General features: G+C 33.7%; 5 protein-coding genes across 9 annotated transcripts in view; 3 read left to right on the top strand and 2 right to left on the bottom strand.

Moving 5' to 3' along the window:
- Positions 1 to 4,137: 4,137 nt before the first annotated feature.
- Positions 4,138 to 7,045, bottom strand: LOC132184067 (homeobox-leucine zipper protein HAT3-like). The gene is made up of 4 exons (XM_059597553.1): positions 6,592 to 7,045; positions 5,963 to 6,267; positions 5,599 to 5,678; positions 4,138 to 4,752 (listed from the first exon to the last, which is right to left on the bottom strand). The coding sequence occupies exons 1-4, from the start codon at positions 6,776 to 6,778 to the stop codon at positions 4,395 to 4,397; spliced, it is 930 nt and encodes a 309-aa protein (XP_059453536.1). The 5' UTR covers positions 6,779 to 7,045; the 3' UTR covers positions 4,138 to 4,394.
- Positions 7,046 to 23,579: 16,534 nt separating this feature from the next.
- LOC132190342 (uncharacterized) lies at positions 23,580 to 28,205 on the top strand. 2 transcript variants are annotated; one of them, XM_059605315.1, is made up of 14 exons: positions 23,580 to 23,633; positions 23,836 to 23,935; positions 24,268 to 24,389; positions 24,643 to 24,715; positions 24,837 to 24,911; positions 25,002 to 25,112; positions 25,263 to 25,305; positions 25,830 to 25,926; positions 26,469 to 26,571; positions 26,652 to 26,747; positions 26,898 to 26,930; positions 27,083 to 27,182; positions 27,743 to 27,827; positions 27,934 to 28,205. In XM_059605315.1, exons 2-14 carry the CDS (start codon positions 23,846 to 23,848, stop codon positions 28,058 to 28,060), a joined length of 1,155 nt encoding a protein of 384 aa, XP_059461298.1. In that variant the 5' UTR covers positions 23,580 to 23,633; positions 23,836 to 23,845; the 3' UTR covers positions 28,061 to 28,205. The 2 variants fall into 2 exon arrangements, with proteins under 2 accessions (XP_059461298.1, XP_059461289.1); XM_059605306.1 differs by lacking the exon at positions 23,580 to 23,633 and having other exon boundaries at positions 23,650 to 23,935.
- Positions 28,206 to 28,675: 470 nt separating this feature from the next.
- LOC132167616 (uncharacterized) lies at positions 28,676 to 35,184 on the bottom strand. Its single transcript, XM_059578625.1, has 9 exons — positions 34,823 to 35,184; positions 34,140 to 34,241; positions 32,182 to 32,403; positions 31,928 to 31,986; positions 31,727 to 31,818; positions 31,495 to 31,607; positions 31,030 to 31,092; positions 29,787 to 29,863; positions 28,676 to 29,002 (listed from the first exon to the last, which is right to left on the bottom strand). The coding sequence occupies exons 1-9, from the start codon at positions 35,159 to 35,161 to the stop codon at positions 28,990 to 28,992; spliced, it is 1,080 nt and encodes a 359-aa protein (XP_059434608.1). The 5' UTR covers positions 35,162 to 35,184; the 3' UTR covers positions 28,676 to 28,989.
- Positions 35,185 to 56,304: 21,120 nt separating this feature from the next.
- On the top strand, positions 56,305 to 58,249 carry LOC132190786 (transcription termination factor MTEF18, mitochondrial). The gene has a single exon (XM_059605831.1). The coding sequence runs from the start codon at positions 56,353 to 56,355 to the stop codon at positions 58,036 to 58,038; it is 1,686 nt and encodes a 561-aa protein (XP_059461814.1). The 5' UTR covers positions 56,305 to 56,352; the 3' UTR covers positions 58,039 to 58,249.
- A 5,838-nt stretch (positions 58,250 to 64,087) lies between these two features.
- The window catches only part of LOC132189676 (uncharacterized), a 3,585-nt gene continuing 2,978 nt past the window's right edge, over positions 64,088 to 64,694 (top strand). For all 4 annotated transcript variants that reach the window (XR_009441055.1, XR_009441052.1, XR_009441053.1 and 1 more), the window contains exon 1: positions 64,088 to 64,694. This exon is cut by the window's right edge and continues 456 nt beyond it. Coding sequence is in view for 1 of the 4 variants with exons in the window: in XM_059604442.1 (XP_059460425.1) it covers positions 64,224 to 64,694 (471 nt within the window). In the remaining 3 variants the exon portion in view is untranslated.

The raw sequence follows: 64,694 nt of genomic DNA, 5'->3' as shown, positions 1-64,694 counted from the left end.
TCAAAAACGACAACATCTTGAAGAACTTGTTTATTATTATTTGTTGTTATCCTCTCACACATATATGTCAAAACTGCAGCTCATAATGCTCTGTGTCGTTACTTGTAAGAACATAAATTTATGTGTAGAATAATTCTTCTATCTTTGTGACACATCAATTTTTCGTTTGTTTTATTTTATGATGTGTCCTTGCCTTTTCCATTCCTCCTGTCTTTTTTTTTTTTTGTTTTTCTGTTATTTCTTTGCAACTTTGGTTCTGGTGTTTTTGGCTGGTGCTGTTTCCCATAAATTTACATCATATCGGTTTGAATTAAGATCCTAATATCGGATGCAATATCTTTTATTTGGACCGTTGATTTAAAATGAATGGCTCATATTGTGTTGAATATTAAAAGAAAATTGCTTTGTGGGTGGTCGAATTACCTCCTTTAGCTGATAAGAAGTATTGGATATTGTACAGGTCCTAAGGATTTCTTCATTATACATGAATTCAGGATGTGAATCATTAATTTTTGAAAATTTGTGAAAATTTGATTATTTGTTGGACAAAATTCTCGAGAATTATTACAATTTTCATGCATATCCCAATGCTCATGAAATGAAGAATTTAAACTTGAAGGTAGGAATGCTATTTATGAAAATTATTAATGAAGCTTACAAATTCAACTTTTCACTGAGAAAGTAACTAGATGAAGTTAATTGTGAATGAAGATTTATGTTTTACACAATAGTATATTTATCAATGTTCAAGGGTTTTTTTATCATTTAAAAGATTATGCCTAATGGTCTGGTTAATAACTTTATAGCTATTAAATGAATTATTTGAAACAATTAAAGTTTAAAAATTTAAAAATAAAATATTTTATAAATTACGCAACAAACCCAAATCCAAATTTATATTTGAACAATAAAAAAGAAGAAAAAAATTACTTATTTAGTTCCTAGGGTTTTAAGCTGTACCAAACTCATTCATGGAGCAACCAAAGTAACTTAAATGTCTAAAATGGTCCATGTTGTCACCATTCCGTTTGATAGAAATTTATTTAAATGTACACATAGATTCATGTCACAACCAATCGTAGATTGATACATTATAATTAATATATGAAGCCACTTAAAATACATCACATCAACCTGTACAAAATAAATATGAAAAATAACAGTACTTTCTATGAATATCATCTTGGTCTTCAAAATTGTGCTAAGAAGTTCATTGGGGCTTATAATGGCAAAAAAAACTTTTAAGAGTTCGTCATTTGAAAATTTATGATGCAATTAAGTTCTTTATGTAGGTAAACATGAAGAAAGTAACATACTTATCTTCCTATAGGTAGATCAGTGATTAATTACAAGCATCGATTAAGAGTGGGAATGGAATATAATAATAAGATAAATAAAGTAATAGGTCAGATGTATATATTTTTCAAGACTATGAAATTGATAGGAGGTATTCTTTGATAGTGGGTTATTGTCAAATGCTCTAAATGACCCTTTTATAGTTAAATATAATGGGCTATTGTTCTCTTTCAATATACGCTTTAAAATAAAAGTTAGCAACAGTTTTAATATGAAAGTTTACTGTAGCACATTATAAGCTTTTATTATTATTATTATTATTATTCCCCTCTTTCTCTCTCTCTCTTTCAAAGTAAGGATAAAAAACAAGATTTAAAGAAAGTAGAGAGTTGAATAGATGTTTCTGGTGGAGATTGTAGTAAAAAACTAATAGCTAAAATACAAAAAATTGTATTTTGAGTAACTAAAATGACTATAATTGCTAAGTGATGTGTCACTACTATCTCAGTAACACATTTCTTAAAATAATAAATCTCATAAGATAGTGGTATCACTTGAAGAGAATTTGGTTAGTATAGCATTTTTCTATAAAAAATAAAAAATAAAAAATAAAATGTTCATATTAATGGGAGTCATGATTTCTGATGAGTAAGTTGTGAATTGAAATGACTAATTAGAGTAAATTTTATTGACTTGAATCGATGAATGTTGAAGTTGCAATATAACGCGAGAGGGATTATTAGTGAATAATAGTGATATACAAGCACATTTTATTAGGATATATATATATATCGCTTTATTTCAAAAAGAAATGGAAATTGTTTTATTAAAAAAATGAAAAAATACATTTTACCCCCTTGAATTATCAATTCATTTGCACTTTAACCTTCAATGTTTAAAAAGTGACAATTACCCTCTCAACCTTCCAAATTGTTGCAATTCGACCATTCTGACTTTTTTTTTTTCCAAAATGCCCCCATCCTAAGTTAAAAAAAAAAAAACAAAAAACAAAACAAAAACAAAAAAATTAAAAATTAAGGGGAGGCCGGCCACCCTAGTTGGTCTTAGGGGTGGCTTCGGCCACCTCAGATCGGACACCCCTTAATTTTTAATTTTTAATTTTTTTATTATTATTATTTTTTAAAATTTAGGATGGGGGCATTTTGGAAAAAAGAAAAAGTCGAAATTGTCGAATTGCAACAATTTGAAAGTTTGGGAGGATCAAATATCACTTTTTAAACATTGAAGATTAAAGTGCAAATAAACGGATAGTTGGGGGAGTAAAATGTTTTTTCTCTTTAAAAAAAATTGTTACCTGTCGACATAAAAAATCACATATTTAGATAAGCATTCCGAAGAAATTATGTAGAAAGTTATTCTTTGGTTTTGGATATAGAACATTTAGTAAGAAAAGAATCCTCGCCACTTTGAAAATTGCAAGACCTATGCTTTCTGTAAAATCTACTTTTTGTGAGATTCGTCTTTAATTGCACTGTAAAATCTGTGTTCTTTCTTTCTTCTTTTTTAATCTTTTAAACCTTGTAGACTTTGTAGATTTTTTAAAACAAACATTTATATATAATTGTGACCAAAAATAAAATAAAAATGCATTACATAGGTTACATGTTGGTTTGAAACTAAAGAGAAGCTGAGCTTCTAAAGGGTTCATTTAGATTTGTAGTCTCAAAACGTGCGAGTTTTAAAAACACAATCAAGCGTTTGATAAAATCACAATTTTGCTTTTAAAATTATGGGTTTTAATTATTGCACTACTTTGACTGCAGTTTGAAAAGGCAGTTTTTTTTTTAAAAAAAAACATTTTAAAATCGCAATTTTTTAAAAATATACTCCCGATCGCACTTTTGACTTACGAAACCTAAGGACAAATAGGCATTAAGATGGTCCTATAACTTTTTATCCCCATTAAATAAATTGGACTTTAGATGATATTGTCCAACTTTTGGTAGCCATTGATAGTGGTTATTGGAACAGTTAGATTCTGTGTTGTCACTAATTCATGCTCAAGGAATTAGCATAAAGTAGTCAATCCCTAAATTCTATAGCTCAAAAAAAAAAAAATTTTAAAAAAATGGCATTATTCTATAGTTGTTGGGGTTGACAAGGAATAGCAGGAATCAAATCATCCAATCAAACCCTAATTGACAACCATTTACACACAATATGCCCTCCATCAATTTGTCAACAACTTATGTCAAGTTGTCCCATTCTCCTTTAGCACATAATTCTACATTTTCTATTAATCTTGCAATAGTAAGGTTGTTTAATAGATTGATATTTTTTGTTAATACAATTTGATGATATGACAGTAAAATTTAATTATTAAATTAATACTCATAAAACAAAAGTCAAATACTGATTTTCTCTGCCACATCATTCATGTCGTATAACAGTCTACTAAAGAATAATGCTAAAGGGAAGATTTATGTCCCCCTTTCTGTCCCTCTTAAAGTAATGACTTTTAAAATTACAATTAGATTATAATTCAATAATAATTCATTTCAAATCTAATAGTAATTTTAAAAATCACATCACTTTTGAAGAAACAGAAGTCTTTCTTTTGACATTACTCGTCTACTAAATTACATTACTCAAATAGACTATGATTTTTCTTTATTATCAAAATAAAGTTAAAAAATAAAAAATAAAAACAACATTTATCTCTTCCATTTCTTGTATTAGTCTTAAATTTTATACTTTTTTTTTTCCTTCAAAATTGAATCCATGGTTTGTTGATCCACTTTAATATATTTCAGAAAAATGTGTTTATTTAATTAAAATATATGTTATTTGTAAATTTTCATGATCATGGGAAAACGGAAGTAATCAAAAGAGACTTTAGATTCCTCTTTATTGTAGTTCAAGTCATCCAACTTGCCTCTTTCTTGTCCACTGCATACAACCTTTTTTTTTTTTTTTTTTTTTCTCTATCTAGACTTGACTTCATATCCAACTCTATCTAAGACTTGACTCAAGAAAACAGATATCCCAAGCCTTAATTGACTTATAAAATCATCTCCTAACAACCATTATATCCCATTTCATCCTAATTCCCACAATGCCCTTACTCGAGCCCACAATTACGACCGCGGAGCTGGGGCATCAAACGATCGATGGTGGATCGGTAACGTCGCCCACGGGTTGATGGGTACAGGCCGTTGGACATTGGGGACCATTGGGTGGCGGATTGAGCCGGTTGGAGCGACCGCAGAGGAAGTGGCAGCGGAGGAGGACGAGGAGGATGAGACGGCCACACGCTCGCACGAAGGGCACATGGTGAGCGTGGTGGGAGGGTTCATGTGCATGTAGAGCTGTGGTGAGAGCTTCAGTGCTCTAAGCTCCTGCACCTCCTTCTGCAGCCGCCTGTTCTCGTCTGTTAGGTTCTCACAACACCTCTTCAAGTACTCACAATCCACCTCCGTTTGCTTCAACTTGGTCCTGCATCAATTTCACATAAAAAAGAATTGAGTGAATGTTGAAACTACAGCAAGAAAGACTTGTTATGTTATGACATCCGAGACCTTTTTCACTTGAGAAAAGCCAGATCGGAAGAAGCTCGCCCAACCCCGTTAGAGCAAAACTCTACTCTTATCGAAGTGTGTTGTATATCTCCCTAGGTTTTTGACCTAAAAAAATAAGACCCACGCTTTCACCCACGTGGGTTGTACAAATCTAACAGTTGATTTTAATAAAAATTGAATGAAAAAAGAACAGGAAAATGAAGTTTAGACTTTGTCATAGTAGATTATTATACGACAAGAAAATGAAGTTTAGACTTTGTCACAGTAGATTATTATACGGCTGCTATACAAATGAGACGATACATCAAAGAAAATCGATCATAAATTTTTTTGTTTTACAAGCTCTTACTGATTTAAAGGTAGATATCTCAGTTATATAGCAATCGTATAACAGTCTACAAAATAGACTTATTCTTTGACCTATTACCCGGTAGGTAACATTGTGGGAGTAACGGACTGAAAGAGATCCAATACAAATCCACCATTAATTCTGTGAGAGTTATTGCTGGAGTTATTCATTGCTACAACCAACAGTTTAAAAGAAATGCCATTGATGAAAACAGCCAAAATTTGGAAGTATCCCATTGAATGCTCACATATGAAACTTATGAAAGTAAAAGGGCAGTGTGTTACAAACACTGGCTCTTTTTATTTAGATTAAAAAGACCATAACATCCTTTATGCAGGACATTTAATGAGAGCACCTATATGCCCTTGCATGAAATACCAACAATACCATTGATTCAGTAGAGAATTTTCTCACCTTGCCCTTCTGTTCTGGAACCACACCTCCACTTGTCTCGGGCTCAGGTTCAGCTGCTTTGCCAACGCCAGCTTTTGCTTCTGAAAAACACGTCCACACCACAAACCCATGTTCAGATTTCACCCTTTTCTCACCAACAAATAACCAAATTGCCACCCCCCAATGAGTCCATGACTCAACTCATCAAAAATCAATAAGAAAAATTCTATTATGCATATTGCTATACGATTATCATACCACCACAAACACACACACACAGATTTATATATATATATATATATATATATATATAAAAGACAGTCTACTAAACAATATTATTAAAAACACCCTTACATGACACAAAATTAACCAAAACGCCACTCACCGGGTTGAGAGTATTGTGCTCCTTAAAGGTCTCCTCCAGCACCAGAGACTGCTCCTTGGACAGCCGGAGCTTCTTCCGGCAAGCGTCGCCGCCGCCGCCATCTTCGTCGTCGCTGCCGCGAGAGCACGAGGTCCTCTCGGCGTCGTTCTCGTCGCCGTTTGCATCTCTCTCGCTCCTCTTCCCGCTCAAGCTCGAAACCGTGCTGTTCGGTGAAGAAACCCCATTTTCATCCTCGCAATCCGCCATCGACGGCAGCCGGTTCACGTCCACTCCTCCCAGCAACGGCCTCGCATCTGGGTTTCGATCTGCAAACGTCTTTCCACGTGAGTTTCGAAGAAATCTTTCCGATTAAGTTTACGTGGAAGGGTGGTTGCCCATGAGAATGGCAGTATTGTAATTAAAGACATGATAATGGTCGTGTTGGAGCACAAAAGTTATCCAAATTTTCCCAATAAGTTAACAGGGAAATCATTTTGAACATTCTCTTACAAAAACAAACGCAAATATATTGTAATGAAAATATATGCAGAAGATGATAAAAGGGATTCTAATAGAACGGATCTGAAAGCAGATTCTGAACTTTGAAAGGGAAAAATAAAAACCATAAGAACAAAAAACAGAAAGATTACCAGGAAACTGAAACATCTCATTCCAAGGAGAACTCTTCTTGTCATGATTTTGCACCATCTGTGAAGGCGGCTGCTTGTTTTGCATGGGATTCATTTTCACAGAAGTCTGCAGATTCCCACCACATCCCAAGCTCAAGCTCAACCCCAGCCCAAGCCCAAGCCCCAACCCATCATCTTTCTCCCCCATTTCTCTCTTCCTCCTCCTTCCACCAATACAAAAAATATTAAAAAAAAAACCAACAAAACCCACCAAGCTTCTCTGTTTTGTCTTTCAAATATCTGGTCTGATTCCCAGAGCGTTTGGATTCAGAGAAAGCAAAACGGAAAAGAAGGCTAGAAAATGACTCAAGCTTTGGCAGCTGTGGTGTCACAACCTTTTTCTTTTTGCAGTACAGTGGAAAGGATGGATGGGACTATATATAGATATATATACACACATATATATAGAGAGAGAACGAAGGGGTATAGATTTAATGATGACTTCTGTCAGAGAGGCTATTGGCTCAATCATGATATAATTGGCTTTGCTCTCCTCTTGGCTTGCTGGCTTTTTGGCTTTGACACAATCCCCGGGTTCAACTTTCTAGACCATGATTAAACCCCTAATTTAACCATGGTTAAATATAGCTTTCGTAACTGAGAGTTCCTTTTATTGTCAAGTTTTTTTCTTTTTTCACCACGGTCTGGGGTTTTTATTACCAATCTGTCTACAAAAGCGACTTTCTCGCCGTTGACCGTTGACCGGGAAGACCAAGCTGGTGCGCAACGTGCCTGCGCGTTTTCTCCACGCGCGCTAAAAAAAAAAATCATGATCTCATCATGATGGCGGAGATTTCATGTGCGCCCGAGAGCGAGAGAGCGAGCATCCATCATCCATCATCATCATTCGCGTGGGGCCCATGACATGGGCTTTTGACCAGCATGCCAGCATCAAATCAACGAGTGTCATTCAAAGGGTGGTGGGGTCCGCAGATTTTGATCACGGCGCGTGGGATTTGTAGGCGCGAGTGGAGAGTGAAGGGGGGTTTGGTGGGGTCCAGTCATGAGGCAGAGTAGGAAAGGTTACGGTTAGGTGGTGGTAGTGGCGGTGTTATTGGGGTTACCCCTGTGAAGGGAACATGCAAATCGTACTCGCATTTTTTTCAACTTTAATTCCCATTAATTAATACACGCATTTGGCAATTAATTTGCTCTGTTTTCCGAGACCTGAAAAAACCCACTTAATTTATTAGTCAAATATTCAAAAATCAACGTTTGTTAGGGTACTAACATATCATTGGTGCTCATATTTCCTTCATTAATTGAAATACCAGTGGATAATTATGAAAGTAATTAAGAAAAAAAATATAATTTTAAATTTTAAAAAGATATATTTTTTATTATTTTAATAAAGACTAATCTAAGAACCGATGAATACTGTTATATCAGCCAAGTGAAATGACGGTTGAATATGTAGTTAAATTTCACTTTTACCAAAAACACTTCTAACAAAGGCTCAATGGGGTTCTTATTTTCTTTGAGATATGCAATACATCCTCTCCTGGTTTTTCTCTCATTCTCATAATTTTTCAAATCCAATGATAATTTTGAAAAGTAGGAAGATGGGAGAAAAACATGGGGAGAAAATGTAGCGTTTTCCTTTTTATTTTCATTTGTTATGGCCTCTTTTTAGGAAAAATTCGTTCATTTAGTTTACAGTTTTGAGTCTTTTGACTAAGAGTAATGATATTTACTAGACTGTTGTATAACTGTCATACAAATATTATAATGTGACTGTGAAAATCAACCATTAAATCATCATTTGTAAAAAAATGTAAAGACTGATTTTAACTATCATGTCATTTCAAGTTATATGGCAGTTTTCTAACAGTTTACTAAATAGTATTAACATTACCCTTTGACAAATAACTCTTTGTTGCATGTATGTGTAGCAAATAACTCCACGCAAATTTTGGCTATTTTTCCGACGTTATCATTATGAAATCAAAATTTTATCTTAAAAATTAGAAAATAAATAAATAAAATTAGGCATTGGTTTTGGCCCACTCTCATAGCCATACAACCCACACTTCAATAGGGTTACGGTGTAGAGAGGGTGTTTTGCACTCCCAAATAAGAAGCAGACACTTAAACTTAAAACACTAAAAAATAATATAACTTTTCGCACTAAATAATTTTTTTTTTCTTAACAAAATACCTTATAGACTAAATACTCGTTGACAAAACTACCAAGCCATCATCGCCTTGGTTGGTTTTGGAGACTATGGTATTTATTACAAACTCAAACCACATGTAAGAATTTAACATTTTTCTTTTTTCTTTTTTCAAATCAAGTTAGACTCCCACGAAGAAAACAAATTAAAATAAACAATTGAAAGACAATGGTATTGGGATGAGGAGACCTACCCCAAAAGACTTCCACGCAATCACATTTACAATGACAAAATACACGACAATGCTAAATCTCTATAGGCTAGATTTGCCATTTGCTTGCAATTTCAAGCAACTCTTGAATAATAATTAATAACAATAATAAAATACCAATATATTATTTGAAAATAACAGAAATATCAGCTCTGAAAATGCTATGCTATCCAGCACAACTGGTTGGAGACACAACAACCAATAAGACAGAAGAAAATGTCGGTGTCATCAATCAATATATATATATATATATATATGTGGACATAGAATTTCTCCTTACAATTTCCTTTTTTAGCTCATTAATAAGTAACTCAATGAACAATTGGAGCAGCAACAAAAAAAAAAAAAAAAAAATTAATGGATTTAAGTTTTTAAAATAAGTGGTAATTAATTAATTCTTAATTTGTTAATTCTCATTTAAATTACGTGATATAAAAATTAAAATATTAATTGAATAATTAAATTATTTATTTATTATTATTATTTTAAGTTTTTAAAATAATGAATAATTTAATAAAATCCATAAGCAAAATCAGAAAAATCTTCTGACACAATGATTCAAATAGGAACAAAAATGAAGTGAGGATTCACTCCATGATCTTATCGACTAGTTATTTCGTATAGATATCATATCCCCTTTGCAGAAGCAAACAACTATGGCAGATATCTGTTATCCATCACATCATTTCCCAGTTGAGTAAGACTCATTTTTTATTATAAAAAAATAAAAGCAAAATTGGAAAAAGTATATAAACTTCTATGAATTATCATGCAATTTGGAATGATCTCCAAACTTTCAATTAAGAAAAAATTATACTTTATTCTTATGAAGTTTTACTTGATTTTTAATTTAACTTTTAATGTTTAAAAATTGACAATGTACCACAATAAAGTATTAAAAATTCATAATGTAACCCATCTGTTAGCGATTTCGGTCTAATTTTACGGAAAATTGCTCATGTGCAGTGCACTTGCATTTTTTTGCTTGTACATTCCGAAATTGCCCCTTAGTTTTTGAGAGAATTCCAAAAATGCCCTAATTAAAAAAAAAAAAAAAAAAAAAAAAGGGGGGTAGTCGTTGCCAACTCCAATTTTCTTTGCTTTTTTTTTTTCAAACATATAGGGACAATTAGGTCTTTTCAAAACAAAAATTATTGACGGATGGGTCACATTGTAAATTTTTGATACTTTGTTGAAGTACATTGCCAATTTTCAAATATTAGATGCCAAATTAAAATTTTAATAAAACCTTGAAGTGTAAAGTATAATTTTCCCTTTAATTAAAGTAATATCCTTCAAACTACTGAGAAATTACAATGTATTTCTTCTGTCCTTAAAAAAAAGGCAAAATGGCCATAATTTTTTTTTTTTAAAAAAAAAAAAGAAAAAAAAAAAGCAACCCATGGTGCCCATGAGTCTGAGGAGGACCCACCAATATAATTATTATTTTTTAAAATTTTTGAATAAAGGTGTTTTTGTCAATACTTTTGTAGAACTGAAGGAATACATTTCAATATTTTAGTAATTTTGGAGATATTACTTCAATTAACAATTTAGGAATGATAGTGTAAATTGCATAATTTGAGTAGTATATGTACTTTTCCAAAAAGATAAATAATGGGCATGAGTAATTATATTCGTCACTTATCATACCCTAAAATAGTAAAATAATTTGAGTTGATTATCCGACTCAAAAAAATTAATCTTCATACACCAAATATTATGAAGGATTACGCCATATAGGCTTTTGGGGATAAAGATAATCCCATTTATCCCTCTAAAATTTATGTGTCATGATCTCCCAGCCAAAAAATCAATACCCGTGAACTAAATATTATAAAAATCAAATGACATAGACTTTGAAAATAGGCATGGGAGGACAAATTAGAATCATCTTCATTTCATTTGCATTGAAGAATATCTCGTTAGTCATAGTAGAGGAATATTTTTGTCTTTTCAAAAATTGAAAAGACAAAAATGTCATTTCATTATAACTAACTAGATATTTTCTAGTTCATTTAAACTGAAGATGATCTATTCATGGGAGAACAATGGTGATATATAACATTAATTACTTCATTTAATAATTTATGAAGGATATTGTAAATTGCATAATGGGTATGTGCACTTCTCTAAAAATATAACAATGGGTACAAGTAATTATCTTAATCACTTCTCATCCTCTAAAGGCTAGAGCCTATATAGGGTGGTTTTCCAACCAAAAAACAATATGCACCAAATATCACTAAGGATCACGGCATATAAGCTTTGGGATGGGGATGGTCTCTCTCATGAGTGTCGTCTCTCTAAAGCTTATGTATGATGATTTTTTTTGGATTTGACTTAGGTTGTTATTAAAATAAAAGCATGTATGCTGTAGTTTAATCAATGGTTAAGATTAAATCTCAAAGTTGACTTAATTTTAGAAACTTTTAATAAGAGAGAGAAAATAAAGTAAAATTTTGAGAAATTCAATCTTGACCATTGATTAAACTACAGCATACATGCTGTTATTAAAATAACAGCATGTAAACCCGATCCGTTTTGTAACCAAAAAACAAATTTTTTGCATTAAATATTATGAAAACCACGTCATATAAGCTTTATGAATGGAAAGTGGGGGTGACGTATAGTATTAATTACTTCAATTAATAATTTAAGAAGAATATTACAAATTTACTTGGTAATTTGAGGAGAATATATATTTTTAAGAAAAAAGAAAAAAAAAAAAAAGATAATAATGAAAAGCTTACAAGTTATATGTAAAACAATTCTATAAATTGACTTCACATATATTTGTTGTATTTGAAATCCAATAATGAATTCAATGTTGAGAATTTTGGAGTTGGAAATATTTGTTGGTATTATGCTTCACATCAACTTGATATGACGTAACGAATCGAAACTTTATGGAAACTAAAGGTGTTCTTCCTCTTCCCCACCCACCAAATCTTTCTCAAATCTCTTAGCGTGATTGTCACGTGCCTCTCCTTGGGACTTTTGGACCATTAAGTCCCCACCACCCAATCATTCACTTGCTCTTTCCCATGTTTTGCCGCACTTACGTTACGTGATTGTCATTATTCATTTTTGGGATGAATGGAAACTCGGTCTCTATGATTAGTTTAAATTATAAATTATTTTCTATTATATTAAAATAAATTTAGAGGTTTATGTGACATGTTAAAAATACAATTTAATTTTTGGGTCAAATTTTATTAAAATATTTGATGAATTTTACGGGTCCCATCACCTAAGACTTTTATGGGCTAAAAATTAAATCTTTATTACATTATAGCATTTTTCTTCTGTTAAATGGTATGTTAGCGTCAATAAAATGGTGACACGTATCACTTTTAATAAAAATATATAAATATATAAAACTAAAAAGATTAGAAATTTAGTTTTTTATTAAGAATGGCACATGTCGCCATTTTATTGGCGTCGATATGGCACCTAATAAAATCTGGCAAATGTTTTAGCGAAATTTAATTTCAGAAACTAATTTTTTTTTAAAAATTTTTTTGTGCGCATATTTAAGGGACATCTCTATTCTCTTTGATACGACATGGATAGAAATCACAAGGATTGATTTTACATTATTCCTTATTTTTAACTGAGATTAAAATAACAATAAATAAACAAATGAAAATAAAAAAAGAAAATAAAAATTTGCACTCGTATAAAAAAATAAAATTAAAAGGAAAAACTTCACTTTGCCCCCTGAATTTACACCCAATTTTACAAACCCCCTTGAGCTTTCAAATCTTTTACTTTGGACCCCTGAACTTTGAATTTCTCTTAATGTGAATCGCTCGGTCAGATTTTAAATATTACATGATATTTATATATTTGACTTTTGTATAAAATTTCAACTTCCAAAAATTTTTTATTTAAAAAAATAATGAAAATCAGAGATATTTTAGTTTTTTTTTTTTTTGTAATTTTAACGGTTAAAATTGACGGAATGGTCATAATTAAGAGTAATTCAAAGTTCAAAGATCCAAAGTTAAATATTTAAAAGTTTAAGAGAATTTGTAAAATAAATAAAAATTTATAGGAGCAAAAGTGAAGTTTTCCTAAAATAAAATTTGCACTCCTATAAACAAATGACTTAACATGACGTAATTAAAACCAATACTGAAATTTCAAATTTAATTTGCGGGGACAGGGAAGAGTGGGGGTCACGTGGGGAACATGCACAAGTTCACGTGCACCAACATGACGTGTTTAGCCATGTGGCAACACGTGGTCCCATGATTGCACTCGTGCGTGTCACATTGTCTTTGCTTAACCGACCACGCACTTCACTACAATCATTGGATCCTCTCTCTCTCTCACTCTTTCTGGGATTCTCATGGACAAAGCGAGATTCGTATTTTTTATTTTTTTATTTTTATTTAATTTTTTATTTTTTCACCACGGTCAGGGGTTTTTATAACCAATCTGTCTATAAAGCGACTTTACTGGCGTTGACGGTTGACCGGATAGACGAAGCGCGTCCGCAACGGGCGTGCACGTTTTCCCCACGCGCGCGCACAGGGAAAATCATGATCTCATCATAATGGCGGAGATTCATGCCCGCGCACATCCATCATCATCATCATCATTCACGTGAAGGTTACAATTGTGAAGGGAACATGCAAATCCTACTCGCATTTCAGCTTTAATTCCCATTAATTAATACACACATTTGACAATTAATTTGCTCTGTTTTCCGAGACCTGAAACCCACTTAATTTATTAGTCAAATATTCAAAAATTAAAACAAACGTGTTTAATTTTTATTAAGTATGACATAGCAAAGTATCGTTAACTTATTAAACGAAAATTAACTTTAGAAAGTGATTTGTTATTTCTGCCAACTACATAGACTTTTGAATTATTTTTTAATTAGGTCAATCACATTGACTAATTTTATATTTATCTCTAATTTCAAATGCTCAATTTTTATTCTACACCTTGACACCCATCTCGTTAGGTTGATGTGGCGCCCATCAACCATTAAATTTGTTTAATAAAAGCCAATTATTGTCACTTTAATCAAATGAGTTGGAAGTTGAGGATGTAGTATTACTTTTTTAGTAGTGTGTTTGATGTTAAATTTTATTTCTATCAAGACGCTCATAACAAAGGCTCAAGTTTTTTTTTTTTTTTTTCATTTGTTATGGGCTTTTTTAGGAAAAAATTGTCTATTTTGACAAAGAATAATACTATTTATTAGACTGTTATATGATTATCATATAGCTTGATAATGTGACTTTAAAAATTAAACATTAGTGGATCACTTGTAAAAGAAAAACAAAGACTAATCCTTACTGTCACGACATTAGAATTGTATGATCAATTTATAGCAGTCTACTAAATAACCAAATAACATCCTTTCATACAAATTTTGGATATTTTTTCAACGCTGTCATTATGAAATTAAAATTTTATATTAAAAATTAGAAAATAAGAAATTCAGCTTTCTTTGTCGGCCACTCTCATAGATATACCGCCCAAACCTTTTTTCTTTTTATTTGTTTATAACTTTTTAAAGTTATGTAATTTTATAATAATCTTGTCAGGAAAAAGTAAGCTGAAATTTGTATGGATAGAGTTATTTGTTATTTAAAATCCTAAAAAATTATTTTGTTACAAACTCTATCAAACCACATGTACGAATTTAAGAATTTTTTCTTTTTTTAATTCAAAGAAGAAGAAGAAGATTGTAGAATGACAAAATCCACGACAATGGTAAATCTATATAGGCTAGATTTGCCATTGCTTGCAATTTCAAGCAACTCTTGAATAATAATTAATAATAATAATAATAAAATACCAATATACTATTTGAAAATAACAGAGATATCAGCTCTGAAAATGCTATGTAACCCAGCACAAATGGTTGGAGATACAACAACCAATAAGACAGAAGAAAATGTCGGTGTCATCAATCAATACATATGTGGACGTAGAATTTCTCCTTACAATTTTCTTTTTTAGCTCATTAATAAGGAACTCAATGAACAATTGGAGCAACCAAAAAAAAAAGGAGTAGCTTCAATTACATTACTAACTTCATTTTGGCCAATTGTGTATCTCCTCAAGACATAAATCTTGTCACTAACAAAATATAAAATTTGTTAAAATATTAATTAAATAATTAAATATATTATTTTTTAATAGTAATTAAATAATTAAAAAATCTATGTAGCATGATCGTTCAGCCAAAAAATCAATCTTTATACACCAAATACTATTGGGGACAACGCCATATAGGCTTTTGGGGATGGGGGATGGTTCCCCTTATCCCTCTAAAGCTTTATGTGTCAATTTTCATGCACTAAGTGTTATGGAAGACCACGCGACATAGAATTTGAAGATGGTGATGAGAGAATAGGGGATGATATGTAACATTAAATTACTTCAATTAATAATTTAGCAAGGATATTGTAAATTGCATAATGGGTATATGCAGTTTTCTAAAAAAAGATAATAATTGTACAAGTAATTCTATTAATCAGTTATCATCCTCTAAAGCCTATATAGCGTTGTTCCCCAACTGAAAAACAATAACCGTCAAATGATATAAGGGATCACGGCACATTGACTTTGGGATAGGAGGATCATCTCTCCTATCTCTCTTAAGCCTATGTGGCATAATTTCCTAAACAAAAATCAATTTTTTTACACCAAATGTTATAAAGACGCACAATAAAACTGTTATCTTACATACCACCAAAGGCAAACTTGTGGCTTATGCATTGAGAAAGAGGACCTAAAGGAAGTAATATGTACCAAACTTTTAGAGTAGCCTTTGGCTTGCAATGAAAAGAGCTAGCATAATAAATTAATAATGCAATATATATATATATATATATATATATATATATATTTTATTTGTTGGGTTCTTTTTTATTTGTTGGGTTAATATTAAATGATTATCTTAATATAGTACTTTATTTATTTATTTATATTTATTTGTGGGTAATTGTCCTAGTTGTAGGACATATGAGTGTGTGCATCTACCCCTAGTGGGGCATAGAACTTAGCATGATGATTCGAAAATAAGGGAGTTGGTCGGCATATATATGATTAGATCCCCCACGTGCATTGCTAGCTGTCCCACGTGTTCTCCTCCAATCATGGGATCCCATCTCGCGTCCGTACGAGGCTCTCCCCCGCACGTGAGAGATTCAAACATGCATTAGCATTACACTTCCTAAAAACGGATAATCTATACAGCTCAATTAATCCACTTTAATCGACATTATCATGGGAGTCTACGAAGGAGATCCTAACAACGAGAGACACAGATTTACATTCAAAGATATTATAAGATTACTTTTTCTTTTGAACAAAAGAAGAGAGAATCCAATTTTATGAACTACTTTTTCATAATAATTAATGGGAGTTTCTAATAATAGTATTAGAATTTAGAAAAACATTACTTTATTGGAACCTACTAGTTTATATGTGTGTTACGAATATTACAACTTGAGTAATGGTCTGTTTTGGATTTGTGATTTAAAAATATGATTTTTAAAAACATCGTAAAGGGTTTGGTAAAATCGCGGTTTAACTTTTAAAATCCCAGTTTAACCTTTAGAATTGTGTGTTTTCAAAAAAACACCTTATTACCTACGATTTGAAGACATAAGTTTTTGTGTTTTCAAATCCCAAACTTTTGAAAACCCTAAAAACCCTTTTTATCTATGAAATTGTAATGTGAAACGCACCCTGATTCTAACTACTCATCTTTCATATCACTCTCATAGTTTTAGGTTGATGTAGCAGTGTTCATCGACTTTTGAATTTTTATTCTTTTTTTAATTTTAATAAAGATTGATCGTAGAGTTGATGTGTACCGCTATATCATCCCAGTGATATAAAAGTGATATAAGAGATGTGTATGTATAGTAATATAGCATTATTCTTACAACTTTTATTACAAGTCTCCTACAAATTAAGGTGTTTATCTACATTATATTTATTACCTCAGGTGCTAAAACATGATCACCGACAAATTATTAAGAGAGTTTGTGAGAGAATTAAAGTAGACGGATGTTTGTCCTTCATGGTCACACAATTCCTCCAACAAAAGTAGTATAATTTGTCATGTTGTCCCCGCGGAAGGATGTAGAAAAAAAGTCATGAGACGCTATGATTTGTTCAAAAGAAAAGAGAAGAAGAGATAATGACGTTGGTCATGATGGTTCCTGTAAAGAAATTATACAACGTTGGAAGATTATTATGTTACATAGGTATATCCTGTCTTTTCCCTTTTGTTTGGTTGTTATCATTATTACTTTCTATATTGTTCTCACTTAATTAATATTGGGATCAAGATTTAGTTAACATAAAGAGAAACTTTCATGCTTTACAAACTTTATAATGTGTATTCGATGTATCAGTTCCTTTTAATTCTCTCTATCCTTAGGGTTTTTCGTTAATTCAAATGGCTAATAAGTAAAATGTTTCATATTGTTCTGTAAATTTTTTTAAAAAATACAAATATACCCTTAATTGACAAATTTAATGTTTTTTTTTTTTTAAAAAAAAAGGAAAAAAAAAAACTTAAAAGGGGGCTGATGATTGACCCACGGCACACATGCAACTATGGGTCAAATGGTTTTTTTTTTTTTTTTTTTGAATAAACGGATCATTTTGGTTATTTTTGTTTCTTTCATTAGGATTAAGGAGCTGACACATTGCAAATTTTAATACTTTATGATAATTTAGGAAATAAGTGAAGTTTTTCTTAAATTAAAGTAATTAGTTTATATCTTTATAAGTTAACTACTTCTTTATATATATATATATAGGTAAAAATGGCTTAATTATTGTTACTAGTAAAAATGGGAAGTCCTTGTGTTGCACCCCTCATTTTACTTTACTTATCAAAAATTATTTTTACTAGTAAAAATGGCCTTGACTTATATTCATCGTAAGTTTAAAACATTAAAAAGTTCCCATCTTTTATCCTAGACCATATATGCCTTCCGTATCCTTTACAGAGTTATTCTTTTCATAATCATATCACAAACATTTCATTTAAAGCTTCCCCTACTAGCTATCTCAAGCCTTTTTGCTTTTCTATACACAGTCAATGAGATTCTATGTATTTTATGGCTTAAAATGGTAGATCGAGGACACCCCAAAGTGAACGACACATGGATGTTGGTGTCTTTGCATCAAAACAGGTGACACAGCTTTAAAGACTTGTTTAAATAAAATTCTCTTAAATTTTGCTCCATTCATATTCCATTAAGAATGGAATGGATCTTATCACATGCTAAAAAAATAAATCCTAAGCAAGCTATATATGACTAAAACGTCTTATTGTCAACAAATATTTAAGAAAAAGTGAAGTGGGTGGAAGGAGATTTCTTTCGACCCAAGTCACGCAATCTAATAAATTAATATATGTCATTAAAGCATGTGATTCTCACGTACCCGTAAAAATCAAAAGTTTTAGAGATATGTCACATATTCTATTAGAAAAATGCTACATTTACCAATTTTTTTTCTTCAAAAGTTGATTTTTAAATAATGTGTAACTATTCAATGAAATCTATTATTTTAAAAAGGGGTAATTACTTTTTTTCCCCATAAACTATAATGTATTTTCACTTTACTCCCATGAACTACCAACTGTGACACCCAACCCCCATGAACTACCATTTTGTGCCAAAAACCTCAATTTCGTCAGTCAAATGCGTTAACTCAGACGATCAAAGTAACAATGTATTGTAATTCATGGGGGCAAAGTGACACTGCATTGTAGTTCATGGGGACAAAGTGATAATGAATTGTAGTTCATGGGAGCAAAATGATGGGTAGATCGTCTAAGTTAACGCATTTGACTGACAAAATGGGCCTTTGACTGACGGAATGGGGGTTTTGGGCACAAAATGGTAGTTCATGGGGTCGGGTGTCACAATTGATAATTCATGGGGGGAAAGTGCCAAGACGTTGTAGTTTTTCAATTTGGCCCCATGAACTACCAACTGTGACACCCGACCCCCATGAACTACTATTTTGTGCCAAAAACCTTCATTCTGTCAGTCAAATGCGTTAACTCAGACAATCAAAGTGACAATATGTTATAGTTCATGGGGGCAAAGTAACACTGCATTGTAGTTCATGGAGGCAAAGTGACATTGCATTGTAGTTCATGGGGACAAAGTGATAATGAATTGTAGTTCATGGGGGCAAAGTGATGGGTAGATCGTCTAAGTTATCGCATTTGACTGATGGAATGGGCTTTTGACTAATGGAATGGGAGTTTTGGGCACAAAATGATAGTTTATGAGGTCGGGTGTTACAGTTGATAGTTCATGAGGTAAAAGTGCCAAGACGTTGTAGTTTTTTACTTTGCCCCCATAAACTACCAACTGTGACACCCGACCCCCATGAACTACTATTTTGTGCCAAAAACCTCAATTCCGTCAGTCAAAGGCGTTAACTCAGACGATTATAGTGACAATGTGTTGTAGTTCATGGGGGTAAAGTGACACTGCATTATAGATCATGGGGGCAAAGTAATACTGCATTGTAGTTTATGGAGGCAAAGTGACATTGCATTGTAGTTCATAGGGACAAAGTGATAATGAATTGTAGTTCATGGGGGCAAAGTGATGGGTAGATCGTCTAAGTTATTGCATTTAACTGACGGAATGGGCCTTTGACTAACATAATGAGAGTTTTTGGCACAAAATGATAGTTCATGGGGTCGGGTGTTACAGTTGATAGTTCATGAGAGGAAAGTGCCAAGACATTGTAGTTTTACTTTGCTCCTATAAACTACCAACTGTGACACCCGATCCCTATGAACTACTATTTTGTGCCAAAAACCTCAATTCCGTCAGTCAAATGCGTTAACTCAGACGATCATAGTGACAATGTGTTGTAGTTCATGGGGGCAAAGTGACACTGCATTATAGTTCATGGGGGCAAAGTGACACTGCATTGTAGTTCATGGGGACAAAGTGATAATGAATTGTAATTCATGGGGGCAAAATGATGGGTAGATCGTTTGAGTTAACGCTTTTGACTGGCGGAATGAGAGTTTTGAGCACAAAATAGTAATTCATGGGGGTCGGGTGTCACAGTTGGTAGTTCATAAGCAAAAAATGTCAAGACGTTGTAGTTGATGGAGAAAATGTAATTACCCATTTTGAAAAATGTGTCATCTTCTTTTGTGGGATGGTAACATATCACTTAAAAACTTGATAAGTTTAGCATTTATTAAAAAAAACATATGAAAATTAAGTGTTTTAAAGACGTACATATTGTACTCATTTTTCATAAATTTTTTAAATGTCTATTTGTGTGTGTATATATATATTTTCTTGGGTAGCATATTTTTCACTTATTTATGCTTATTATATCATATCCTCTTTACAATGCAAGTACAGCAAGACACACCTGTGCCTCACGTGCGGTCAAAGAAACTTTTAGTCAAACCCAGCTCTAATCATTTGGCTCAAAGTCTCATCCCAATTGTCACTTCCCCGTTCCCATAAATAGTCTTCGAAAACGAAGAACCGCAAAATCCACTCCGCGCCGTCCGATCAACTTTCCCACGATCTCATCCCTTGATTAGGGAGAGAATTTTCTTTGGCAACATGCACGTGCATGCGCACGATATATACACCACAATGATATGCCGGTGATTGCACGTGTAGAGGTGAAAGAAAAACTCGAGAATCTTTACAGCTTTTGCTTGGTAAACGTGTGCATGCGACACGTGGGTCCCACTGCATTGCTCGGCCATGATTGCACGTGCGGGTTGTTTTTCTTTTTGGGGTCATGTCACATGTTTACGTTTTCCTTATTCGACTCGATCTGGCTTCTGTTTGGTTCTCGAGAAAGCTAGGCTTGGTCAAATAACACTAATTAAAAAGGATACATGTTTGTAATTATGTCCTGGTTTGTGACACGTCTCATATAGTGGGACGAATGTGGGATTGTTTTGTTTCATTTAAATATTTATCACATTAACGGTCTGATAGATTATATTAAATAGATTCGAATCGAGGGTAGAAATTAAAAATATTGGAAGTACGAGGATAATATTGTTGTTGATGAAAATAGATTTGGATTGTTCAAATTGTATGTAATACGGGCAGCCATATAAAAGGATACGATATATATTTTTTTTTTGAAAAGGAATAGAGTGATTATTATAGATTGTTAAACAACATTAAGCACAACGCTTTATAGAGATTATATCTGAAATACAATATGAAACTTTTTCAATGAAACCTTGTTTCACGATGAGAGATAACGCTTCTTTCGCAAGGCGATGGGCTACTCCATTTAGGTGTGTCATAGCGACTCCAATTCATTCCATCTTTCTTCAGTGCTTGTACTACTAAGAAAGCATTTCCTTCCAGAACTACCTTATAAAATCCAAGTTCATGACATAAATGGGCTGCTCTCAATGCCGCAAGTGCCTCTGCAATATTTGGCTCGGTAATGTGATCTCTTGACGATGACAGAGTTGCCAAAACCTTTCCCATCCCATCTCTAACTATCACATTGACACCTATCTTCATTCTATTTTTGTCCACAGCGGCATCTCAATTTATTTTCACAAAGTTATTATTAGAGGCTTCCCATCTAAAATCATATGTGTTTACCTTAGTGGCAGCTCCATCTTTCCGAGAATTTACTCTTTGATAAGCCTCGAGCGAATTTGCGGCACACCTGACCACTATAATAGCCGGGCTGATCTTATTCCCATGATGACCAAAACCATGCTAGTTTATATAAATATATAATAGTTTATATGTTATCAAGCGGTGAATATGGTGCGATGTCATTTTTAAATTTTAAATAATATGATATTATAAAACAAACTCTTGACGTAAAATACTTCATCTCCATTTCAAAATTATAATATATGGGATTTGAAAAGGTTCACTCCTAAGTAGATTTTACTGTTTGCCAAACAAAAAGAATTTCATGGTTATCGCATTAATAAAAAAATCATTTTTTTTTTTTTTTAGGTACAATATCATCTTCAAAGGCAATCCTCAAATGGTAATATCTAAATAATACCGTATAAGATCAAGATGTAAATAAAAAATGTTTCAATTATGCTCTCTAACATTGTCTAAATACATAGCAAATATGATACGTCTTGATGCACTTATGTTTCGTTTTTCATTTTGGAGATGGTCATCTTTTATATTAGACTCCTTATTTAATTGCCACATAATGAGCCCATAGACTTGTAGTTGTGCAATTGTTGTGTATAGGCACGAGACTCTTAGTCTTTTTAGCCTTTCTAGTGAGTAGACCTTTATGTTATCAGCCCAAGGCCTTTGAGTCTAAGCTCAATTGTTAAATATACATATTGAGTAATGCTACTTACCAATTCTTTTGAAAAAAAAACATATCATATATTATAAGAGTGTACAAGCGAAATGGTTATTAACAACTAACCGTTGTATAACCGCAACGCATAATAGCCTAGACCCAATTACACTAGCGAAAACGGTTAACAACCGATAACCAGTTTATAATATTATTAGGGGTGGGCAAAAGTTCAAAGCCTGTAATACCTGACCCATCTGCCCCGCCCCGTAAAGACTGGATTTTAGTGTTAAAATCGCAGATCCAAGTTGTGTACTTGATTACCTGTTCGAGGTGGTGCGAGTCTTGGGTATAATTTTTTTACCAACCTGGGTACCCGTCCCGCCCCCCTCAGCCCTGCACCCTTTAACCTTAAAACATAAAAAACCCTAAGCCACCGCACACTCGACTTTCTTCTTCTTTTTGTTTTTCCTTCTTTCACTTCTCAAACACCGCACACCTTCACTATCTTCTTCTTCTTCTTTTTTTGGGTTAGAGCAACTATCAGCTAGCTGTCCAGCCTTCAGGTTTCTCTCTCTCTCTCTCTCTCTCTCACCTAAAAAATGCTAAGGAAATAATACCTGCACAACCCGTCTAACCCCGCCCTGCAAAACCCGAGAACCAGTGGATTCTATTTACTGTAGCCGGGTCTCAGGTATAAAAAACCATACCTGCATGTTGCGGGTCGGGTATCCAAAATGACCAATACTCGGCCTGATTTGACTCACACCCACCCCTAAATATTATGCATGAAAACAATAAAACATCTTCAAAACAGTCTAAGATAGAATTCAAAAAGAGGCCTCAAGATGGCTCAAAACATTAAAAGAGACCTGAACAGCCTATTACTTGAGAAATGGTTAGCGGTTTATCTTCAATAACTACATAACTGCTTGTTGCGGTTAACCACTAATCACCTACGCGCAATTGCTTTAACACCCCTATTATATTATAATATTCTAGATTATAGGGTATGGTAAATTATAAAAACATAAAAAATTTTCTCGAAACACTAATAAGAAGAAAAAAAAGATGTCTCATTAAAAATGTTGGTAAAGATTATAAGATTTATTTTTTTATTTTTTTTTATTTTTTAAATTGCAAGCATGTCAAATAGTTTAATGGGCTGGGCGAGAGTGATCCTGGGCCTTCTTCCATGGAGACCATATGGTCCACAAATATCAAGCCCAGCCCAAATTACATTCACAGGTTCATGCTGTGTGAGAGAGAGAGCTAGGGTTTTTCTCTAAAGCCCTAGACTAAACAAGGTTCGATTTCTTCTTCTTCTTCTTCTAAGATTACTTTTTGGAAAAAAAGAAGTTATTTTGGTAATTAGAATTAACGATTTTCTTTGTCAATTCAATTGTGTATGTTCAAAGCTGACAATTAGAGTTGTGTATGTTAGTTAGGGAACACTTAGGGAGAAAAAGGCTTTTAATGCACATAAATTTGGTTCTTTGAATTTCTTAGAGTTTTGAAAATGGGGTCGAAGCGGTCGAGAAAAGCACAAGACAGCGACAGTGATTTCGAAGATTACGACGATGATGGCATGGATAACGACAATCTAAGTGTGAGCAATTTTTATTTATTTTTATTTTATATCAATCATAGTTGGAATTTTACTAATATTGTTATTGGGTTTGTGTTTTTGTTTTTGGGTTAATGTTCTATTTATGATTCTTGTTAAATGATGATTTTTCTAACAATCATCACCGGGATTTGATTGATATTGTTGTTGGGTTTGTGTGTTTGTCTTTGTTTTTGGGTTGATGTTCTATTTATGATTCTTGTTAATTGAAGATATTTTGACAATCATCATTGGATTTTATTAATATTGTAATTGGGTTTCTTTTTGTTTTTGGGTTAAAGTTCTATTTATGATTCTTGTTATTTTTATTTTAGCATGAAGAAGAAGACGATGAAGATGAAGGAGAAGAAGTTGAAGAGGAAGAGGGAGGTAGCGGAGGAGACGCGGAGATCGAAGAGCTTGAGCAAGAGTATAAGGGTCTTCAGCGGCAGGAGATGTGAGACTCTTTTTGTTTGTCACATTGGTTATGCACTTGATTTTGTGTACTGATATAGAAAAATTGATATGAGTTGCTGGATGCGAGTTTTAGATATGATTTTGATATCTTGGAGAACTCATCCATAGTATTGGTGACAAATAGAGGCTCAACTACACAACATGATATATAGACCGGCACTTGATGTCTTACATATAAATGCATATCTGCTTATAAATGTCATCTATTTATTTTGAGTTTTGATTTCATTCAGAGATATTTTAAAGGATTTGAAGCGTCATAAAGATGAAGATGTTCTTAAGGGTCAGGCTGTGAAAAACCAAAAGGTGTGGCTATTGTTTGTGTACTCCGAACCCTAATTCTTTTAATCCAATTGACATGTATTGTTCCCCTTTTTTACGAGTGTTATTAAACAATGGTACACTCCTTTCCCCTTTTTTCCTTAAGGTTATCTGGGACAAATCTCTGGAGTTCAGATTCTTACTTCAGAAAGCATTCTCAAGTTCAAATAGACTACCCCAGGTCTTTTGTGAAAGTTAACTCTGATTTAACTTGATTCTGGCCCTCTATTATATTCAAACATAGCGGCTAAACATGATGGATTGTCTGCAGGGTCCAGTTAGGTCTTCATTCTGTGATTCAGATGAGGGTGTGAATGCAGCATATTCAGACCTGATCACCTCATCTAAGAAGACTTTAGATTCTCTATTGGGACTACAAGAGGTAGGGCTGTTCTAAAAAGTTGTTTTGCCTACCTTGTGTTCATTCAGCTTCAAAAAATGTGACCAACAATTTATTTTGGTTTTGGTTATATAAGTTTTGCTTTGTCACTCTATTTTATCTGTTCCTCTTGTGGTACTTCTGTTGTGACAGGCTTTGCTCGAGAAGAATCCTTCTATTGCTCAATCCACTGATGGTATGCACATGTTTTGTCAGTATTTTATTATTTCATAAGCTTCATACCATAAGCTTTTTGTATTTTGTCAGATTCTTTTTCCTATATCTCAAATTCCTTATTATAATTTCAATCGCTCTCAGTGAGTTATAATCCTTTTACAAATTCAGGAATTTTGAGTTGAGAATTTACCAAATCTACCATATAGTGTGCTTTTCAGTAGTTTCTTCTGCCATTTTGGACTTTTAATCGTTTTTTGTTTTGTACGGGTACTGATATTTCTAATTTCCTTGTTTAACATTAAGCTAATGATAAATGGTGATCTGATTGTAAAACCAGCAATAGCTTGTCAATTCAGCTAAATACTTTGTTATTGAATTAATGTTATTTATTGAGATTGATTTAGTTTCAGGCACAGGAAGATAAACCTGTAGTTCATAAGTTTTATGATTTTTGTGCATGATTACTGTTCAAGAAAGAATTACATATTTGCATGAAAAGTTATTGATATGGCTTGATTATCCTAATATATTTCTCCTCTCAAGGTAATTCTGGAAACTCATCCCAGCATTCAGAAGCTTCTAAGAACTCAAACGTTGAAGGAGATGAAGATTGGTCAGGGGTTTCTCAAATGCATATGAGGTACTATGGTCAGCTTCTAGACTAGCCAACTTTTCCCCTGTTAAATTATTTTCTGTTCTTAAATAGGTTTTTTTGACAAGTAAAGCATTTGGTAAGAAAGTATGTACTGAATATCCCATCCTATGTTATTAAATGCTATGGAGGTTTGTGGACAATTGTGGTGAATTTATTTGTGATGTGTATATATTATTGAAATGATAGTCCTCTGGTACTGGAGCAAAATTGTCTATCAGTTAAAGCAAAATTATTACTTTGGTGTCTTTTTTTTTTTTAAAATTTTAATTAATTAATTAATTATTTTTAAAAAAACTCAATCCACTTCCCTATTTTAATCTTAGTAATGAAGTACTCATACTTCATTGAAAGTAGTGTTTGTATATACACAGCTCATGCTTTGACAACTTCCCTTGCACGCTTTATTGCATTTCAGTTTTGTACGTATAAACCTTTCATCTTTTGCATGCATTAAAAACCTTCTAGTGCGATTAATTTCTTAATGGGAATTTGAGTAAACTGACACTACTCATGTTTGTATCTTATAGAATAGCTTCCTTCAGAGACAAATCAATAGATAAATGGCAGAGGAAGACACAGGTGACAACTGGTGCTGCTGCTATTAAAGGCAAGTTGCAAGCTTTTAATCAGGTTAGGCTCTGTGACTGGACCGACAACATGCCCTATAAGATCTTCAACATGCTCACTAAATTCTCCTTTTCCAATCACAGAATATTAGTCAGCAAGTTGCTGCTTATATGAGAGATCCAAGTAGAATGGTCAAGCAGATGCAAGTGAGGAGATCAACAGTTGGCATATTTGGGAGTGTAAGATTATCTTCTTTATTCATTTGACTGTAAGAGATAATGCATATTTACACTCGCATGAACACGTAGACTAAATTGGACAAGGTATTCATAATATGCTATCCTTTTTGACATTTGTGCATATTCTAATGCCTGGTATATTGATGGCAGGGTCTTGAGGGGGAGGGTAATGCTGGGGGAGAGGTAATCTACTTTTATGCATATACTTGAGTTCATTATATGGTGTTCATTTTAATTTCTAGGATCCCACTTGAAAGTGGACTGAGTAAAATTATTGAAGTTATGATTTTTTCCATCATAATTTGATGTTTATTAAATCCGTTTTCTTTGATTAGGAAGTACAAGCTGATGGTGACCCTGAACTTTTTGATGACTCCGAATTTTACCAGCAATTACTGAAGGAATTCTTTGAGACGATTGACCCAGCATCTTCTGGTAAAATATTTTTTTTGGTGGCAGCTTCTAATTTGTATATCCATGTTTTCTGCATTTGGGATTTAAAAATACCTAATAATTTTGATTGTGCATTTGAATTGTGACATCGAGTTCTTATGTTTTACTTTCTTTTAAAAATCCAAAAGAGAAGAACATTGCAAAAAAATAAAGGAAGAAGATTTTACTTCTATAACTTGAGTCATGCTAGGCATTCTTATAGCATTGCTGCGGATATGAAGATGGATGCATGGGGCATAATTGCCTGAAACTTTACCTTGTCCTCCCATTGAATTCAAGGGAGTTCAGTGACAAGGTCAATATCATTTATTATCTATTTCTATGAATCTTACAATTGGTTTTCTGGAACTGACACTTTATAGTCTAGATGAAAGTAGACTTGCAGCTCACAATTTCTTCGTACTTTTCTGATTGAGCTTGGTTTTTGGGGAACACCAGTTGCATACTTGTCCCATAATTAAAGGAAAAAAAAAAAAAAAGACGATTACTGGCTAGACAATGTGGCTGACTCCTTGATTTTGACACTTCAATACTCTACACAGAAACGGCGTTTTATGCTTTGAAAAGATTGCAAACTAAAAAGAGAAAGATAGTCGATCGGCGTGCATCGAAGAGTCGCAAGATAAGGTAAGTTAATCGTTCATTCCCCCACAAAAATTTTTTGTACTTTGGTAAACTTAATACATATCTGAATATATTTGTCATATTTTTCTCCTGTGTTATGATTTTACAGGTATCAAGTTCATGAAAAGATTGTCAATTTCATGGCTCCTCGGCCGAGTGAGCTTCCTCCTATGGCTCCTAAATTATTTGAGAATTTGTTTGGGTTAAAGACCCAAAGACCAGCTTCTGTATCCTAGTACTCGTGCAAAGTTGAGCAAGCCACAAGGTCTTATCAAGTCGCAGGCTTTGCAATTTTGTAATATTAGTTGACATAATTGTTTGTTTTTATATTGTTGACTTGACGCTTGATATATGTGATATCAATGGTTTCCATTTTTTTTTTATTGGTGCAAGCAAAATACTAGGATTTGTACTTTAGACTTTAAACCTTGCTGTGGGTTTTTAGGCTGCTGCAATACTTCATGGTGACACTGAAATGTGAAAAAGCTCAAAAGAATAATTTTTTTTTTTAAAAAATCTTAGGTTCTGAAGTTGTCTCACATCCATACGAGAGAAGTGCAAAAAGGCAATGAAACCCATTTCCAAAACCATCCTCGAAACAACCTTGAACATGCTTGGAACCTTGTTTGATAATAGAGAAATTCTCAAAGATTCTTGTAGATGCTTGACAAGATCATTTGAGTTTTCCAATTGAAACACAACTTTTTTTAAAGACATGTCAACATTAACATTATGTATCTTGTTAGATACATTAACTTTAAATCTTAACCATGAAATGGAGAGATCCAATCCCCCAAGCCCATCGGTCAAGCGGACAAAGAAACTTTGACTCACCAAGAAAATCCATCAAGTAGCACAAAGCATTGCATGTGAAATGTGCTTAGTATTAATCAAACACAACTAAAATTATAGTCTATAACGTGTCATTGGAGTCGAGTCATCACACATCAACCACATTCCTATGCACACCCTACATTGTCGAATGAAAACACCTTGATATTCAACTCTCTTTTATAGCCAACCATCACTTGTTGCATCGAAAGATAATAAGCCACCAAAACTGATGAAGACTAATGAAACACTAGACAGTTGGGATTCAATCAGGAACAGAAATTAAGATTGCTATTTGAACAACAGGCAAGACATCTTTGATGTTCCATCTTCATCAACTCTGCAAACTGAGAAAACAGGTTTATTAGCTTTTTCAATGCACCCAAGGAACGAGGTCAGTCAAAAAAAAACATGGTTTTTTCAGACATGCATCTTTTCTTCATTATGTTAATTCCTTTATAAATATCCTCCACAAAAATTTGAAATACCATAACCAAATCGTGACTCACGGAGCCATATAATACCTGATCAGCAATATACCAAGAAACGATCCTCTCCATTTCATGTTAAGAATTTAAAATTTGTGCATCTAATGGTATGTATAAAGTCAATGTTTATACGTCTTTTAAAAAATTTAAATAATGTCAAATTATGTAAACCATTAGATGTACCAGCTTTAAATTTTGACTATGAAATGGATATTATCTATTTCATTTGAAATGAAGAATATACTACCCAAAATTACACCTAGTACACAGCAAACCTTTAAATTACATGACAAGACATAACATCCACCATATCCACAGAGAAAAAGAGACCAACATCATTGTTAGTCTACAGCTACACCTTGTATCAATGTTGGAAGACATCATCCAAATTTTTATCTCATATTCCAGATTTTCAGAGGTTGCCTCACTAATCTTGTGATTGCATCAACCTAGTCTGCGTTACACAGGTTTATAATTGTCCCATCAAGAGCTACAAGAGTCTAGAAGTGGAAAATCAACAAATGAAAAAAGACCAGCTCTTTAGCTACTACCTACATACCCAACGCCTTAAATTATGTCATATGCTATTACACCTAACAACCAAATGGAAGAAAAAGTAGCTTTTGAAAGGCAGGATATTTACGCTGACTGTTGAGCGCTGGCTTGTTGTATCAACTGAGAATATATGTACTCGTCTACCCTCTGCTTTGCCAATGCTACCTGTTAAGCATCCAAAAGTTTCAAAAAAAAAAAAAAAAAAAAACAAATTGAGAACCTAGATTATACATATCCATATTCTATATGAAAAAGAAAAAAAAAATCATTCAGCATCTTCATTTCTAGGGAAAAAAGAAAGCCCACTCTCTTTTTTCCCCAAGATATCAATATTAGCTATTTCCCACAATATAATCAACATTTATGTATTTCACGCAACATTTTTTAATATAATTAGAATATAATCAAGCAATTATACTACAAGAATCTCTTACTCAACAATAGAACACTTAAACCAACAATGAAAGTTCTTAGTGGTCTATTTGCCCCCTTAATAACAACTGCAAAGACATCCTCTTGCAACTCAAACTATTATCAAATAACACAATGAAAAGGGAATAATTTTCTGAACCTTTCTTAGTCCTTGAGAAAATGGATTATCCTTCTGCATGGTTTCCACTTTTTATCTTCTAATAGGATATGAAAAAGAAATCATAATTCATATGAGAAGGGGAACCCCTTCAACATAAGAAACCGTGTGGGTGAGAGGAGATTAAATTCTTTCGTCAGATATCTTTCATTACTTACTATCTTAAAATATCTCTCTTTTTCCACAGCAGAAAATCTAGTTCTTAAGGGGGGTTTGAGACAAAGAAAGACATAAACTTGGGATCATGTGCAATTAAAATAATATAATAAGGAACCAATCAATTAGTAGATAAGAAAAACTGTCTGAAGAATTTTTCAAATTGGAGGGTAGATGGGCCCTCCTTTGGAGCTAAGGCTTTTTGTCCCCTCCACATGGTTCAGCTATGACTTTGACTTCGCCAGTGAGCCTGGCACCAGGAAATTGTTTGCACCCAAGGAAATTCGAACTTTAGACTTGATGATGATGCCACCAAAACCCTTATACCACTTGAGCCAACTCCTTAGGGTTTCCTTTGCCTATGGCTACCAGTAAGCATAGGAAGTGGCTGCACCATTAGGAAGCCCAGGCCCCAACACATGCTGTACATAATGATAGGATGCCTTCGACATTGTAGTTTTTTTTTTTTTGTTTTGTTTGTTTTTGGATCACCTTTTCTGATGGTATTAGGTAGAGTACCTAAGAATTCTAGAGGATTCTGATTTGCGTTAACTAGTAATTATCATATCCAAAAAGAATGGATTACCTGTTGCGCGCTACCACCAAATTGAATTTGTCTATGTTTTTGTTCACCTTTCCCACCATAAACCTGCAAAAATAGAAAACCCTAAATGTTGAAACAAATGCAAAAGTCCTCTATTAAGTTAAGAAGAAGAATACAGAAAAAATAAAGCTACATTATATGTAAGCACATCTCATACAACACTAGCAATATGTAATCATGAACTATTCCATATACTAAAAATTGATTTGTAATGGTTGGAATTGGGTAAACCTCAAAACTTGAAACCAATAAATAACAAAAGGTCCTCAAATCAAGTAGAGATATTTTCATCAGCCAAGATTTGGTTTGAAGCAATCGTTAATAGGTCTTTAACAGAAACAGCAAGCAGTAACTTGTTGCTCTTGCACATTCCTAACAGATCTATGGACAATGTGCAGCTTAAGGATTTTAAAAGCTCACAACCTTAAGAATTTAAGATCTGCCTACCTTGATCATTGCTCCAGACTCATTTCTGATCCTTGATATGTTGGAGCCGCACCTGCCGATCAACCCACCAACCAGTGTTTCCGATATCATCATCTCAAAGGTTACATAATCAGCTGCAAGATTGGTTGTCCTAAAGATGATGTCGTTATGTCAAGATATTAAAAACTTCGATAGAAATGCAAGCATGGCAGTTGAACCACAAAGTCATTTGATATGGAAAAATATTAATAACCTGAAGTTGGGTCCACAACTGGTTGGGGTGGTCTGACTGCAGCATAATTGTATGCTGGGCTAATAGAAATCACTTGTCGTGGTGGGTTTTCCCTAAATTACATGGAATTGATAATGATTATACAAATTAATTTCCAAAAAAAAGCACTCTGAATAAAAGTCTAAAAGATGAAGTACTGCTGATCAGAATTCAGTGTAAGACCTTAGTTGAGAACCAATCTCCTCCAAAGCCTTCAATACCGCAGGAACATCACCTGATATCTGAATTTAACATGAATCTTAATCATTATTTGTGATTAGCAGTTGAAAGAAACAATCAAGGCATAACTAGGCATGAATAAGATAAAGCAAATTATAATCTCATTGTCGGAACAAAATTAAACAACAGATTACTTTGATTTTAGCACTAGGTGCATCATTTTAGTTCTGTTCAACATTAACAGCAGACAAGCTCACCTGAACTACCCGATCAGATTCATGAGCAGATGCACACAAAGGCAACTGATTCTGAGCAAGAACTGAAATAGTAGCACCACACGAATTCCTCAATTTTTCAATGTTTTGACCAGACATCCCAATCAAACAACCTGCTTGGGACCCAGCAATCAAAAGCCTTATTGTATTGGCAGCCACATGTCCTGCAGCAACTTTCGTCTCTGTACTGCTACTATCATCTTCCTGTTACAAGGAAAATCATTTATTTCATCAGAGCCAGCACAGTATCAAAAAGGTTTTGACAGACAGATTTTTGATAAGTTACAAAACCCAAGCCCACAGGTCTTCCAGCTATTAACTTAACAACAGTGGCTGTGGACACAGCAAGTACAAACAACGAAAGCTACTTCCTGAAAAATAAGATGCTTCTCTATTTAAGATAAGACAAGGTCCAAACACTTTCATTCATTATCCCATGTGAACATAAATCCAAGGGCTGCTGGAATGCGATGGATGCTATTCAAGAATTTATTATTTTTTTTGGAAAAATAATTCAATCTTTTTAGAAAGCGCATATGTGACACCCCAAAAAGTTAGTCTTAAATTGAAAAGACGAACTTTCCACATGGAATAGATGGATTATAAAGGAGCTCATGAGTTCTAAGTCCCATATTGGTTCCTTATTAGGTACGGACTTCATAAGTGATTCTTGGGAGCTCCAATTGCAACTTGATTAGTCATTTTGAAGTAATTGTGCATATATGGTTAGCACTTTTCATGGGTCATTACAACAGAAGGGTAACCCAAGTACACAAAGAGAGACTATTCAAGAATATACTCATCCATCAATTTGGAAATCATCTGTTGAGACAACCCAGGAGTCCAGATCAATTTGTAACATAAAACCCAATTGTGTCTCTATAAATATAAGTTCATGCTCAATTTACTTTCAACATACTCGACTTTTTATGAAAACTCCAAATAGTAGTATAAAAAGTTCTTAATGGACTATTACCTAATGGATTTGAAGTTTCCTTCCTATTATTATGATTATACATATGCACCCCTAAGTACACATGGAGGATACAAAAGAAACCACCTAGTTAGTAGGAGCGCGAGCGCGAGCACACACATACACACATATATATTAAGGAACTTTACGCAAACCACAGGGAAACAAGCATCACACCAGCGCACACACACACATATATATTCAGGACTTTACGCAAACATCAGGGAAACAAGGATCACACCAGCAAATAAAGAGTTCTGACATAGCAAGAATCCAGGAACAAGAAAGTGGTTGGTTGTTGCCTACTACAAGAGAGTCTTGGATCTAAGTGCTTCAAACCTTCGCTATTAGTTTGCAGAAAGAGAGTTCCATAAATCCTGCTAAGAAAAACACCATTGATGATATACGCATTCACATCAATGCAGTCGGATCCAGATCTACATGATTTGTGAGTGATTACATGCACCAAAGTGAATACACCACTTTGGAGACTGACTGGCTGGCCACCTAAGTGAGATCGCAGTATCCATTGGTCCACCAGATTTAGTGTTTGTGATACATGCTTAAGCTCCTTATACCATGGTTCATGAATTCTATTCCAACAATTTTTGGTAGCTGAGATTACGTCTAGAATAAGAATCTAACTAAAACCACTTTCCCAGTGATAACACAGAAAATTGTTCATTGGTAAAACCCATGTCAATAACTAAATAAATTAAGGAGCCACGTACGAAAAGGCTAGAAAAATACTTAACCACATCAAACTCTATGCACATTATCGAGAAAGGAAAATCACATAATACATCTTATGGAAAAGCACTCCCATGCATCAATCTCAAATAAAATTGAAGGCGGAGACAATAATTACAGAAAATGTTAAGAACCCACCACATAATTGCAATTAATACAGTTAAAACAATGTTTTGGATAAAGCTTATTCAAGTTGAGTCACCACAAAACACATCACCTTTAGTATTAGACTGGCGATTTGCTGGAGTGCATTCTCCGCATCAGAAACTGTGTTGTCACTGTCTTTAGAACTTATAATAATTACACGCTCCTCATGTCGCTGCAAAACATAATACAGATTAAATGCCGCGGCCACCGGTCAACAAGTAGAATTAGTCTAATCATCTCATTTGGTTGTTTAATACTCTCCCTTCAATTCCAAAATAATAATAATAATAATAATAATAATAATAATAATAATAAGACATTTTTAGCAGTTCCACAGCTAAGCGAGTGGCTAATGTTGCATTTTTCACGTTCTCCGTCAACCTTATGAAACATAATGGTACTACTGTTGAGAATAACAACTATAAGCAATAGAACATTAAAAAAAATGCTACAAAACATAAATGATCACAAATAGCCATGCTTTTCCAAAATGCCATACCACAAACTAGAGTCTCCAAATAGCCAGGTAAAGGTGTTTAACCTCTATCAAAATCTCAACATTTCCAAAAAAATTCACCACAAAACAATAATTCTAGATTAAAATTGTGATCTTTCCATTCAATTTATACACCATATACAAACCATTATTGTTTTCAACTTTTTTTTTTTCTCTAATTCCCTCAGAACCCTAACCTGAACACACTAAAAATTCAAAAAACATAAGTAACAAAAATAAGAAGAACCAAAGCTTACAGCGATAGCATCGGCGATTTTGATAGTGGCTTTGGAGTCTTCGCGAATCTTCTGGATTCGGCAGCCTTCCTTGCCGATAACCTTTCCGATCTGCCTCGAAGGCACCACCACTCTGAATAGCACGTCCTGCGCCAACTTCGCCCGCCGCTTCGCCGCCGACTCCTCCCCCGCCGCCACCGCCCAGGGAAGCTCTTCCTCTCGGCGACGCTTCAGTGCTGAGGACTGTCCGGGTTCGGATCCAAGTACGGGCACAGGTACAGGTACGGGTACCGATACGGGTACCGGTACGGTAGGGTACACCATGTGGTGGTTCATAGGGATTTGGCCTGGTTGAGCCATTGTTAGGTGTGTTTGACGAGAAACAAAAAGAGGCTTCGAAGAAGAGTAGGCGACCGAAATTTGTAAAGCTTTTGATTCGAGTGAATTGACGGGTGTGCCCTCATCAATTACCCACCCGAAAATGCTGCATTCACTTTGATCAAGTGCACATTAGTAAAACTCAATATTTAATCCAAAATTTAATAATTTAATTGTGATATTTACGGTCACTTTAGGAAGAAAACACATTTTCTTTTTTCTTTTTATCTAATTGAATACGGAAAAAGAGTTACAAGAGAGGCTTGTTTCCACTTTTGATCCAAAAGGAAAAGAGAGCGGAAGGAAGATTCTAAAATCTAGAAAAGAGTGGGTTTCTTAACAACAGCCCAAAACAAAATAAGCACTTAAAAGTACATGTAGCATGGCTGTTATCCGTCCCCAATGGGTCGGTCACGTTAGGAAGAAAACACATTTTCTTTTTTTCTAATTGAATACGGGAAACGAGTTACAAGAGATGCTTGTTTCCACTTCTGATCCAAAAGAAAAAGAGAGCGGAAGGAAGATTCTAAAATCTAGAAAAGAGTGAGTTTCTTAACAATAGCCCAAAACGAAATAAGCACTTAAAAGTGCATGTAGCATGGCTGTTATCCGTCCCCAATGGATAACTCAATTGGCTAAAGACCATGCCTCATGAAACAGAGGTCACTAGTTTGAATCTCCCATCCCCCTGGTGTGTGGACATGTCAAAAAAAAAAAAAAAAGGTTCTTATCCAATACATGCACACATGAAATTAATAAGAGTAATGTTATTTTTCACACACATTTATCACTCATTTTACATTGATTGATATTACGTATTTTAAGTGCTTTCGTATGTTAGTCACTTAAAAAAAGAAAAAAGAAAAAAGAAGTCACTTAAAACATGTTATATATACAATGAATGTGGTAAATGAGCTTAAAATAATAAGTATAATTAAAATGGTCTTCAATGATTATGGACATAAATTTCCCCCCTCCTGCCAAATTTGTAAGTTTGCAATGTATATCTTAAAATGTGAAAAGTATACGAGTTTTTAATAGTATTAGGTATTAAAAATATGAAAGGACTCTTCGAAGTTTAAGGAGAGTGAAATTATTGTAAGAACTATTGAAAATTACATTATGTGAAAAGAGTAAAAAATAAGAACCAAAAAATCATGTACATATGAAAAAAAAAAATAATGATAATGAAAATGATAAGAATCGTGAGAGTCATACAATAATTATAATAATTGTCTGACTTTTTTCATTGGTTTTGTTTATATCATTTTTATGCCCGTTTGCATGCATGAAAGACTTCGAAAACCCTACAAAGTTGAAACTCCCCCCCAATTATTATTATTATTATTATTATTATTCTATCTTGTTGAAATTGTAACGTTTGAGATTAAGGGATAAAGTGTTCCTCACATGATTCACTTTGATAAACCATATCAATCAAATCGAAAACGAATGAGCTTGGGTTTCTTAGACCAACAAATTTGCTAATTGGTTTCTAAAATTTGAATTATTGAACCAAGTATGTTGGAGTTCGATTTGAGAAGTTTCACAGCTCAATAAAATCAAGTTGATTGATTTTTGCTTAATATATGTTAAAAAAAAATTGAATAAATAAAATTTATTATGCAAATAAAAAATACAATATCAATCAAGACAACATAAGAGCACTTCAATATGCTGGAAACTCTACTATATATTAGACACACACAAAGGCCAGCCCTTCTAGACACTTGGACAAAACCAAGAGCTAGACCCCACTCGTTTTAGGACTCTTCTAACTCCTACTTATTCATCAAAAAAAAAAAAAAAAACTACTTATGCTTTGTTTTACACAAACATCCTAATTCCGACAAATATCTCACAAAGTTGATATGATATGGTTTAATAATCTTTGAATCCGTTGTTTTGTCCGGTTTTAGGTTTTAGAGTAGATTTTTGGTCCCATAGAAACTTCGAACATTAGGGTTTTTGGAGAGAACCTTCTTGGAGAGTTCGATGTTGATTTTTAGGATTATCTCTACGATCAAGGTGAGTGAACCTCATATGAATGCCTTTATCTATCTTTTATTCCCATATTATTTTGATATATGAAACATCCATGCTCTCTTCTTGCACGGACTTATTTTTATAACGACGTGAACTAAAAATTTTACGCACATGACATACGGATAAAAGAATAAAATGGAAAAGGTAAAAAAATTCATGCAAGTATTTTATCATTGCACGCATGTAAAAGATAGAGAATAATTAGATCATATGACATGATTGCAAGTCATGAGCTAACATTATACTAACATAACTCATATGATGGATCATTTTGTTACATTCGCAAACCACAAAGATTGACAAGTTCATTTTGAGATGACAAGGATAATTTATTGGTTACCAGGTCAAGCCACATAAACCAATTCAACAATTTTCCTTTAAATATAATGTTACATATAAATATTGATTCGTACATTACATATTGTTCAGTAATAATAACATGTATTTATATACTATTTAATATTCAAAGTATATTGGATCAAAAAAAAAAAAAAAAAAAGTTCAAAGTATATTACTTTCAGGTGTCAATAAACCAACTGGTAACTCTAAAATATCCAAACATAAAACAAGATCGACAAATCCTATATATAATTCAACTCCAAATGACATAATTTTGGGTGGAAAATGGTCCAACTTAAAAAATAGAAAACACAACAATATCAAATAAGGTAGTGCAACTTCCCTAATTTACATTATTTTAGAACTCAAAACAATATTATTTGAAACAATGATCATTTGAGGACTGTTATAACAAGTCTTGCTCTCGCACATTTCCCGAGAAGCCTCCATATGAATCTGTAACCAAATCATACTTTTATGTGTGAAGTTCACCTTAATAAATAAAGTATGGAAGAACATGAAAAAACATGCTTCGAGTTAAGTAAGTAGAAATGTCAGTTAATTCGATTAAAATTATGCTTAATGCCAACAAGTAATCATCATCGCACCCATCCACTTCAACCATTATGTCTCTAATTTCTTAATATGATGCTTCTTTATCTAGTATCATACTTTTAAGAAAAATATTCTCTATATATGTTGATGTCAAAACCATTTGAGAATGTTGCATTAAATGATTAGCATAACAAGATATGTGACTAGCTTGCATGTTTTCATTCTCGTTTATTTTAACGAGAATACTTAAATTTCACTTTAAAATACAACGAGAGGTTTAATGACAATAATCAAAAACCAAAAAACTAAATTATAATTAGAGTATACGACAAATAGATAAATTGTTATACCCAAATAACCAATGTCAATGTGTAGTAAGGAGCAACGAAAATACCGACGAAGACAAACTAGTGATAAACTAAAAATAATTGAGTGTACGATCTTTTATCAAGTATATAGGTGAGATGAAATAATAGTTGTTAGAAGAGATAGAGATAAAATGAATTTTGTAACACATCCTTTATAGAAAGGTCAAGAAAAAAAAAAAGAGGATTAATTTTTTTTGGAAAAAAGGTCCTTATTGTTGTGAGCACGCTTCCCACATTGGAAAAATATAAAGAAAATAGTAGTTAATATATCTAAGTGGACCCAAGCCCATTAACTTAGACTTTTGTGCTAGAATGGTGTTCAAATATGTTTATAACCAACTTTATCTCCCTAACAAGCAATATCAGAGCGTGGTTAGCTTCTTAGGATGGGTGTCTGGACAAGTATGGTCTGAAGTTGTGTTTTATGGAGCTTTGGGGTAATTCTTGACGTGGGACACTATTTGAAAATGTAAAAAAAGTCACAAATGATTGTGAGATTGTTGTGAGTGTATTTGTTAGTGTTGAGTCCCACATTGAGAAAGTATAAAGAAAAAGAGTACGTAAACAATGGACTCAAGCTCATTAACTTAGGCTTTTTGGGTTAGAGTGATGTTTAAATATGTATATTAATGTACTCAAACTAAAAATTTTCTAACCGATTTATCTCCCCAACACTTGTATTGTAGTTATTTTGTTACACTTACATTATAAAAGAATTAGTTGGGTACTAAAGAAGTAACTTCTATAACCATAATTATTATCCTACAATTTTTTTTTTTTTTTTTACTAAATCTTATACAAGGTGATTCAAAATATTCATAACTTTTATCTCTGAAATTCATTAACATGATATCTTTATTACTTCTAATTCAAATTAAATTACTCTATTTGGTAATTATTTGGCAATCTATACATATTTTTGTTTTTGGTATGTAGAAAGAAAGAGTGACAACCAATGGTTATGATAATAATAAATTTTTTTGACATTACTTTATGTATTGAAGTTAATTATTAAATGCTCCATAAGTTAAAAATATGTATATATATATGAACTTTTAAAATGAATTAAGATTTATGAAGAAACAATGGTCAAAATTTTGTAATGGATGAAAATAAATAACCGATAATAAACATTCTTATGATGGCTCAAAAATATATAAAAGTTGAAAAGTCTTCTTTGTCGGAATAAAAGAAGATTGATAAGAATTTTAAAAAACAACTCACAACATGGTTTCCATCATTGCGTTGTAGGAAATTAATTTGATGACCAACAAATGGCTGCAAAGAGAGAGTGAAAGAGAGAATAGTTAAGAAATATTTACGAGACCTTACACTAGGGACTCGTCTTATAAACGATAGTTTTGTTCGTCTTGGATGCATCTTTAGTTCGAGATAAGTTGCAGGATTTGAGGTTGCTCCTCTCACGTCGTAGGCAAGATTCTAAGCTCTGTAAAGATTCCTCAACCATGTTTGGGCCATGTTGATGCAAGCATTGTACATAACCTTCAAGAAGACAAAAACCAAATCGAAAATTTTGTCGCCATTGTATTTCACAAACTTCAATTACATATGTAACACACGTATGTATCGTTTCTTGAACTCCATCAAGTTCGAAGGAGTGAGGATACATGATAGGTGGTGGAGAGGGAGAAAAAGAGGTAGGTGCATGATTATTTATTTGAACTTTATCAAGTTCAGTGACATGAGGAAGCTTAATGGGAGATGATGAGGGAGGGAAAAAGATATGAGTAAGGCCTTTAACTTGCACTTTTAGGAGAACGATGATAAGCAACTCCATCATCACTATTATAAGTTTTTTAATACATTTGGAAGCCATAGATTTCTTCAACTTTAGAAACTTTTTATTTTGATCTACAATTAAAATGAAGATTAAGGCATAGCCCTTATATACTCTATGAGATTTATTTATTCTTAAAGTAATTTGATTCAAATAAGTGTTATTTAATAGTTTAAAATTTTAGAACTATGGTTGGTTTTTAATTAAGTGACTTTTGGGTTAAGTAATAGGCTTTTGGTAGGATAGCAAGGTTTTGAAATAGTTTTTATGTTAACCTATGATTTTTGGAAAAAAATATTTGTACAAGTATGAGAGCATAGTTGGTTTGAAATGGGCAAGTGAAGGAAATGATCCCCTAGTCATGATATAATACATCAAAAATCCATACAAAAAGTTTGAAAAAATATATTGATTTGAAAAGCATGATAAATATGTATATTAGAATATTCAAAATTCAATCAATCGAGTAATGCTAGAAATCCCTCTTATGTCACTCTTGTGTTTCTCCTAGGATGATGTGGCATTTAAAATCACCATTAAATTTGTAATTGATGATCACATTTGAGTTTTATTCAAATTATGATTTTAAAAGTTACTTCATTTTTTTAGGGATACAACATTACAAGACGTAAAGTGCATATGATATAAAATAATAAAAAAATACACAGAATTATCATATAACTTTACATACTCACAAAAATTTAATTTTAAGATGGAATCCGTCTAACACTAAAAGGAATTGGCCCTTTCAGCCATTTAAATGAGGGGTTTCATTTAATGCAATGTGACTTTTGGACTAAAACTCTTCATAAGTTCATAATAAACAACAAGTTTAGATGACTTTTAATAAAAGTTACTTATTAAGTTAATGATAGCATTTTTGAAGCACATAATTTTTTTTTTTTCGTAAGTTGAAGTACATAATCTTAATCAAGGGGTATTGCCTTTTTTCTTTTTCTTTTTAAAAAAGAGGAAGAGAGAGAAATCGTTAAGCCACTTGATCTATGACCATATGATCACTCAATTAAATGTTACAATCTATAAAAAACTTTGCATTTAAATAAGACTTTACTAGGGGCATTTTTAGCATTTTGCATTGCTTAAGCATTAAATCAATAACATTGATTCTAATACAAGGAAAATGATCTTTAGCAACACAAAGAGTATTTGTTAATAACCATAAAAGTCATCGTAAAACTTCTCTTGCAACAACATAAAATAGTCAAAAAATCATATTCTTATCCAACTACAAAAGCATTTAAAGTATTAATTTCAGTAACTGCAACATGTTACATATAAAATGAATATGATAAATGAGTGTAAAATAAGTATAACTAAAATGGTCTTCAAAGATTATGGACAAACATTTCCTCCCTCCTGCCAAGTTTGTAATTTGCAATGTATAACTTAACATGTGAGAAATACATGGGCTTTTAATAGTTTTACCTATTAATAATTGATATGCTTTTCACGTGCTCAAAGAATATATGACAGTTACCTTCAACTCAATTTTAAAAAAAAAATTTGTCCATAGAATATATGATATTTTTTATCGGTACTATTTTTTACATTTTTTTTTGCCCGTTTGCATGTACGAAGGATTTTCCACTTTTCAAAAGTCATTTTTCTCTTTGTGTGGTTTTCATTTTCCACTTTGAAGTTTGAAGCACAAATAAAAGGACGAGTAATGCTACAAGTCCCTCTTGTACGTGTCCTTGTGTCCCTCTTGAGTCCCTCCATGAATGATGTGGCTATTAAAATTATCATTGGGCTTGTGATTGATCATTATTAGATTTTGATCAAATAATGATTTTAATAGCCACATCATTCTTAGAGGGACTCAAGAGGGATATAAGAGGAACTTATAGAATTACTCATAAAAGGACTCTACGAAGTTTTTTTTTTTTTTTTTGAAGTAATTTTTTTTTTTGGAGGGACTCTTCGAAGTTTTAGGAGAGTGAAAGTTGATATTTAAGAATTATTGAAAAAAAAATTATGTGATTAGAGTAAAAATAAGAGCAAAAAAATCATATACATATGAATTAAATAATGAAAATGATAAGAACAGTGAGAGTCATAAAAATAATATATATATGTTAAACAAATATTTGAATAAATAAAATTTACTTGACAAATGTTAGGGGTCAATAAGTTTCTCATATTTGGATTATATTCTTATACAAATTCAATAGATTAATCATTAGATTTGTGGGATCCACTATTGACTTATGTAGGGTCCACAAAAGTCCACAAATCTAATGGTTGACTTGTAAAATGAGATGGGCAAAATATAGAGAAAATATTAACTCATAGCATTTCTCAATTTATTATGCAAATGACAAATACAATATCACTCAAGACAACAAAGAGCACTTCAATATGTTGGAAACTTTACTATATAATAAATATGGGTGTACATGCGGATCCCTTTTAGATATCTGCATCATGTTTTTATTAACAGTATCCCCGTGATTATTGAGGTTATTAAATACGGTTATTATCCACTATCCACATATTAGGCAATGAGCTTTTTATTCCTATTTTAGTAATTTTTTTTTTTTTTTTACCTTCTTTGGGTCTCTATTATGGCATATTTTAAAAGATTTTCAAAATAATTTGGGTCAATTTTTAGTGTTTTATGCTTGTTTTAATTTTTTTTAAGCTATTATGTTTTGAAAATATATTAATTTCACATTAATTTTGAAAACAATATAAATAGAATCTATATCTAATCCAAAACAACACCATTTTGGTGTTAAACACCAAATGACTTTGTTTTGGTGAATTTATATATATAAAGGGTATGTGAATACTAGTTTTTACTAACTGCATTAGCATTCGTATGTGAGGCTAGTTTAGGATAATTGATGCGGTTGGTTAATATCCATCTGCTTAAATGTACACCCCTAATATTAGACACACAGACACAAAGGCCAACCCTTCTAGACACTTGGTAAAAACCAAGAGCTAGACCCCACTAACTTTAGGACTCTTCTAACTCCTACTCATGCATCGAAAACAAAAAAAACTACTTGTGCTTTGTTTCACACAAACATCCCAATTCCCACATATGTCTCACAAAGTTGAATAAGCCGTTTTGTCAATTTTTAGGTTCTATAGTAGATTTTTGGTCATGTAGAACATTCTAACATTAGGGTTTTTGGAAAGAACTTTGTTGGAGAGTTCGATGTTGATTTTCAGGATTATCCCTTTCACCAAGGTGAGTGAAATTTCCACAAATACATTTATTATCTTTTATTGGCATACTATTTTGATATATGAAACGTGAATGTTCTCTACTTGCACGGACTTATTTTTATAACAATGTGAACTAAAAAATTTTATGCACATGAAATACTAAAAAAAGAAGGGAATGGAAGATGTATGAAAAGTCATGTAAGTGTACATAGTCATGTAAGTGTTTTACCATTGCATGCATGTAAAAGATAGAAAATAATTGTATTGTATAACATGATTTCAAGTCATGAGCTACTATTATACGAGCATAACTCTATGGTCCAGTTTCAAAATTTACCTTTATGGTTTTGCTGCTTATCCAATGGGTTAGATAAGTAATCGATGCAGCCATGTATGGGTGGTGGTTACAATGGAACGACATCAATAGAAGTGTGGGCCACCTAGCGTCAAATCTAGTCAGACTGCTAGTTAGTGACTGCTATTGTACTTCATCAGAGCACCTGTGCCATACCAAAGGTCCTTTAGGATACATAAACCCTATCAAGAATAGGTTAAGGTCCCGAATAGACCATATAGAGTCAAGTTAAGACTTTTCTGCTTATCATGTAATTATATGTATAATGCATTTCATTCATGCATTGCTATTTGCCAAAAAATTGTCTTACACTATGATATATTTTAATCTAAAATCTCTTTATAAAAATTATCAGTCCACTAGATAGATAACCGCTTTCCATGTGATATTTACTCACTAAGTTGTACACTTACCCTCAATCTGTTTCCATCTGATGAATTTTTACCTCAAAAGCGCATCTTTATAATGATTTTTTTATGAAAAATATTTATCATATCTTTGAAGGAAAACAAAGATGCATTTCAATAAACAAAGAGAGAGATTTTTACAAGATAAAAAAGGCTCACATCACACACATATTGTTGGGGCATTTACTTGTTGAGCCATGGACTCAGAAGTTCCACCTGCAAAATTGTTAATTTTACAACTATACCTACATCAGAGGAAGACAAGCTTCAAAGGTATGTCCAGTAAGACCTGTAGAACTATGGGGTCATAACTTTTGGGAAGCTCAAGATGAAGGCTTATCTTTTGAAGACTTAAGGTTTAACTTTAGTAGGCCAAAGGGTCGTTTTGGTTATTGTATATTTTTTTGAAACTCATGAATAATACTAAGATATGCACTAAGTTGCACAAAATTTTCAATATGAACGAAAATTATGTCATACTAGTGCTACAGTAGTTCAAAAGAAGAATTTGTGGTTTCAAAAAAATATAAAGCATGTTTTTCATTGTGTCATTTATCAGGAATAGTACTATCCGCATATGGATATTGTGACTAATGCAATTATCCAGGTGGGATGTTACAAAACCGTTCCTTGAGGCCATTGTGGTAGTTCAAACACCTTAAAAAGCTGCCCTCAGGGGTGTTTGAAGCACCTTAAAGGTACTAAGGACTTGTTTGGCCACCCTCATTGGCACACCCTAAACCGAGAGCGGGGGACCCCAATCTCTTTTTTTTTTTTTTTTTTTAATTGTTATATAAGGGTAAATTTGTAATTTTATAAGAACTCAATCAGCAAAATGGTCGTAAATTGTAGGAAGTCATTTTGTTACATAGGCAAACCACAAGGATTGACAAGTTCATTTGAAATGACAAGGATAATTTATTGGTTACCTATTCACATCACATAAACCAATTTAGCAATTTTTCCTTAAATATAATATTACATATAAATATCGATTCATACATTACATATTGTTTAGTAATATTAACTTGTACATAAAACAAGATCCACAAATCCCATATAAAATTCAACTCCCACATGACTTAATTTTGGGTCCAAAATGCTCGAACTTAAAAATTACAAAACACAACGATATCATATCAGGTAGTACAACTTCCCTAATTTACATTATTCCACAACTCAAATAATATTATTTGAAATGATGATCAATTGAGGATTGTTATAGCAAGTCCTGCTCTCGTATATTCCCTGAGAAGCCTCCATATGAATCTGTAACCAACACATACTTTAATTTATATATAAAGTGCACCTTAATAAATAAAGTGAGTAAGTAAGAACATGGAAAAACATGCTTGGAGTCAAGTACGTAGAAATGTCAATTAATTTGATAAAAAATATGCTTAATACCATCAAGTAATCACCACCTCACCCATCCACTTCAACTATTATATCTCTAATTTCTTAATATGATGCTTCTGTATTTAGTAGCATATTTTTAAGAAAAAGATTCTCTATGTTGATGCCAAAACCGTTTGAGAATGTTGCATTATATGATTGGCATAACAAGATATACAACTTGCATGTTTTCCTTCTCATTTATTTTAACGAGAAAACTTAAAACTTTAATACACAACGATAAAGGGGTTTAATGACAATTATCAAAAACGAAAAAAATGAAATTATAATTAGAGTATACAACAAATAAATGAATTGTTATACTTGAAGAACCAATGTTGATGTGTAGTGAGGAGCAACGAAAATCCTAACAAATTAAGACAAACTAGTGATAAACTAAAAATAATTGTGTGTAACGATCTTTTATTGAGTATGGGTAAGATGAAATAATAGTAGGTGGAAGAGGTAGAGATAAAATGAATTTTTTAATACATCCTTTATAGAAAGGTTAAGTAAAAAAAAAAAAAAAAAGATTAATTTTTTTTGGAAGAAAATCCTTGTATTGTTGTTATTTTGTTATAGTTACATTATAAAAGAATTAGTTGGGTACTAATTAAAGAAGTGACTTCTATTACCATAATTATTATCTTGCGATTTTATTTTACTAAATCTTATACAAGGTGATTCAAAATATTCATGACTTCTATCTATGAAATTCTCTAAAATCAGATCTTTATTGCTTCTAATTCAAATCAAATTTTAAAAAACAACTTGCAACATAGTAAGAGAGAGAAGTTAAGAAATCTTTACTAGACCTTACACTAAGAAATCTTCTTATGAAAGATAATTGGGTGCGTCTCGGATGGATCTCTAGTTCGAGATAAGTAGCAGGATTTGAGGTTGCTCCTCTCATGTCGTAGGCAATATTCTAACCACCATAAAGAATCATCAACCATGCTTGGGCCGTGTTGATGCAAGCATTGTATATAACCGTTAAGAAGACAAAAACCAAATTGAAAACCATTTTCCCATTTTACTTCACAAACGTCAATTGCATTTGTAACACACGAATGTATTGTTCCTTGAACTTCATCAAGTTCGAAGGAGTGAGGATACATGATGGGCGGTGGAGAGGGACAAAAAGAGGTAGGTGCATGATTATTAATTTGAACTTTATTAAGTTCAGAGAAATGAGGAAGGTTAATGGAAGTTGAAGAGGGAGGGAAAAAGATACGAGTAAGGCTATTAGCTTGCACTTTTAGAAGAATGAGGATAAGCAACTCCATCATCACTACTATAAGTTTTCTAATGCATTTGGAAGCCATAGATTTCTTCCACTTTAGAAACTTTTTATTTTGATCTGCAACTAAAATGAAGATTAAGGCTTAGCCCTTAAATACCCTACGAGATTTATTTATTCTTAAAGTAATTTGATTCAGATAAGTATTGTTTAATAATTTTGAATTTTAAAACTATGGTTGGTTTTTAGTTAAGTAATAGCTTTTCGTAGGATTGCAAGGTTTTGAAATAGTTTTTATGTTAACCTATGATTGTTGGAAAAAATATGTGTACGAGTAAGAACATAGTTAGTTTGAAGTGGACGAAGGAATGGAATGCTCCCATAGTAATGATATAATACATCAAATACCCATACAAAAAGTTTGAAAAAATATATCAATTTGAAAAGCATAATAAATATTTATATTAGAATATTTATAATTCAATCAATCGAGTAAGACGCATGATAAATGCACAAATTTTTTGACTAATTTTGGCCAAACTTTTCTCTTATGTGGTCATTTTTTTAAAAATAAAAAATAAAAAAAAATACAAAAATTTATCAAGCAATAACATCTTATGTGGTCCTTTTTTTATTTGTTTTTTTTTTAATGGTCTTTTTCTTCATAATAATGACAATTTTTTTTTTTTTTTTTTAAATGACCATTTTTATGAAGAAAAATACAATTTATTTTTTATTTTTTATTTATTTTTTTTAAATAAAAAATATAGAAAAGTTGGACCAAAGTTGTGCCAAAAGGTTATGCTGTTATTATTTATCATCGAGTAATGTTAGAAGTCTCTCTTAGTAATTTTAGCATAAAATTGAAGCTTTGTAAGCGACAAAGAGATTTGAAAAAGGAAAAAAAAAAGTAATAAATCAACTTCATTGAAATTACTCTGTCACATGACATTGCATAAGTTTTTTTTTTTTTTTTTCTTAAACGGAAAAAATATTATCCCATTGTTTGGGTTATGAGATTCCAATATATATATATATATATAACTTGTATAAAAAATACCACAACTCAAAATGCCAAAGTACATTAAATGAATGTATGCTTTTCAAGTAGATGAGATGAATAGCTGAGATTTATGAATTTGAGAATATTAAATTTTTAAAAAAATTGAAGAGATCTCAATCCACTTTTTAAAGGTTGTAGGAATCATTACATTTTAGTATTAGTAGTTCCATCTTTAACAAAAGGTGCATGAGCAAGTGCCTGATAAGAAAAGCAAATCTATAGAATTAAAAGACTATTATATTCAACAAAAACAAGAAAAAAACAAAAACAAGAAAAAGAAATAAATTTTACTTAATACGAATGAAAAAAAAAAATAATCAATTTAAATAAAACTACAGTTTAAAAATATCGTTATGAAATATATCCTTGTAAGAATACAAAAAAAGTAAATAAATAAAAGAATAGGATCCTCTCCATTTTCAAGTGAAATGGAGAGGATCAATTTTATGGTGAAGGTTTTACTTTGATTTTAAAAAAAAAAACAAAAAAGAAAAAGAAAAGATTCATGACCTATAGATGAAAATATATATCTTTTAATTGGAAATAATATACCAACATTAAAAGAACAAATCTTCAAACAATGTTATAAGAAGTAACGTGCATATGATATAAAGTAACAGAAAATACTCGAAATTATCATATAACTTTACATACTCGCAAATTTTAAGATGCAATCATGCCCCTTCAGCCATTTAAATGAGGGGTTTTATTTAATATAATGTGACTTTTGGACTAAAACTCTCCATAAGTTCATAATAAACAACAAGTTTAGATGACTTTTGATAAAAGTTACTTATTAAGTTAATTTTTTTTTTTGAAACATATCATACTCATTCATTGATAAAAGTTGCGAGCTTAAAGCTCTTACAAACAGAGTAAAAAGCTCTGAAGTAAATCATAGCCGAAGCTAAAGATACAGTCATCAACAACAGACCAAATCAACCAAAACACAGCATCCGCTAACCTATGACTGAATATCAGGTTGAAAACTCAGATCTGCATCAAACAGACACCATCTAATGCATAGGTAGCGTTTATTCCTCGGCCTTGAGAGCAAAACCCCCAAGCCGATACTTATTCCTCGGCCTTGAGAGCAAAACCCACAAGCCGATACTCATCCTCATCGACTCGAAAGCCAGGATAAATTTCATATCCACAACCCAAAGATTTGGACCAGTAATATCGGGCAGCAACCAGGCGCAACAAAGCAGGAGGAGAAAGCCTTATTACAAGCATAAATAAAACCATACAGGGAAATAAATGGAACAATAAAACTGATGCAGGAAAATAAATTACAGCAAATAAAACCAAATACAGGAGAACTTAAAGGAAATACAAAACAGAAAAACAACAAAACAGGAAAATAAATGCGGAAAACACTCAAAGCGGGTCACGGTAGCTGGAGGAGGTCGATCGCGAGCTGGCCGGAAACCGCCATGGAAGGTGGCACAAAAAGCTTGGCACGGGAAGGGCGCGTGAAAAGACCTGACAGCGAGTGGTGAGCAGCGAAGCGAGCGCGGAGGAGATTGGCGGCACATATAAACAAACAAGGAAGGGGAGAGTTTGAGTGAAATCCCCCAAAAGCAGTACCCACCGAGAGTGAACACAAGCACAACAGAACATAAAACACCAAAGACAGAAACAAACCTAAAACAAAAATCGGGAAGCAAGAAAGGGAGGAGGGATGTAGGCAATGGGCATCCCTCCTCCCCTGAGGCGGTGGCGCTCTAGAAGGGGGCTTAGGGTTTCACAAGGCTTAGGTTTCTCGAGACTTATTAAGTTAATGATAGCATTTTTGAAGCACATAATCTTAATCAAGGGGTATTGCTTTTAAAAAAAATAAAAGAGAGAGAGAAATCGTTAAGACACTTGACCTATGACCATATGATCACTCAATTAAATGTTACAATCTATGAACAACTTTGCATTTAAATAAGACTTTACTAGGGGCAATTTTTTTTTTTTTTGAAGAATTAATTGCCTTTATTTCAGAATAAGATGAACAAAGGTCAAGAGTGGAAAAACCACTCTAAGTAAGAAGAGCCTGAAGCTCTAGGTTTACAATTGTAGAAATACAACTTGGGATTTCCTTAATCCAAATACGCTCTTCGGTTTGATGTATTGCCTCTTTTGCTAAACCATGAGCAGCCTGATTAGCATATCTATTCACATGACAAATCTTCCAAGATTGAAGAGATCCCAAAACCTCCTTTGTGTCCTCTACAATCTAGCCAAAAAATCTCCAACTAGCTTCGGATTCCCCAATGGCTTTAACAACATTAAGAGAATCACCTTCTAGAATGATTTCTTGGAAGCCCATTTCTCCACAAAATTCTGCTGTCTGAAGAGCTCCCCATGCTTCACCCGAATCTGGCTCCTGCAACATTTGGATCATCTCTCTCTTTGCTGCACATACCATGCCCTAGTGGTCCCGCACTATGACTCCCACTCCCATTCTTTTGTGCTTGGAGTCAAAAGAGACATCCCAATTGACTTTCTTTAACCCAACTGATGGTGGAGCCCAATGCACCATACTTCCACCTACTTCATCCGACTCATGCCCCTACTTTCCTTGTGCTTCCATAAATTGGAACAATAAATTCTCACCTTTTTGGACCAAGAGATTCGGATGCATAAACTCCCCCCCATGGACAACTGAATTTCTTCTGGCCCATATCTTCTTTGCAAAAATTGCAAAAGGAGAAACCTCTTCCCTGCTACACCGGTTGATCACATGCTCAAACACATCCAAAAAACAAGAGGCCCGAACAGCACTTTTCTGGAGCTTTCCTCGACAGGCCCCCCAGACGTCAAAAGCAGATGGGCAGTTCCAAAGGATATGCAGACTTGTTTCTGACTCATTACCACAGAAAATGCAATTGTCTTCCTTCACCAAGCCCCTCCTCAATAAATTATCCTTAGTAGGGAGTATATTTTTACATGCCCTCCACAGAAAAACTTTTGAGGAATTTGGGACCTGCATATTCCATAGAACCTTCCACAAAATTGAGTCCCCTGATTGGTTCAAACCCGTTCCTAAATGCATCATTTTCCTCTCCATTTCCAAATGGTATGCACCTCTAACAGTGAATATACCATTTGGAGATGCTCTCCAAATCATCTTGTCTGGCCTCCCATACTTGCTCCTTGGAAGATTACAAATAATCTCAGCCTCCTCTTCAAATATTGCACTAATAAGGACCCGGTTCTATCCCCCCCTTGAATGGTCAAAAAGTTCATTCACAGTAGCATCTTCATTAAGGATCTTACAAGGGGTTTGGACACGATAGGTGGTTGGCTTTGGGATCCACCTATCCTTCCAAATAGCCACAGATTTCCCATCACCAATTCTCCAAAGTACTCCCTCCTTAAATAAATCTCTGGCCACCATGATGCTTCTCCAAGCGAAAGAAAGCCTGCTCCCTAAATTGGCTTCTATAAAAGACCCCTGATGAAAGTATTTCCCTTTCATGATTTTTCCCACCAAGCTATTCGGGGATTGAGACAATCGCCAACACTGTTTGTTTGGCCAAGAGAGCCTTATTGAAGGAATATAGATCTCTAAATCCCATACCCCCTTGGGTTTTGGAGGACCCATTTTCTCCCAACCGGCAAAGGTCCCGAACTGCTCGGAGGTTCCCAAGCCCCCGACAGTTCCAACTTAGGAGGCTCATTGAGATTGGCGGGGCTGTTCCACAGCCACCGCCGAAACCACCAACACTGATTCATCACCACCTTCGATCCACTTTCCTTTTTTCTGATTAATAGAGCTATCTTCTGGCGCCATCAAAGCATCTGCCTTACGGATTCCAGCCAGTCTGCATGCTTCATTTCCCTCATTTTTTCCACTCGAAACTTGTCTGGCCCGCTTTTTCCATGAAGTTACAGATTTTCTTGAAACAGCTTGGCCTTGCAGCACCTGGTGGACCGACTCGGGCATTATTGGCTCCCTTCGCATGCCAAAAGGTGGTGTATACTTCAGCTGGCCCCCACGTGTCCCCCCATTCGTATCTACGGGAACATTTGCCATCTCACGTTCCTGCATAGATTGGGGTTCATTAATGCCCATAATCTTCTCTCCTCCTTCCCCCTGCATTAAAATCTCGCCTGTTACTTCCATTTGATTTTCCTTCACGTCCGTTTTCCTTCCAAGGGAGACATAAATCCCCGAAACTGCTCCCTTTCCTTTCTTAGCAGATTCTCCTTTGCATGCCTCATGTGTACCAGCTGGAATAATCCGATCCCCCGAATTATTACCATTAAAGTTGAAAGCGTAACTGCTCCATTTCCTTTCTTAGCAGATTCTCCTTTGCATGCCTCATATGTACCAGCTGGAATAATCCGATCCCCCGAATTATTACCATTAAAGTTGAAAGCGTAACTGACGGAGTTACTAGCTGTTTCGCCTTGAGCGTCTCCACTTGTTCTGCACTTGCTGCTGCGACTGGCCTCACACACCTCCCTGTCATGGCCATCATTCCTCCACCGTGAAGGTGCTGTTGTCTCCGATGATTCTCCTCCCATACGCTCCCTGTCCCTGGCCTGCCAACGGCTTGGTGATCCCGCTCGCAACCACAACCCAAATCGCATTTCCGAATCATCTCCATGCATCCTTCTTCTTCCACCATCAGGACAACCGCATCGTCCATGGCTTATAACACCACAGCTGAAGCAGAAACGGGGAATTCGTTCATACTGGAATGCAATCCAGATAGAGCTGTTTCTAACTTTCAGCATTCGTCCTCTCGCAAGAGGTTTCGACACATTAACTTTGATTTTAACTCTCAGATACTCACCCCATCCCATTCCCTCATCATTTGTATCGATCTCCACCACTTCCCCAACTATAGAACCCAATCTCTGCCCCACCGCACTACTCATACAGGCTAGAGGCAAGTTGTACATCCTTACCCAGAAAGCCACATTTTGAAAATCAATACTGGCTGGAGAGGAGAAACCATCAAAATCTTTAATAGCAAATAGGTTTCCATCAACAACCCAAGGCCAACCCTCTAGAACCAGCAACTTATCCGCCACATTCTCAAACTCCAGGAGAAACAAATTCTCTCCCATCACCTTGAATGAAAGTTCACCTGTTGGTTTCCACCTTCTCATCAGCATTCCCCTTATCGTGTTTTTTGCAATAACGCGGTCAACAATTAGCCTTCCCACCAAGCAATTCTGTCTCTTCTCAACTCCATCTTCCAACACTTCCTCTTGCACCACCACATCACTCCCTTCTTCCTCCGAGAGGCGTAGTCTGCTCCATAACTTGGATAACTCCTCCGTTGTGCCCCCCATAATTCTCAACTTCAGACAAACGACAAGAGTTGTTTATCAGTTGAAACCTTCACGACCTTTTCAGATCTGAAGAAAATTTTCTCCCCCTCTATGTTTCGCGAGAAACCCTAGAGAGCGTTTTCTTTAGGGGCATTTTATACTAATAGCATTTTGCATTGCTTAAGCAGTAAATCAATAAGATTGATTCTAATTCAAAAAAAAAAGAAGAGAAAATGATCTTTAGCAACACAAAGAGTTATCGCTAATAACCATAAAAGTCATCGTTAAACTTCTCTTGCAACGACATAAATTAGTCACAAAGTCTTCTTGTCCGACTACATTATTAATGCTTGAGTCACTAATTTTAGTAACTGCAACAACCCAATATACCAAAGTATTGATAATGTAAGACCTCACTCATTGGAAAATCAAGGTAATTAACATTTTATGTTTGAATCTGATACTCTTTTAGAATTGAGAGTCTTTGCAATTGTAAAATATGATACATGCATTCATGTGACAATATTTTGTAGACATTCTCATGGTGGTCTAGGAGTAGTTTTACTTTTGAAAAGTTTTTGAAAAAGTTTCCACTTTATCACCAAAAATTTTGTGTTGATTGCGTGGTTCTTGATATTGTATAGTTTGATTTTACTTTACTGTTGCATGATTAGCCCGGAAGACTGATGTCCGAACATGAGGAGCTTCAGGGACCACATGCTCCCTAAGCTGTTTGGACATGCCTAGGTCAGTAAGCATTATTGGATTTCTGGACATGGAGGACACATTTTCGGACATGGGGCAGAACCGAGAGTGCATGTTCCCTATAATGTGGGCTACTATACAGACACGGAAGACGGTTTGAGCATGAAACCCTAATCACATTCAAACATGCTTTTTACTTGTCTGGATGACGTCATGTAGTTTGCACAATTTTGATCTTTCGCATGAGTTGTTGCATTAGAATGTGACAATCATGACTCTTTGTACCCACAATGCTACGTTTTTTAACTTTTGAACAGTTTGAAAAGTTGGAATCATATCCATCTTACACCTTTACATTCCTTATAACTTTTAAGAATTCAATTTTGTCCTCTTTACTCGGTGTATTGCCAATCAATATTTTAAATTGAAGCCAACACCCAAGTCGCCAACACTGTTTTATGTCTCGAAAGTTGAAACAAATCACCATTCACATATGTTTTTTTTTTTTTTTTTTTTTTCTCTAATAAACTAATGACCAAATGTCCAAACTCACAAACACTACGTTTAATGTAAGAAAGTTTACACATACGACCAAATCAGTGAATCACGATCAAAAGTTTGAAATTATGGAATTCTTCTCAACAGTAGTAATCCTACAAATCCTACCACCTTTCAATAAATAAAACCAAGTACTAGGAATTTTTTGTTTTGAGGTGCGCAGTAAAAGGACAGTAACAGAGCAAAAAGTCAAACATTTTTTTGACTATTTATTTTCTTGAAAAGGTAGTAATCCAATTTTTACAATGATTTATTTTTAAATGATAAAAATATATATGTAAGAGATTGCTTTTTTAAATTAATTGTTTATGAATATAAACTCTTTTTGTTACATATTTTAATTGTATGAAACATATAATTATAGTTAATTGAGAATATGAAGAATAATAATGATTCGATTGAGTTCCAATCAAATTCTAAATAAGCTTGTGCCGAGATAAATTTATCAAATCGATGAGTAGATCTTTGCTTAAAAAAAAATGATGATTACCATTTTAATAATAAAAACCAAATTCAAATAGTATATCTATAAAAATGACTGTCATCCAGTTAACCATGATTTTTAGAAAATACAATTTTAAAAAATCTTAACCCTTCTGAACTAAATTTCTTACTCCACAACTCGCTTAGGTAGGATGGCCATATGACCACCCTCTATGGTGTTGAGGGTTCCTTAAAACAGTGTAGTTCATATGAGTAATATTGTAATTTCAATTGAATTGATTAATAAATTATTTTCAATTACATATGGGCATTTTTGTAATTTACTATCTCTAAAATGGAGGATTTTGGAGAACCAACATTATTTTACATCAAATCAATATGCATGGGTAATTTTGTCTTTTGACACAACCAAAATTGGAGCTTTTTTATTTTTATTTTTATTTTTTTAAAAAGGAAACCACACAACACAAGTGACATATTTTTCATCGCCAAATTTGATTTGGAACCTACTCGTAACAAAGTGGTTGTTCCGATCAGCGAGTTATAGTAAATCATAATTTTAAGAGTATTAAGGGTAAATAGGGTGGTGGTTTAGACGACGAAGTGTAATTAACCCGAAACATAATTAAATATGGACTTATATATATAAATTTTAATCCTTATAATATTTATTTCACCACTTCTTCCTCGACAAGAGAGATTAATCATGTTAGACGCCATCTCAATAAAACAGCATATCGTTTTGTGAAAGAAGCGCTTTCTCTCATTATAGAGCAAAGTTTTATTGAGAAAATCCTCATTGTATTTCAGATATTATCAGTGTAGAGCGTTGTACTTAATGTTGTTTAGCAATTTATAAAATTTGCTCTATTCATTTTTTTTTAAAAAAATCTCAAAAACAAAAAGATAGTTTTTTTTTTTTTTAGTAACTTCACTGTATACCCCTGAACTATCTCGTGTTTTGAAAATACCCAAAAAAATTCAAAAACTCTCAATTTACATACTTGAACTTTCAATTTCAATCAATTTATCTCTTTGTCAGATTTTAAACGTAAAAATGATAAAATGACGTTTATACCCTTGAATTTTTTATAAAATTTTAAATTTATCCTTAATTTTCTTTTAAAAAAAATGAAAAATTGAAGGGTAATTTAGTATTTTTAGGCATTTTTCGTTAGAAGTTAACGGCAAAAATTAACGGAGGAGTAAATTGATTAAAATTGAAAGTTCAGAGGTATAAATTGAAAGTTTCTAAATTTTGGAGAAGTGTTCTTAAAATGCACTGTACTTCGGGGTTTTAAAAATAATATTTTTTTTTTTTTTTTTTTTGGGTTGATAGGGCACATTCGCAATTCACCAAATCAATCTCACGCACTCTCTGCCTGGAACTCTGACAACTAAAACCTCCCAACACCATCGAGCATGCCAGTCCCCAAATCCCTCTTCACCATCTTCTCCCACCACTTCTCTACCACCACAAATCTCCCAAAGCTCCCAAGCCTCTCCAAAATCCCCTCCAAGTACAGGCCCCAAGCCATCCAACAAGCCCAGAAGGCCCTCACAGAGTACCTCCACACCACCAGGTCCTTTCCATTCGCCTACGCCGAGCACATTGCCGGGAACTCCCTCTTTTCCGTCTCCAACCTCATTGCCAAACTCGATTTCTCGCCCTCAGATTTCTCAAAGAGCTTCAGCAGGCTCCTCAGGTACCATCCCATCAATGAATTTAAGTTTTTCTTTGAAAGCATTGGCATTAGTTATAGTGAGGTTAATGGGCTTTTGCCTGCGAACAAGTTCTTTTTCTCGGAAGACGGGACTGTTTTGAGCGCGGCTTGTGCGCTTTCGGAATTTGGGTTTCCGTGGAATAGGTTGGGGAAGTTGTATAAGGAGGAAGTTTCGATATTTAGTAAGAGTTCTGGGGAGTTGACGGCTAGGCTTTGCAGGTTTAAGGAATATGGTTTGAATAATGTTTCAGTGATCGGCATTTGTCTAGCTTTTCCGCATGTGTTGAGTGGGGATGGTGAATTGGGTGGTGAAATTGACGCCTTGTTTGATGATTTGAAAAGGGTTTTTGTAGATTTTGATTTGGCAAGTTGTGTTGAGGGAAATGTGGATGCTTGGTACGAGGTTTGTAGGAAAATTCGATTCTTTTACGATTTGGGTTGTGAGAAGGGTACGGCAGGGGGTCTGATGGGTAGGAGCAAATATGTTTTCCTTGAATACCCAGAAGAGGTTTTGGTCCAAAAAGTGGAATACTTTTGTAGATTTGGTGCAAGGAATGAGGATATTGGTCTGTTGCTTCTACGGAACCCTGAAATTTTGAATCTTGATATTGAAACACCAGTGATTTCAGTTATGGGATTCTTGAAACATTTTGGATTGAGCACAGAAGAGCTAATGTCCATTAGACAAAAGTATCCTCATGTGTTGGGAAGAAATAAAATGGCTAATTTGCCTCATGTGATGAAGGCTTTGAATCTACATGAATGGTTCTTCCATAAGATGAAGAGTGGAAATCATCAATTGTTAGCTAATTATGTACTAAGTGATCCTGATGAAGACTTGGATACAGAATTTAGAGATGGCTTGGAGAAGATCCAATCTTCAAGATGCCCTGTTCATACCATGAAAAAGTTGGATTTCTTGCATGGAATTGGGTATGGGGAAAATGCCTTGACCATAAAGGTCCTTGATCACTTGCATGGCACTAGTATTAAGTTGCAGGAGCGATTTGATTGCCTCCTCCATCTAGGGATTGAGTTCTCGAACCTCTGTATGATGATTAGGGTAACACCAAAGGTCATAAACCAAAAACCTGAAACTATTGAGCAGAAAGTGAATTTTCTCTGCCAGGAAATGGGAATCTCTCTACAGTATCTAGATGTTTTTCCTGCATTTTTGTGTTTTGACTTAGAGAACCGGATCAAACCTAGGTACAGATTCCACGTATGGCTTGCAGAAAAGGGTTTGTGCACAAGAAGCTACTCCATTGCAAGCATTATAGCAACCAGTGAAAAGCAATATGTAGCTCGCCTCTCTGTAATTCATCCAGACGCTCCAAAAAAGTGGTCTGAGCATTTCTCACCCAAAAAACCATTGGGGTCATAATTGAGTTTATACTGCATCTTAGCAGGCTTCCTTCTTCTCCTATGGTCTAGGAATTTTGAACAAGATTTTAGAAAATTAGTGGAGTCTTGTGACAAAGTAAACATTCTTGGATTGATCCATGAGGAAGGATTTGTAAATTAATATCTAATCCCCAGGTAACAAACATTACTAATTTTCTTTGGTTGCAGTGCTCAACTAATTTGCTGGTATTCATTATTAGTGTCATCTTAATGATTGCCATAAGAGCAGCCCCTGAATGGGCCAAATATCTCATATTTGTAAATTTTTTTTGTATGCTTTGCATCTCTGTATGTTTATCATGAAAAAATTGGAAAGAGATATAGTGCCATCATGGAAAGATGAACTAGTTTAAGTTGTCATTTTACTATTACAATATTATTATCTTGAGTATTTTTGCTTTTGCTGATCAAGTGGGTGAACATTTATGTCCATTTGTCTCTTCAGTGGCAATTTGATCTGCATATCTGAATTAAAACTGCAAACCGTCTATATGAGATGAGAAAAAACTCGTTTTACACCATTATGGAAAGAAAGAAAAAAAAACTTCTCATTTTGAATCATGTAATAATATTATCCGATCAGGAAAAAAAATTCTGCTTAAATTTTGTATATACGATTATCATGGCTCACATTTTGTGAAGATAAATACAATTTTGTATTCCCTCCTCCTTCCTTTTTGAAAATCAGTCATTGGATACGTTGGGTTCACATCCAACTCTATAGATCCAACGGCCGATTTTCAAAAAGAGAGAATGAGAGAATACTAAATAGCAAGTCTTGAGAGTGGATCATCTTCAAGCTAGTTGTAAAATCTTCTCCCTTATTAGTAGGTGAAGTGTAGGCCAAGTAATTAAAGTAGCATTTATTTATTTTGGATGAAAAAGATTACAACACTGTAGCATTTAAGCTAGATCACCAGCAAAACAACAATACAACCAATCAACAACAATAGAATCAAAACCTATCAAACAACCCCAAACCACATCTTACAGCATTTTATCAGCTCTGGGACTTTTACCATGTCTTATAACATTCCTCTGCCACCATGAATGATAAACTGCAACAACATAATTTGCAAATATTAGCCATAAAGTTCATGTTTCTCCATTCCCTTGTACCAAGACTCCCGATTTCTGACCACACAACAGGAGTGGCAAAAACCAAGTTTTGCTTCATAAGAATAACTTAAAAGTTATTGATAAATGCTTGTTTATTGATAGCTTTATCGCGTTAAGATTTATGAAGAAGAAAGAACGATGTTCAAAATTTTGCAGTGAATGAAAATAAATAATCCATAATAAACATTCTTTTGACGTTCTAAAATATATAAAACATTAGAGTCTTCTCTGCCGGTATAAAATAAGATCGATAAGCATTTTAAGAAACAAGTTATAACATGGTTTCCTTCTTTGCATTTAGGCAAATTAATTTGATGACCAACAAATAGAAAGAGAGAATAGTTGATAAATCTTACCAGACCTTATACAAGGGATTCTTTGTATAGACGACATCTCAGTGCTTCTTGGGTGGATTTTTAATGCATTCTAAGTAGCAGGATATAAATTTGCTCGTTTCAGACGGACTGCAATTGTACATAGCATCGACGACATTCCATAAGCATGTTGAAACTTAGTTCAGTACGAGCAGGTACTGTGACATGTTGATACTGACATCTCACAAAACCTAAATCAAGACAAAATTTAAATGAAGATCTTTGTTCTAATTTTGGATATTTTTTTGCACAATATCTAATTTCTTTTGCAAAGCATGTATGTATTGTTCTTTGAAATTTATCAAGTTCAAAGGAGTGAGGATACATGATGCGTAGTTGAGACAGAGAAATAGAAGGAGGAGCAAGATTATTTGTTTGAACTTTATTAAGTTCTGAGAAATGAGGAAGCTGGATGGGAGATGAAGAGGGAGGGAAAGACATATGAGCATGGTTGTTAGCTTGCGCTTTTAGGAGAATGAGGATAAGCAACTCCATTATCATTACCATAAGCTTTCTAATACATTTGCAAGCCATAAATTTTTTTCTGCTTTATAAACTTTTTTATTTTGATATACAACTAAAACGGTCATTAAGGCTTAACCCTTATATACTCTATGGAATTTATTTATTATTAAAGTAATTTGATTGAAATAATATTGATTAGTAGTTGCGACTTTTGGAATTATGGTTAGTTTTTTTGTTTTTTTTTTAAAATTTTTTTAAATTTTTTTTTTAAGGTAAGTGACTTTTTGGGTTAAGTAATAGCTTTGTGCTAGGATTGAAAGGTTTTGAAATAATTTTTAAGTTAACCTATGGTTTTTGGCAAAACTTGTGTGCAAGTAAGAACATAGTTTTTTTATTTTTTTTATTTTTTCTAATTGGTAAGAACGTAGTTATTTTCAAATGGACAAGTGAAGATCACCTCATGATATATTACATTAAGCACCCAGACAAAAGGTTAAAAGAAATTGACTTGAAAAACATAATAAATATGCATACTATTCATTTATGAATATGAGATGCTAAATGACATTCCGATGTTCTCATTGTGTCCTCACAAAATTGATATGACTTTTAAAATTATCATTAAATTTGTTATAAATTACCATTAAATTTTTGATCCAATGCTAATTTTAAAAGCCACTTCAATTTTGAGAAGACTCTCTCACTCTCTGCGCGCGTGCACACACACACATATATATGGGGAAAATGCACTTTAGCCCTCAAAAGTTTCATCTTATTTGCAATTTTGACTCAAATGTTTAAAAATTAGCAATGTATTATTACAATTATTGGTGTAAATGAGCCGAGCCTGAACAAACTTCTCTTGTTCGGGCTTGACCTGTTTAAATTTTACTCGTGCTCGAGCTCAAGGACGAGCCAAAAAATTGAGCTCGAGCTCGAGCTCATAATAAGCCAAGCCAACTCGCAAGCTGGCTCATATATTTATTTATTTTATATATAAATTTAAACTTCAAGTATTCTTAAACGGCCCAAGAAGCCAACTTGCATATGGACATTTGTTTAGCCTAGCTAGCTAAGTATGGAGTCTGAGTCAATATAGCAAGACACTTGGTTTCGAAAAGAGCGGATACGCATCATTTTATAGATAAGTAAACTTAGGGATTGGTGTTTTCTTAGTAATGTGTGACAAGTTAACATGTTGTATTCAGACTGTAGTAGGACAACACCCCCTACAAATTTTTTTTTTCAACGTCTCTCTCTCAATCTCCCTCACCTGTCACTGCCCATCTTCCACCCCAACTCTCATTTCCCACTCTCACTCTCGCTCACCAGACAGGTAGTGATCCAAAGTATTTGGGTTTGTTTGATTCTTCAATAGTTTCTGTTTGATTATTCTTCTTTTTGTTTGAGTCTGTTCTAATTGAATCTGGGTCTCTTTAATTATTGCTCTCTCTCTGTGATCACGACTAAGTGGAGAAAGCTTGTTTTTGTTTGGGTGAAGAAGACGAGCAACAAAGAATCAGAGATAGAAAGATGGGGAGAGAGAAAATAATGTTAAAAAAATTTATATACATTTGTTATATATATTAATTAAAATAAGTTATATAGTATATTTGTTATTATTGAGTAATATTAACTATATATTGCTAGTTACTTAATAAAAAAATATACAAGTCGAGCCTAATAAGCGAGTCGAGTCCTATACAAGCGCGCTCACAAGCCTAACCGAGTCGAGCTGAACTTGCTTCATTTAATAATCGAGTCAAGCACGTGCGAGTCGAACTTATACAAGCTAATCCCAAGTTTGCTTGCGAACACCCCTAATAACAAAGTATAAAAAATTTGCAATGTAACCTATACTTACCCATTCTATTTAATTTGACTGAAAATTTTGCACGATCATTTTTTTGTCTATACTTTCTAAAATTGCCCCATATTTTTGGACGGAATTTCAACAATACACCTATATATATATATTGGCCATTTGGGGTGGCCCAAACCACCCCCAAGCCCATTAAGGGTGGCTTGGCTACTCCCAAATGGCCACCGCCACCTTCAAATAGCCAAAGGAGGTGGCTAAGCCACCCATAAATGGCTGAATTGGGGGTTGCGAGCCAACCCTACGGTTCATGGGGTGGTTCGGCCACCTCCTAGGGCTCAAATGGGGGTGGCCGAAACCACCCCCAAACCCTTTGCCACCCTTAATGGGGGTGGCCGAAGGGGGTGGTTTCGGCTACCCCCATTTGGCTCCTTGGGCTAGTTTATGAAGAACATATTAGGAAAGTGTTACAAGGAGTATATGTTCCCTTTGATATCCAGGCATGGGCTAGTTTATGAAGAACAATGTCCAGACATGGTTGGAGAAGTCCGAACATGAGCTATACTGGAGATCACATGTTTCCAAATACATTCGGACATGCTTTTTACATATGTAGACGTGCCATGTAGAATAGACATAATTTCTTCTTTAAAAGATAACTTCCATTCATTCTTTTATATATTTCTAAATCATAAATTTGGGAGCATCCAAGAGGAGTTCATAAACATCTTTGGGTACCATGGGTGGCCTACTCTTGCATTTCAACAAGTTCATAAGGGCAAATGGTTTTGGTGCAAGCCAGAACAAGATTGATCTCCATCAGTTACAGCTGGGAAATACCCACAATTTCTTTCAGCAAAATTTTGTTTTACACAACCTTATGAGCATGGAGTCAGCTTAATTCAATGGAAATGGAAGCAATGGTGGGTATGTAATCCTTAAGGGTAGGGTTATTGGTAATGATCATGGTAACCAACATCAAGGAAATATTAATGGTTTTGGGGAAAGTGGTGAGGTGATGAAAATGTGTTTGCCTTAACAGATCCTTATCATGCAACTAATATGACACGAAAAATTCACAAAAGCCTCTTGCACTTTCACGTGTTTTGAAATTACTTTCAGAATTTTAAAAACTTTTAATTGAGGGTATCGAACTTTAAATTTTTTTGCAATGTCATCTATTTGTTAGGATTTTTCATTAAATCTCGTTAAAATTCTCAAAATGTCTCTATTTTTTGCAATATCCTTTTTTTTTTTGGCGGGGGGGTGGCGGCCTTTTTTTTTTTTTTTTTAAGAAAATAGTTTTAGTTCTCTATATTATTTATATATATTTTTTCTATCAATAGTGACACTTGTCATTTTATTGACACTTACGTGGCACCTAAGTCTTAACGGAATTAGTCAAACGTTTTAACATAATTTACTCTAGGGATTAACTTATTTTTTAGATATATCTTGAAGACTTTTAAATTCATTTTGATACGACATAGATCAATTTAAAATTTAAGCCAATTACAAATATCAAATTTTCATTTATCCCCAAAACATAGAAATGCCAAAAGGAGTCTTAATAGTGTTACTATTCAAATCAAACCCTATTTCTTGATGAAAAAATAAAAATACTTGTAAGGGTAGAATATCTCAATGAACAAACAATTATGAGCGAGAATTTAAAAACAACCACACGAGACTAATTTTTCATAGATAATGATGGAGATATTATAATTTTTTATTATTTTTCTTTTGTTGGTGGTGTGGTAAGTGCCACGAGCCTACGTGGACTCACAAATCAATTTATATGATTTTTTTTATAAAAAAAAACAAATATATATTAATGGATATTTTTTTTAATTGCTTCTTACTTTTTTGGGTTGAAAAAGAGAGAAATGCTATGCTTGCAAACAAATTTTACAGAAAAACTTTTACAAACAGATATAGTATAACATGATTTGATATAAAATAAGTTTAAATTTTGAAAAACCTAATCACGCACATCAGTTTGTAAAATTTTTTCTGAAAAAGAAGATAAATGTTAAACTTATAAACAAATTTTACTGAAAAATTTTTACAAACAGATATGGGATAACAAGATTTGATATAAGATAAGTTCAAATTTTGAAAAACCTAATTACGTTATTACATGTCACTTTATAAATTTTTTTTTTTGTAAAATTTATTTGTAAACTTAGTAATTTTAGAAAAAGAATGAGATATATGACAAATAGAAAAGCTGAAAAGGGCATTATAGGTAAAAAGAGAAAAGAAGAACAATCCACTGTTTCTCTAAATTCATTCCATAATCAAAACTTTTCTTTGGTTGATGATTCCTTGAGCTTTTCTTGGTTTTCAATAGTCTCTCATTGTGCTTACGCAGACGGAAACCGAAACATGGTGTTTCACGCAGTATCCGAAACAACCGAGACGCCACCGGCGCCGGCGCAACCGCCGGCCATGGCCTCCTCCGCCTTCGCTCCGAAGCCCCAGAATCTCCATGGCTTTGCTTTCTCCGACTTCAAGTGGCCAGTCAACCACTCTACCACCAAGCAACACCACCACCGGTTCCGAAACAGGCTCGCCCACTCGGAGCCCCGACCGAATTGTTCTCCCGTGGTCAATGAAGATGATCGTCATCATCGCCGGGTGGGCCGGAAACTCGCCAAGTCGGCTCGGTCTGCTGACTATGAGCCTCGGCTCGGTTCTCCGCTGAAGAACGATTACCACCAGGTCAGTAAGCTCGGCGGTTCGACTCGGAAGGATTTTGGGTCAGAGAATCGGAATGATCCTTTGTGTGACGGTTTTAAGAAACCGGGTTTTCCTGAGCCTCCGAAGGAAAACTCGGAGAAGAAGTCAACGAACCCT

The sequence above is a fragment of the Corylus avellana genome, chromosome ca1, assembly GCF_901000735.1.
Source record: "Corylus avellana chromosome ca1, CavTom2PMs-1.0".
Classification (NCBI taxonomy): Eukaryota; Viridiplantae; Streptophyta; class Magnoliopsida; order Fagales; family Betulaceae; genus Corylus; species Corylus avellana.
This window is presented reverse-complemented; position numbering and strand designations above follow the sequence as displayed.

Coding starts and splice junctions, on each gene's coding strand:
- LOC132184067 (XM_059597553.1), bottom strand. CDS start 6,778: ATGGGGGAGAAAGATGATGGGTTGGGGCTTGGGCTTGGGCTGGGGTTG. Junction 5,679..5,962: donor AGCACAATACTCTCAACCCG/GTGAGTGGCGTT, acceptor CGTGTTTTTCAG/AAGCAAAAGCTGGCGTTGGC. Junction 4,753..5,598: donor TTCCAGAACAGAAGGGCAAG/GTGAGAAAATTC, acceptor AAATTGATGCAG/GACCAAGTTGAAGCAAACGG.
- LOC132190342 (XM_059605315.1), top strand. CDS start 23,846: ATGGGGTCGAAGCGGTCGAGAAAAGCACAAGACAGCGACAGTGATTTC. Junction 24,390..24,642: donor GGTCTTCAGCGGCAGGAGAT/GTGAGACTCTTT, acceptor GATTTCATTCAG/AGATATTTTAAAGGATTTGA. Junction 27,183..27,742: donor GATTGACCCAGCATCTTCTG/GTAAAATATTTT, acceptor TACTCTACACAG/AAACGGCGTTTTATGCTTTG.
- LOC132167616 (XM_059578625.1), bottom strand. CDS start 35,161: ATGGCTCAACCAGGCCAAATCCCTATGAACCACCACATGGTGTACCCT. Junction 32,404..34,139: donor TCGCCAGTCTAATACTAAAG/GTGATGTGTTTT, acceptor TCCTTGTAACAG/GAAGATGATAGTAGCAGTAC. Junction 31,819..31,927: donor GAGATTGGTTCTCAACTAAG/GTCTTACACTGA, acceptor CATGTAATTTAG/GGAAAACCCACCACGACAAG.
- LOC132190786 (XM_059605831.1), top strand. CDS start 56,353: ATGCCAGTCCCCAAATCCCTCTTCACCATCTTCTCCCACCACTTCTCT.